The sequence below is a fragment of the Phaseolus vulgaris genome, chromosome 5 (assembly GCF_000499845.2).
Source record: "Phaseolus vulgaris cultivar G19833 chromosome 5, P. vulgaris v2.0, whole genome shotgun sequence".
NCBI classification, from domain to species: domain Eukaryota; kingdom Viridiplantae; phylum Streptophyta; class Magnoliopsida; order Fabales; family Fabaceae; genus Phaseolus; species Phaseolus vulgaris.
In genome coordinates, this window is record NC_023755.2 from 14,248,219 (window position 1) to 14,317,528 (window position 69,310).

The following is a 69,310-nucleotide window of genomic DNA, read 5'->3' on the forward strand; positions in this document are numbered from 1 at the left end:
GGTTAGACTTGCTTAGCTTGAACATTGTTCCGTCCGGTTGACCGGGACGTCTTCGTGCGCGACCTCAACCGTCAGCTAGGGACTCCTTCCCACTGATCGCCTGTGTATTCCTGCAAAAAAGAGGACAAAGAAGCCGAATCTGCCCCGCCTCCGCCGCCGACAGAAGCCATCGCTTCCCCTGCTTCCGTCGCTGCCGCCCCTGATTTCATCGCCATCCCTCCTCCGATTATGCATCTAATGAGGGGCTTCAGTGGCGGGACTCTGCCAGAGGGCACCGACAGGAAGGAAGGCATGCCCTTCTACTTGGGGGCCTTCTTGGCGGTGGCCCTTGAATGGCGCGCCCAGGCCAGAAACGCGGCCATGCAAGCTCAAACTCTCTAGGCCTTAGAAACAAAGGCTACTACTCTGGAGGAGGAAATGAGGACCCTGGGGCGCCAGAACGAAACCTACCAAACCTCTTTGAAGCAAGCGCAAGAGTCCAAAGCAGAAACTGAGCGGCGACTGGCAGAGGCATTGGAGCTCCAGGCTGGCTTTTACACTCGTGAAGTCGCCCTCCAAGTCCAGGTAACGGGCCTTCAGGAATTGCTCAAAGCTGATGCAGAAATTCAAAAGGACCTGAAGGACCGTTGCCGTGAGCAGGCTGACAAGACGGAGCGGATGGAGGGGGAAATGGCCACCCAGGCCAAAGCTATGGACCTTCTTCGGGCTGACTACGACAAACTACAGGTCGAGGTCAGTCGGCTTCGCGTGGAGAAAGAGGCTCTGGAGAAGCAGGTGACCTCTGGGGATGTCGTCGTTGAGGAGCTAGAGAAGGAGAAAAAGTCCCTTATCCAGGAGATGGCGGGTACTTTCGAGGAAGGGTTCCAGGAGGCTCTGACCCAGGCGTCCTGCGAGAACCCTGGCATCAATATTTCGAACTGCGACCCCATGCACCATGTCGTCGACGGGAAGGTCGTGCCCATGGACGTGGATGACTGAACCGCTGTCTCTCACCCGCCACCTTCACCTTCAGGCTTAATTCCTTTATTCTTTACGGCTTGCTTTTGACTTTCTCTGTTTAAACTTGTAATTCTTTGAACCATCCGTACTCTTGTTACCAGTTTGGGTGTTCGTATGATTGCTTTTGTGTCTTTGCCATATACGATTCTGCTTGTGCGATCTTATTCTCATCTTTTGCCTTCTTATGCTTCGGTTGTTTTGTTTGCATTATACTCGCTTCTTTCGCTTCGTTGGGCGGTTTTGTATGACCGGGAAAGGTCGCGTGCCAACCCTCACGCCCATGGAGAGGCTCACCTAGTGACGCCGTATCGTCCACGGGGTGTCTCTAACACCGAAACGGTTTTCTCCTTGATCCTTAGCCCCGGCGCCCACGCCTAGGGAGAGGCCTGCTACAGCAGCGCCGTATCGTCCCCGGGTGTCTAAAACGTCGAGTGCTTTGGGGGGGGGGGTCGTTCCCTCTATGGTCTTTCCTTCCCATAGGTATCGGGGAACACCCTGCCAGCAATTCGCTGGCGTTTGGCGATCTTATCTCCCTCCAAAGTCTTTCCTACCCGTGGGTATCGGGGAGATAACGCCGGCAACTAACTCCGCCCCCTTCAATCTCGTCTCCCTCCACAGTCTTTCCTACCTGTGGGTATCGGGGAGACGGTCCTCCTGATATTTGGGTTGGCGATGCCCGCGACGTCTCATGCTGGCGTCGTCCTTTATGTCATTCCAGGCGACGCCTCGGGCGTCTCATGCTAGTGTCGCCTTGGGCGTCGTCCCTAATCTTGACATTGACTTTGACCTTGGGCTTGGTCGATGCCTGGGGCAGCGAAAAGCGCAAGGCCCTTCTCGTATCTTCCACGAGGCGCTCCCTGTATAGCTGATGGGACATCCAGTCATTCAACCATCTATACGTGGCGCTTTCTGTATGGCTGATGGGACTCATTCGATTTGATCCTGACTCCTACTGTGCCCCTGATCCCTTTCGACGGCGCATCGTACCATCAGGTATTCTATTGACACGACGTGTTCTGAGCTTAACCAGGGGTGCCAGGGCAACCCTTCCATCTACTGCCACGTGGGTCGATCGTGCGGTGCATCCATTCGCGTCGTTTGGCGCTCTAACCGCTTTATTTAACTCTTCAAACTCTGAAACTATCCTCATCATTTTCCCACTTTTCATAACCTACTTACGTTCTCTCTTCTTGCACCCTTCCTTCTTGCACCCTTTCTTTCTCACGAAGGGTTGTTCCAGCATTCGCTCCCCTCGCTCGACTCTTGCAATTCCGGCAGTCCCTACACCCTTGACAATCCCTGATCTTGTTAAAGAATGTCTTCTCATGCTGCTTCGTCCAGGGTCAGTCCCAAGGACTTATACCCTTGGGCCTCGAGAGAACTTCTTGATGAGTGTTCATGCTTACTCGCTACCAGGGCCATAAGGGAGCACAAAGGGGATTCGTGTTCTTATGACCACCGGGCCTTCGCGAGGAGGCATGATGACGACATCGCTGTGCTCCCTTGCACTCTAGGGGAGCCAGTGTGTGGAGACGAACGGGCCAACGAAGGGGTCCCTTTCTTTTACTTTTAACAGGTGGTGTTCAAGACCATCGGAGTGCGCCTACCCTTTTCCCGGTTCGAGAAGGAACTGCTGTCGGAGATCAACGTTGCTCCGGCCCAGTTATACCCCAACAGCTGGGCCTTTGTCAAAGCCTTCGACATTCTCTTCGGGTTCCTGGGTTGTGCACCCTCGGTTGACCTATTTCTTCAATTCTTTGAGGTGAAGAGGCAGAGACACAACCTCTGGGTAACTCTCAGTAATGTACCCGGGAGAGTTCTCTTCACACCCTTCCAAAACGCGTTCTCCGGGTGGAAGGGTCGGTTCTTCAAGATCTGCCGTACTGATCTTGTTCCCGACGCTCTGGATGGGTTTCCGCTGTATTGGGTGAGAGAGACGAGGGCCCTCAAAACCACACCCTTCAAGAAGCTGGCTCCAAGTGATCAAATAGCTTGCCGGCTTCTTGCTGAGGCGGGAGGTTTTGACTCTGCCACTTTGATCAGCCTGGAGTTCAACGCTGGGACTCTCGAAAAGTACAGATGTAGGAGTCGCTGCCCTAGAAACTCCGGCCCTTGTTGTTCTCTGTACGTGCATGTCTTGCTTCATGGTATCTCTGACACATTTATCTCTCTTGGTGCAGGTTCGAAAATAAACCGAGAAAGGAGGACACGACTTACCCGAGCTCTGCGGGCTGGGAAAGGGACTTCGCCTTCCTCCAGTGCTGATTCTGATGACCACTGAAAAGTGGCTCTTTAGTAACTTGCACGAGTTGTAACATTCGCCCCAATTGGGCTACTTCAATTGTATTGATCATCGCTTGTAACACCAACTTTTTCTACATCAATTGATTTTTGCAACGTCACTTTACTCTGCATACATTTCGCATATTGCGCGCTTTCCTTCGCCCTGCTCATCAACGGCGCCCGCCTTCATCCAGGCGACGCCTTCTTTCTTGACGACGCCTTGATCTAGGCGACACCTTCTTTCTTGGCGACGCCTTCTTTCTTGCCGACGCCTTCTTTCTTGCCGACGCCTTCTCTCTTGGCGACGCCTTCTCTCTTGGCGACGCCTTCTCTTGGCGACGCCTTTCCTTACTTCAAACGGAGAAAGATACAGGCTAGAAACCAAGGCCCTTCTTTTTCTCAAATTGGTTTTACCTTTATTAGGGTGACCTCATTAAAAAACCCCCGAGAGGGAAAAAGAGCGTCCCCTTCAACTAAATTGTTACATAACTGGTTACATAAGTCAACTGAAATAAAATTTTAGGTTGGCTGCATTCCAACTGCGCGGGATAGGACCTCTATCTAAAGTCTCCAGGTTGTACGAACCGTTGCCCTTAGCCTCAGTAACTCTGAAAGGTCCGGTCCACTTGGGAGACAGCTTATTCTCCAACTCGTATGGGTGAGCTTTCCTCATCACTAGGTCGCCGACCTGAAACTGTCGCGGCTTCACCTTAGAGCTATATTGCCGCTCTACTCTTCTCTTCGTCGCTTCAGCTTTTATTCTAGCTTCTTCCCTGGCCTCGTCTAGCAGATCCAGGTTTACCCGCCTCTCTTCATTGGATTCTTCCGCCACAAAGTTTTGAAAACGTGGCGAGCTCTCATGTATTTCTACCGGGATCATCGGGTCCGACCCGTAAACCAAACTGAAAGGCGTCTCCATAGTAGAGGATTGGGGCGTGGTGTGATAGGCCCATACGAACCTTGGTACCTCTTCCGCCCACGCCCCTTTGGCTTTCTCTATCCTTCTTTTTAACCCTCTCAGCAGAACTCTGTTTGCCGATTCTACCTGCCCATTAGTCTGAGGGTGCTCAACTGATGCAAACACCTGTTTAATGCCTACCTCAGCACATAGGTTTCTCAACTGTTGACTGGCGAATTGGGTTCCGTTGTCGGATATCAGCCGCCTAGGTACGCCAAAACGGCACACAATGTTCTTCCACACAAAATGTTGTACTTTGTGCGCTGTGATTTGTGCCACGGGCTCTGCCTCTATCCATTTGGTGAAGTATTCGATGGCAACGATCAAATACTTCATCTGCCTGATTGCCAGCGGGAAGGGGCCCAGGATGTCGATTCCCCATGTATGGAAAGGCCACGGGCTGTATATGGACCGCAACTCTTCTGGCGGCGCCTTGTGCCAGTCGGCGTGCTTTTGGCATTGCCTACACCGCTGGGCGTGTCGTGCGCAGTCCTCTTTCACTGTTGGCCAAAAGAAACCTGCGCGTATTACCTTGGAGGCTAAGGATCTTCCCCCTACGTCGCTCCCGCAGATGCCTTCGTGTAGTTCCGCCATTATCCTGGTGCACTCATCGGCACTGACGCATGTTAGGATAGGGTGAGTGAAACCGTGTCTGAACAGCACCCTATCCACCAAAGTATATCTTGCGGCATTTCTTTTGACTTTATTACCTTCTTCAGGCTCCACTGGGAGAGCCCCATCCGCCAGGTATCGCTTGTAGGGCGTCATCCAGGTGTCTCCCCTGGCCAGAACGCATACCTGCATCTGCCCTTCTTCGGGCGCGTCCGCGTATGTGCTGATGCGGGGCGCCCTCTGCGTATCCTGGGTCAAAGAGCGATGACTCCTTGGCCTTCCCCTGGATGTATAAATCTGGAGGACGTCCACCCTGTTGTCTTCCACGAATCTACGCGGAGCTTTGAGAGTCTCCTGGATCACTGTCCTCTGTCTACCCCCCTTGCCTGAGCTGGCCAGCTTTGCAAGCAGGTCAGCTCTGGCATTCTGCTCCCTCGGGACATGTATCAACTCAAGAGCGTTGAATGCTCCTTTCAACAACTGGACGTACTTCAGGTACGCCGCCATCTGTGGGTCCTTCGCCTGGATCTCACCCGACACCTGCCCCGTAATCAGCTGGGAGTCGCTCTTCACCAGGAGGTTCTGTGCGCCCATCTCCTTGGCCATGAGCATTTCTGCTATCAGGGCTTCATATTCTGCCTGATTGTTACTTGCCTTGAAGGCGAAGCGCAGGGCCTGTTCGATCAGTATGCCGTCGGGTCCCTCCAAGACTATTCCCGCACCGCTCCCTTGTTGGTTGGAAGAGCCATCAACCGAGAGCAGCCACTGCGAACTTGCTTCCACCTCTTGCTCACCTGCGGGCGAAAGTTCCGCTACAAAATCTGCGTACACCTGCCCTTTAATGGATCCTCTAGGCTCGTACTGGATGTCGAATTCTGACAGTTCAACCGCCCAACGCACCATCCTTCCCGCCACATCCGGCTTCTGCAGCACTTTTTGTATAGGGAGGTTGGTCATCACCACCACCGTAAAGCTGTGGAAGTAATGACGGAGCCTCCTGGCAGAAAACACCAGTCCTCACCAGCTCATCTAGCTGGTAGCCGAACGACAGGCAATTATCAATGTGGTGCCCGAAGGCCTCGTGGAATTCGCACCAAGAGTCTTTACGGGGCCCTAACACCTTGTCGGTCTTCGCCGGTCGCCTCAGCCTCTCAGCTATGTTACACGGCGATTAAATCCTTCAACTCAACCACGAAGTTGTACCTCGCTGGTCTCGCTCTTTCTCTGGCGGGGCGATCGCCTCCTGCTGGACCCCGGGGCTGAGGCTTTCTGGCCTCGTAGGGGCGTCTCGCCTCGGGCTTCTTTCTTCCCGTCGTGGTCTCATTGACCCTGACAGGTTGAGCTCGCGCCGGTCCCCTCGGGCGTGAGGGGACGGCGCTGGTGCGCTTCACACACACCTCCCCTTCAGAAGCAATATGCTCTACCGCCCTACGCCGTAGTTCAGCGAAAGTCCTAGGGCGGTTGCGGATGATGGATTCTCCAAAGGGGCCGGGGCATACGCCTTTCACAAATGCGTACACGATCATAGGCTCCTCTGTCGTACCAACCTTCACGACCTGGGCCCCGAAGCGATTGATATACTCCTTCAGGGTCTCCCCCTGATACTGCTTCACATCAAACAGATCGTAGGAGACCGGCGGCGGGGCCTTGTTGGCTAAGTATTGCTCCCTGAACAATCGCGACAATTGGCGGAAAGATGTGATATGACCCTCTGGGAGGCTAATGAACCAGTCCATAGCCATCCCGGTCAGGGTGCTCATGAAGAGCTTGCACTTGGCAGCATCAGAACCGCCTATCAGGACCATCTGTGTGTGAAATGCAGCAAGGTGCGTCTCTGGGTCCTCCATCCCGGTGAAGATCACCTTGGGTCCCGCGAACGTGTTCGGGATCGCTGCGTCTAGGATCTCCTGCGAGAAAGGAGTGGAAAACTCCCTTGGTGGGGAATGGTTCTCCATCTCGTCATGTCCAGGCCGCCTCCGATCGTTTCTCAGGCCCTGGCGCAACTCCTCATTCACACGGTGGAGCTCTTCGTTCCGCTCATGCGAGGCGTCAAGGTCTGCCTGCATGCGTTCCTGCTCCATTTTCGAATCCGCCATGTCCTGCTGCAGCCCCCTCATTATCTCAAGGACCTGCTGCATGGATAGTTCTGCTGGGGCTGCGCGTGCTGTGCTTTGTCTGGTGGGGGCCATTGTCACTCCAACCTCCTTCAACGTTACTGTAACTTGGTAGATTTCCTCGAACTTGTGATGGGACTGATGTTTTATATCGGCCCCACGGTGGGCGCCAAATGTTCCGTCCAGTTGACCGGGACGTCTTCGTGCGCGACCTCAACCGTCAGCTAGGGACTCCTTCCCACTGATCGCCTGTGTATTCCTGCAAAAAAGAGGACAAGGAGGCGCCCTAGCGGCCGTTTGCACTCCGACGCTCAAGTCAGCCCGCAAGAAACACCAAAACTGTTCACCTCCGTCTCTGAGCATCGCGTATGGCACTCTGAAGGTGGTAAAGAATAACTGTGTATTGTGTGTCTGTGTTCTCTCTCTCAAGCAAAAATATTCCCCAGTCCCCTGTTCGTAACCTTGGAGCACGAGCAAGCAACTAGAGAGCTCTGGTAAATTTGCAGAAAGTTCTCACCCTGTTTCTAACATTCTCCGCGCTATTTAAACTTCCCAAGCATTAAAGCACCTTAAAGCGCCTTTAATTACAAATGTAACGCACTCAATCAGCGTATTTAATTTAGAAAACGTAGCGCATTTAAGACGTTGAAACGCTTGGAAGCCATTATAGCACCTGAATGCTCGAAAGGGAAATTGTATTGAAGGACTTTAATTACCTGGCACCTGACTAAAGAGTGTTTCTATTCTGGCATGGTTGTTGTACACGTGGAGGTCCTCACGACGCCATGACCCCATCTGGGGGCGTTTCTGCCCATCTGGGGACGTTTCTACGTGTGAGTCCTCCTGCTTGGGAGTGCTACTGCGCTAGGGGTGACTTTTTGGGTGCCAACTCATGCCTCCAATTATCTAGTCACTTACTTTGAGAGCGTATCTGCCTTCCTCTCGTAACCTGCACCCGGTTGCCCTGGGCGTGACCTTCCTCTTGAGTCGTATCTGTCCCACAGGTGTCTCTGGGGCGGCAGGAGCACTTCACGAGTCAGGCTGCCCTGCACTGGTACTATTACTATGGCCTTGAAGCCACCTTTTCCTTCTCTTTATCACTGCCCCGGGTTATCGGGACCTGAGGCCTTCCCACGGCGTCGCTCCCTCCATGGTCTTTCCTACCCATGGGTATCAGGGAACCACACCGTGATTGCCTTGCTTTAGCACTGTTCGATCTGGCGACGCCCTGGTTGGGCGATGCCTTTACCTAGGCGACGCCTTGCCTTGGCGACGCTTCCTCTTGGCGTCTCTCCACCTAGGCGACGCCTTGCGTTGACTTTGACTCTCCAGCCGTTGACTTTGACTTTGACTTAGTCAACGCCCCGGATACGGGACGGTACAAACCTCAGTCCCAGTTTAACTGCGTGTAACACGAGACCCCGATGACAATGCACCCGATGACTGATCAGTGCTCTATTGCTTCTCGCGTTCTTCCCCCAGGCGTTAGTCTGAGAACTGGTCTGTTGGTGGCCACTTGGCTACTGACCACCGATCACCGTTCTGGATGATCTGTCCCCTGACCTCTCTGCCGCCTGATCTGTCGGTGGTCACTTGGTTACTGACCCCCGATCACCGCTCTCGGCGATCGTCTCCTTGATCTCTCTGTCACTTGGTCCACGTGTCACCCTGCGAGTGGTCCACGTGGTCCTCTGCTGCTGACGTCATCGACTACCGATGACCGATCGGATCACAAGCCCCCGAGTCTCGATGTGAACTCGTTCTCGGCGAAGAGACTAAGTGGTCGTGCCCTCTGTCCACGTGGCAAGTGGGACCGCATCACGTGCCACCTCACGTGTTGCTTCTTTAACGTTTGGACTTCCTTCCTTAATCTCGCGACACGTGGCCCCATCGATGGCCAGCGTGGTGTGTCGCTAGCGCTTCTCTTATTCAAATTGGCGCGCGCCTTCACTGTTCCTTCATCTTCTTCAATCGACTCTCAGACTTCTTGCGAACTCTTTCTCTGCGCACCCATCTTTCTTCAAGTTTTCTGCTTCCAAACCTCTTGCGATCATCCAAAGGTATGGTTTTTCTTCTTCCTGGCCCCTTTTAGGTCATCTTTACCGATTGCATTTATCTTTCTCGTTATCATGCATTCATCTTCTCTATTTTCCCTCTCTCGACCCGCGCTATGGTTTTTTCACGTTCTCGCTCTGACTTCTGCTTCTTCTTCTTCCTCTTTTCACCTGGGCATCTCTTTCTCCTTCCCCCTCTCTGTTTTCACCGAAACATTCATCATTCCCTCTTCTTCCATTCATTCTGACTTTTCGTTTTTCCTCCATTTGCAGCTATCTCGCGATGGCTCGCTTGAAACAAACCGCGCGTATTATTGCCCCATCTTCTGGTGCACAACCTTCTGCGAGTGCGCCAGCTCCACCATCGCCTGTTGCTACCTCCTACCACGACAATGCCAGGGTCTACGACTGGGCCCCCTTGGCGTTGCTCGCTGAAACCTCCACCCTACTGCCCCAGGGCCACCTCACGTCCCTGCTGAGCCACAATCTCGATGAGCCTTCCTGCGCCATCGACAGGGAAAATGACTTTAACATCCAAATCCGCATTCCTCCTCGAGGGATGCCCATCTGCGCGGACGATAGGGCCACCAATGGGGTGCCCTTCGTCTTCATCTACTCCGCCATCTTCAAAAGGTTGAAGCTGCGCCTCCCCTTCACCTTTTTCGAAAAGGAGCTGATGATGGAGTTGAACGTCGCGCCCTGCCAACTCCATCCAAATGCCTGGGCCTTCATCCGGGCATTTCAGATCCTCTGCAATTATCTCGGGCACAACGCCTCCGTGGATGTGTTCCTCTACTTCTTCGAGGCGAAGAATCCTAGGGACAGGTCTTGGGTTAGCCTGAACGGGGTTGCTGGACGGGTGCTCCTGGGCCTATACCACCAATCCTTCAAAGACTGGAAGGGCAGGTTCTACATGATATCTGCCACCCCACAAAGTCCAAATCTGCTCGAGGGGTACCCCCTCTACTGGGTTCCTGGGGTTGAATTCAAGAAACCCAGGGACCTTGAAGTCATGGCCCCTACGAGCGCGAGCTATGTGGGCTGTTCCTGGGGGCCAAGTATAACTCTGCTCGCCTCATCAAAGAAGAGTTTGATGTGGTGGCTCTGAAAAAATACATAGGTAGCTCTTTTTCTTCCACCTCTTAGGATACTTGCACCTTCTCATGCATGCTTGTATATATTTTGACTTACTTGCGTAACTTGGCCATCTAACTTTTCCTTTTCTCATCTATGTAGATTCAATGTCAGGGAAAGACAGGAGGCTAGCCTTGCTGGAGCTTGCCAAACGTCGGGGAACCAAGGGAACTGGCTCCTCTTCTTCTACCACTGAGCCCATTGCAGCCCCTCCACTCTCGATCGCGCCAGCTGAAGGCCCCGAGCAAGGAAGGAAAAGAAAAAGACTGGTGAAGGCTTCTACTTCACTTGCTGCTGCTGCCTCAACCGAAGAGGAAAGCTCTGGCTCTCCTCTCATACACTGCCAGAGGAAGATACCAGCGGTCGAGGGGGCTTCGTCTCTCCAGCCTGGGGAGATCGAGGTGGTGGAGGTAGAGGAAGGTTCACCCCCTCCTCCCTCTACTCAACCTGCCACAGAGCCCACATGCTTCCCTTCTCCTTGCCAGCAGTTGCCTCCAACTTCTCAACTGCCATCTCCCCCCCCAGCAGGCCAATCACCTGGTCCATCTGCTCCTCCTGCTGGGGGTGCTTCTGCTCGACATGGGGTCCCCCACCACCACTGCCAATCTCCACTGCAACTGCTGAATGTGGTGGATCCAGCTCGCGCCCAAGCGCCTCTGGAGCCAGCCACGAGAACTTCAGCAGGGTCATCACCCTAGTTCGACAGCTCATTAGCAACCGGGAGCTCGTCGAATGGAACGGTGATGAGGTGGACATGCACCTGGCCAGGCAGATGGTGCTCTCTTTGGAGTTTTCCACCCAGCACCGCAAGCAACTAGCCCTGGAGAAGAGGGTGAAGGATCTTGAGCACGACAAGGAGTCACTGCGAAGTGACTTCGAAGCTGCCCAAGGGTCTATAGAGCTGATGCGGGGCATGGTGGAGAAAGCTAGGAGGGAGTACCTAGCGCAGGTCCAAGAGACCATCAAGACGGAGATCTTGATGGGGCAGACTGTTAGCTCTTTGGACTGCGCGGTGGTGGAGCTACGGGCCGAGACCTCCTCCCTACGCCAACTGAATTCTCAACTAGTGGGGGAGCTCGAGTCCACCAAAGAAGCAGCTGCTGCTGGAGAGAAGAGGCTTGAGGAGGTGGTGGGCAAGCTATCTGAAGCCAAGGGCCAACTGGAAGAAGCTGCCTCCTCCCTTGCTGCCCTTACCACTGAGAGAGATGCTGCGGAGGCCTCCAAGCTAAAACTAGAGGCGGAGAAGGCTGATTTGATGAACGTGGGTGCTGATGCCCTTACTGACGGATTCGAGCTAGCACTCGAGCAAATCCGATGCGTTCTCCCAGACCTGGACCCCTCGCAGTTCAGCATCTATCACGAAGTGGTAGATGGAAAGCTCATCCCTCCTGCCCCTTAATCTCTTCTCTTCCTTGTAAATTTTAACTTCTGCACAACTTTTCTTAGTACTCAAAATTTGTATAAGACTTGGTTGTGAATATAAACTCTCAATTTGTATGAGCTTCTTCTCTTGTATTTTTCTTGAGCTTCACTTTTCTTTATGCACACGACTAACTGTTAGCTAGCCTAGGTTCAGCGCGATCTTAAGCTTTGTCTTTCCCTTTGCACACGACTAAGTGTTAACCAGCTTAGGCCTAGTGTGATCTGCCTCCCTTGTTCTTGGCCTCTACCTGATCACGACTAGCTATTCCCTTAGCTTTGTGTTTAATAGTCCTTGTGCGCTGCTTTGCACCACTAACCAATCACTGACGACTCATCAGTGATCGTTCTTTGGTCTTCACTTAGCTTCTCTGTCGCTTTAGCGCTAAGTGCATAGAAGACTTTGACATCATTCACTCGAGGTGATGCCTCGTTTTGGGGAAAGAAAAGTGTTTCTCGCTAACCCCTCTTACTTTCCCCAAGGTCATCACCCTTCGGCGGGTTGAGTCGTTCATTCCCTGCCTCACTCCTGGGGTGAAGAGGGTTTCGGACTAAGAGCCTTACTGGGCCAATATTGGTGTATGCCAAGTGGGTAAGGACATTTGTCAAAATCTTTCCTTTCCCTCCCTTGGTCTTACTAGCACCCCTGGCTTTTCAAAACCTTAACTGCTTGCGCTCACACCTGGGGTGAGGAAGACTTAGATCGGTGCCAATACTTGCGCCTAGGGCAAGTAAGGCCTAACAAATCACCTGCACTTGCACCTGGGGCAAGGAGGATTTTAACTTTAATACTTGAGCACACTTGATACGCTGGAAATTTTTCTTTAATTGGGTGGCCTCGTTAAAAATCCTCCTTAGGGAAAAGAGTGCCCCCTTGTCTGTTCAACTGTTTCCACCACATACAAAGCATGTATCTTTTAGCGCGAGAACGCAATTACTGTACAACTTTAACTGAAATAAAATTTTAAATGGGTGGCGTTCCACGTTCTGGGGATTGCTCCTCCCTCCAAAGTCTCTAGGCGATAGGCTCCGTTCTCCAACGTCTCAACCACTCTGTACGGGCCTGTCCACTTTGGAGACAATTTGTTCTGCATGTCATTCTGATGCGCCTTTCTCATCACCAGATCACCTTCCTGGAAGCGCCTGGGCCTCACTTTAGAGTTGTGCCTCCGCTCTACTCTTCTTTTTACAGCTTCAGCACTGACTCTGGCTTCTTCTCGCACTTCGTCCAGCAGGTCTAGGTTCACCTTTCGTTCTTCATTGGACTCTTCAGCAATGAAGTTCAAGAATCTGGGGGAGCTCTCCTGTATCTCCACGAGAATCATGGCGTCTGTCCCATAGACAAGGCTGAAGGGTGTCTCATGGGTGCTGGACTGTGGGGTGGTATGGTAAGACCATACAATTCTGGGGACCTCCTCTGCCCAGCCTCCTTTGGCCTTGTCTAGTCTTCGCTTCAGCCCCCTGAGCAGTACTCGATTTGCCGACTCCACCTGCCCATTGGTTTGTGGATGTTCCACTGAAGCGAAAACCTGTTGTATCTTTAACTTTTCACACATCTTGCTCAGCTGATGACTCGTGAACTGGGTGCCATTGTCGGAGACCAACCTCTTGGGTATTCCGAAGCGGCAGACGATGTTCTTCCAGACGAAATGCTCGACTTTCTGTGCAGTGATGTGTGCGACTGGTTCTGCCTCCACCCACTTGGTGAAGTACTCAATGGCCACGATGAGAAACTTCATCTGCCTTATCGCCAGGGAAAAGGTCCTAGGATGTCGATCCCCCATGTGTGAAATGGCCACGGGCTATGGATGGACCTCAACTCCTCAGGAGGTGCCTTGTGCCAGTCTGCGTGCAGTTGACACTGTTTGCAGCGCTGAGCAAACCTTACGTGGCTACCGCACACCCCCTCGTGCAGCTCAGACATGAGTCTGGTGCATTGCTCGCCGTGCACACAGATCTGCACAGGGTGAGAAAATCCAAATCTAAAGAGGTTTCCATCTATTAGAGTAAACTTACTTGAACTCCTCTTTATCCTTTTTGCCTCTGCCACGTCGAGTGGGAGTACACCATCTTCTAAGTACAGCTGGTATGGCGTTATCCAGGTGTCGGGCTCCTTCTCCGCGCGGACCTCCATTGACTCATCGGTCTTCGACGGTCGCGATCTCACCCTCGGTGCTCTCAGCGTTTCTTGGGTCAACGACCGATGACCGATCGTCAGACACTCCAATGACTTGTATACATGAAGCACCTGGTTGTCTGACACGAACGCACGCGGTACCTTTAGGGTCTCCTGAATGACGGTCCTCTGCTTCCCCCCTTTGCCTGAGCTGGCCAGCTTGGCAAGCAGGTCTGCTCTGGCATTTTGCTCTCTTGGCACGTGTACCAATTCAAACTCGGTGAAGGACGTCTTCAGGAGCAGTACATACTCCAGGTAGGCTGCCATCTGGGGATCCTTTGCCTGGAACTCCCCTGTAACCTGCCCCGTGACCAGCAAAGAGTCACTTTTGGCCAGCAGGTTTCTTGCTCCCATTTCTCTTGCCAGCAACATTCCTGCGATCAGGGCTTCATACTCCGCCTGATTGTTGCTAGCTTTGAAGGCAAAGCGGAGGGACTGCTCGATCAGTACTCCGTTTGGGCCTTCCAGAATGACTCCAGCACCGCTCCCCTGCTGATTAGAGGACCCATCCACCGATAATACCCATCGGAAATCTAATCCTTCTGCAGGTGTCGCGATCGACGACAGCTCGACTACAAAGTCCGCGAACACCTGCCCCTTGATCGGTCCTCGGGGCTCGTACTGAATGTCAAACTCTGACAATTCCACCGCCCACTTGACCATCCTGCCTGCTACATCAGGTTTCTTCAGCACGTTTTGGATAGGCAGATCAGTCATCACCACCACTGTGAAGCTGTGGAAGTAATGCCTGAGTCTTCTGGCTGAAAACACCACCGCCAGGGCAGCCTTCTCGAGGGCCTGGTACCTTGTTTCAGGGCCTTGCAGCACCTTACTCACGAAGTAAACAGGCCTTTGGGTCTGGTCTTGCTCTTGCACCAGGACTGAGCTAACTGCTCTCTCCGTCACAGCGAAATATAGACGAAGAGGGATGCCTACCTGAGGTTTTCGCAAGACTGGTGGGCTCGCTAGATACTCCTTCAGTTTGATGAAGGCCTCCTCGCACTCCTGTGTCCAAAGGAATCTGCTGTTGCGTTTGAGACACTGGAAGTATGGATGACCTTTCTCCCCTCCAGCGGACATAAACCGGGACAAGGCTGCCAAGCGACCGGTGAGCTGCTGCACCTCCTTCACCGTCGTTGGGCTCCTCATTGCCACGATTGCTGCACACTTCTCTGGGTTAGCTTCGATTCCCCGCTCTGTTAAGAGGAAACCCAAGAACTTCCCAGCCTCCACACCAAAAATACACTTCTCTGGGTTGAGCTTCAGCCTGTACTTGGCAATGGTGGTGAATAGTTCCTCCAGATCAGCTGCATGATGCTTCTTCTCTCGGGACGTAACCACCATGTCATCTACATATGCATGTACGTTCCTTCCCAGCATGGGCGAGAGTACCCTATCCATGAGCCGCTGGTAGGTGGCCCCCGCGTTCTTTAACCCGAATGGCATGACCTTGTAGCAATAGCAAGACCGTTCCGTCATAAACGCGGTCTTGCACTCATCCATGAGGTGCATCCTGATTTGGTTATACCCCGAGAAAGCGTCCAAGAAGCTGAGCAACTTTCCCTCTGATGCGCTATCAACTAGGGCGTCTATACTGGGTAAGGGGTAAGAATCTTTGGGGCACGCCTTGTTGAGGTCAGTGAAATCCACGCACATTCTCCACTTGCCGCTCGCCTTCTGAACCAGCACCACATTTGCTAGCCACTCGGGGTACTGGATCTCTCTGATGTGCCCTGCAGCAAGGAGCTTTTGCGCTTCGTCATGGATCACCTTCCTTTTCTCCTCGTTGAATTTCCTTCGCCTTTGTCGCACGGGTCGAACATTGGGATCCATCGACAAACGATGGCAAAGGAAATCGGGGTCGATTCCTGGCATGTTGGATGCTGACCATGCAAAGGCACCCATGTGCTTTTCGATCACACCAACGATCAGCTTTCGCTCTTCTTCAACGAGGGATCCCCCTAACTTGAACTTTTTCACCTCGATGTCCACTTCGACCCTTCCTTCAGCTGGGTGGGGCCTTCTCTCGCTGGCGATGACCGCCCTCGCGATCCCTGACTCGCGAGGAGCATCGCGCCTTCCTCTTCTTCTTCAACTTGGGCTACCTGGAAGCCCCCCCACCGCAGCGTTCTCCATCCTCTGAGCGCCCTGTGTCTCCCTAACCACCGATCGTTCTTCGCGCGCACCTGGTGGTGGTTTCGTGGTGACGTGACATACACTTCTCTTCTGCTTCAGGCTGTTCTCATAACAGCGTCTTGCCTCAGCCTGATCCGACTTGATGGTTATCACGGTTCCCTCCATCGACGGCAGTTTCAACTTCATGTGCCTCGTTGATGGTATTGCGCCCAACCTATTGAGTGTTGGCCTCCCCAACAAAATGTTGTACGCAGAAGGGGCGTTCACCACCAGGTACTTTATCCTTTCAGTGCGGGCTGTCGTTCCGTCAGTGAACGTTGTCCTCAGCTCAATGTATCCCCGCACCTCTACCTGATCTCCTGCAAAACCGTAGAGACACTTGGTATACGGCCTCAGCTGATCAGGGGACAACTGTAACTTGTTGAATGTTGGCCAGAACATGACGTCTGCCGAGCTTCCTTGATCTACGAGTACTCTGTGCACTCGTCTTCCTGCTGTGATGAGGGAAATGACCACAGGGTTGTTGTCGTGCGGGACAACGTCCCGTAGATCAGCTTTTCTGAAGATAATATCTACTTCAGGGTAATGACTCTCATTTACCGCATCTACTGCCATCACCGACCGAGCGTATCTCCTTCTCTGTGACGCTGTGCATCCCCCACCAGAGAAGCCTCCCGCGATTGTTTGCACTTCCCCATGTACAGGGACTTCATGCTGCTGTTCTCCGGTCTGGGATCCCGACGCGCGATCACCCTGCGGCTCACGCAGGTAATCTGCTAGGAACCCAGACTTCACCAACTCTACCAGTTGATGACCCAACGCCAAACAGGAGTGAAGTGTGTGGCCAAAGGCCTGGTGAAACTCACACCACTCATTCTTCTTTCTACCAAGTACCTTGTCAGTTTTCTCCGGTACGCGTAGTCTTGCTGCTACAGCAGGAAGGGCGATGAGATCCGCCAATCCCACCATGAAATTGTATCTTGGGGGCGCATTGTTCTCCCTTGCACGCCCCCTGCTCTGATCTTTGCCTGGTGCATAGGGACGAGGTTTTTCCCGCACCTCTTTCCCCTCCTTGGCCTCATGCACCCTTGCTTGCTGCGGTTTCCCTTGCCCTCCACGCGGTCTTGGTGGTGCAGCACTTCGTCTCTTCTCAGAAACCTCTGTTTCTGCCACTATGTGCGCCACCGCGCGTCGTCGGATCTCTGCAAAGGTGCTGGGATGGCTTCTGATGAGAGACTCGCTGAAGGGGCCAGGCAGCACTCCCTTCTTAAACGCGTGCACCAGCATATCTTCATCCTTGCTGGGCAGTCTAACCACTTGTGCTCCAAAGCGGTTGAGGTAGTCTTTCAGTGACTCACCTTGGTATTTACGCACGTCGAACAAATCGTATGACACCACTGCAGGTGCTTTGTTGACGATGTATTGCTCAGTGAAGAGCTTTGAAAACTGAGAGAAAGACGTGATATGCCCTTCTGGTAAGCTCACGAACCACTCCATGGCGATTCCGCTTAGCGTGCTCATGAACATTTTGCAGTACACAGCGTCTGAGCCCCCAGACAGCATCATCTGGGTGTGGAACGTCGTCAGATGCGCCTCTGGGTCTTCTACCCCCTTGAACGACGCCTTCACCCCCACCAGGTTGGGAGGCACCATGGTTCCCATGATTTCAGGGGAGAATGGCATGGGGAACGCTCTTGGAGGTGACGGCTGCCTAGACATCCTTTCGTCAACCACGTGTTCCCTCTGCGCCTGCAACGTCCTCCTCAACTCTTCATTGACGCGATTCAGTTCGTCGTTCCTGCTTTGCGACGCGGCCAACTCCGTCTGCATCCTTTCTTGTTCAGCTTTGGACCCTGCGGCATTGCTGCATCCAGGGGGGGTGGAGATGTACACACTGGGCAAGTTGAGGCACCAGAAAAAGTCCTTCTCACCTTAGAGTGAGTTCAGGCAAGAAAAAGTCCTTCTCACCTCAGAGTGAGTTCAGGCAAGATGAAGTCCTTCTCACCGAGTGAGTTCAAGCAAGATGAGCTGAAAAGTCAGGGGTGTTTGTGACCTTGAGTGGTGGGAAGGGAAAGAAAATGCCTTTCCCCCTTTAAGTGAAACATCAATATTGACCCAGTAAGACCAGATCATTGGTCCGAAACTCAGGGAGGTAGAGGAGGATCCGAAAGGCGCCTCTACCCCCAGATGAGGGAACAATGATCAGGTCATGAAAAGAAGAAAGGTAACATCGCCAGAACCCTATGGCGTGAAAGTTGAGACAGTGAAGGGGTTGTGCGGCGAGTACCAGATCCGAAGAGTTCCGGGCGATGACAGAAGTAGGGGGAATCTCACTTGGCAGATCAGGTAAACTGTATTTTAATACTAGTTTGAGTCAGAACCTGCTGCCCAGTAAGTGATCTTTTGTTAAGATTTGTTGCCTTAAGTTCACAAGTTTTATTCAACGTCATCGCCGAAGAGTTGATAGTTGCTCAAGTTTACTTTGAGTTAACAGTTTGCCAAGTTTGTTATAAGGTTAAACAATTTGCTCGAGTTAAAAGCGGTACATGGAGGGTCAAGTTCCAGTATTGTTGAGTTCACGCAGTTGAGCAAATTTCGCCAAACAAGGTATCACCTCTGACGATCAATGTCCTCTATGCACTTTGCGCTAGAGCGACAAAGAAGCAAAGTGAAGTATGAAGAACGATGACTGATGAGTTGTCGGCGGGTACGCTGCCCGAAGAACGATGACTGATGAGTTGTTGGTGGGTACGCTGCTTGAAGAACGACGACTGATCAGTCTACGCCTAGTCAGTCGTTCAGTACAAAGCTATGCACAAGAGCCGTTAAATACAAAGCTAAGGGAGTAGCTAGTCGTGATCAAGTAGAGGCCAAGATCAAAGGGTACAAGATCGCGCTTGTACCGTCCTGGTAGTCGGAAGTAATGACGTGGCAGCGAGCTATTATGTAGGCGTGTTGAGCAGGGCCCATGGCTGGCAGAAGGGAAGGAAGTCGGGGGGCTCGTGTGGTCGCCAGTTATTAAGTTGGCGTGCCCCGGTCTCTAGCATACCTAAACCGACGGTCACCGGGTTTGAGATGAAGTCGCCAGATGCGAACCCTCGATGACCTAGTGGTTAGAGATCGCCGAAACAAGGACATCGCCGAAGATGAAGTCAGATAGTCATTTCCTAGCTAGCCAGAGGATGAGGTCGGGAGACAGCTTACCTGAACGTACACAGTGAAGCAAGTAAAGTAGATCATGAAGGCGGCCGGCGATACCACAGGGAAGGTGTGTACGAAGGCACCCGAACTCGCCACTCAGAAGAGATCACGCTCCAAGGCAGCTATGCACTGAGTTGTGTCATGCATAAGTAACTTAGCCAAAAGCCTGAAGAGTAAGAAGTGGCGCCCAAGTCAAGGATGCTCCAGATGGCGACACGTGTACAGCTGAATGCGAGCCACGTGTCCAGATGTGTAACTGTCTGGAGAGAGAAAGTGCGCAGGTATATAAGAGATTCTAACGAACTTCTGAGGTACGCACGTTTAGATTACTTCTTTACGCTTGCGAGTCTTGAGTACGCTGAGAGAGAATTTTGCACGGTTCCTTAGAGTTCTTGAGTTTTCTCTTAGTATTTGGTGGTTCAGTCGCTGACTTGGGCGTCGGAGCGTGATCGGCCGCAGCGACGCCGTTCTGTCTTTTGCAGGTTCTTGAGGTGAATCACGGTGAAGGACGGAGGTTAACACGACGCAGAAGTCGATCCAGGTTTGACGAGGCAAGGTTCTTGCGTCCCGGTCAACAGGCAGGATCATCAGGCGCCCACCGTGGGGCCGTGTAAAACCTGTTCCCATCCACAGCGTGAATTCTTGGAAGTTTCTGCAGTTTCTGTGTTGTTGTGTGCTGGTGCAACCATTTTTCGCCGTTCATCTAAGCTTTGTTCGGTAGTTTCGTGTTTTCCACCGTTCGTTTGAATTCTTGTTCGGTGAGGTGAGGTTTTTCACGGCTTACGCAAGTTTTAATCGCTGAGATCTAAGTTTCGCCGTTCGTTCGTGGTGGAGTAGTGAGTTTCTGTGAAGGTCTGCTGTTGAGGTTGTGTTCTTGAAGTTCTTTGGAGTTTTGCGAAGCTCTGACCGATTGATCGCTGAATCGATCGTCGCTGAAGAAGGTGTTGTTTGTCACTCTTTGTGATCTGTCAAGTTTTCATGAGAAAGATGAGAAGCAACCGTTCAAGTCCGGTTGCGCCAGTTGCTGCTGAAGGCACCATGACTATGGCGCAGATGGTGGAAATCATGCGTGCGTTGCAGGCGAATGTGGAAGCCTCGCGCATAGAGCAAGCAAAGATGCATGAGGACCTGGTCGCCTCTCAGGCCAGGAATGAAGAGCTTAGCAGAGTGACTGAGGAATTGCGCCAAGCTCTTCAGGAGCAGCGAGGGCGCCCAGTCGCTGAAGAGGTCGCGCCGTCAACGCCGCCTCGCGTTTTCCCCATGCCTTTCGCCCAGGCGATTACAGATACGCCTATCCCTGCGAGTGTGGTACCCGTGAAGGCTGTTTTTACCGACGTGGAGGATCCTGAGGCACATCTCACCACGTTCCACACGCAGATGATGCTGTCAGGAGGATCGGATGCTGTGTATTGCAAGATGTTTGTGAGCACACTCCAGGGGACGGCGCTGGAATGGTTTGTGAGCCTGCCTACAGGTCACATAACCAATTTCCAGCAGTTTTCGAAGATCTTCGTCGAGCAGTACATAGTGAACAAGGAGCCGCCTAGGGTGTCTTAAGATCTGTTCAACATAAGGCAGTACCAGGGAGAGTCCCTCAGGGACTACTTGAATCGTTTTGGGGCGCAGATGGTTCGCTCGCCGGCCAAGGACGAAGAGATGTTTGTCTACGCATTCAAGAAGGGCGTGCTGCCGGGACCTTTCTGCGAGGCGTTGATCAGGGCTCACCCCGCCACGTTTGCTGAGGTTAGGCGACTTGCGGTGGCCCACATCGCCGATGAAAGTGAGGTCGCCGAGAAGAGGGGAAGCGTGGCTCCCGCTAGGCCACGTGCCCAGACCAGGATTCAGCCACGGAGGGTGCTGGAGACGGCGACGGCCAAGAGGGATCAGAGGACTCGCCATCCTTATGATCCAAGGAAGAACAAGGGCAGGGGCCCAGGGCGCCCTCAACTGGCACGTCGGGAATACAATCGCCCGCCGAAGCATAAGTTTGTTATGGGGTTGGCGAACCTGATCGCCATTCCCAATATAGCAGCCAGGCTGAAGGCGCCCGAGAAGGTGGGCGACAAGGTGTTGGGACCAAAGCCAGACGCCTGGTGCGAATTCCACCAGGGCTTTGGCCACACCGTGGACTCATGTTTGGCTTTAGGATACCAGCTCGACGACCTGGTCAAGAGCGGGTTCCTAAATGATTACTTGTTGGATAAAAGGACGGGTGGCGCGTCGAGCTCCCAGCCAGCAGGTGGTGAGGCTCAGCAGCTTGAGATGCCTACCCACGGAGAGATCCACACCATTGCAGGAGGTTTCTCGGGTGGTGGATGCACCGCGTCACAGAGGAAGAAGTATGCGAGGTCTGTGATGACGGTGGACATGTTCGAGGACCACTCACCAGACGTGGACATCACGTTCACAAGGGAAGATCTCAGGGACGTTGTGCCTCATGACAACGATCCCATAGTCATCTCGCTTGTTACGGCGGGAAGGAAGGTCCACAGAGTTCTGGTGGACCAAGGAAGCTCGGCAGATGTGATGTTCTGGCCGACTTTCACACAGTTGCAGTTGCCCCTTGACCAGCTGAGGCCTTATGGAGGGTGTTTGTATGGTTTCGCTGGCGATCAGGTGGAGGTCAGGGGGTATGTAGAATTAAGAACTACCTTCACGGATGAGGCGGGCTCAAGAACGAAGAAAATCAAGTACCTCGTCGTGAACGCTCCCTCAGCATATAACATTCTGTTGGGAAGGCCAACACTCAACAGAATAGGAGCTGTGCCGTCGACCAGGCACATGAAGGTGAAGTTGCCATCGATGGAAGGGGTGGTGATCACCATCAAATCTGACCAGAAAGAAGCGAAGAAGTGCTATGAGAATAGCCTGAAAAACAAGAGGTCAGTGAGTTACATCACAACGATGCCGCCTCCCGGTGTGAAGCCCAAGCCAACAGAGTGGCGGGTTGTTGGTGCAGCGATGGAGGTGGCCGCCGGAGGAGACGTCGCCATGATGGATGCTGAGGCTGAGGGAGAGAACGCCGAGCGGGAATAAGAGGCGAGGAACCGCCCAGAGGAAGCGAGGGAGCTGGGAATCGCCAGGGCGGTGATCGCCAGGGCGGTGATCGCCAGGGAAGCTAGACCCAAACCCGTCGAGGAATGGCTCGAAAGGGAGATCGGGGGAAAGGTCTCCAAGTTGGGAAGATCCTTGGAGGCTGAGCTCCAAGACCAGATTGCCAAGGTGATAGAGCGGCATCTGGATGCTTTCGCATGGTCTGCTTCAGACATGCCGGGAATTGACCCCGACTTCTTGTGCCATCATCTAGCAATGGACAACCAGGTCAGACCAGTGCGACAGAGAAGAAGGAAATTCAACGAGGAGAGAAGGCAGGCGATCAGGGATGAAACCCAGAAGCTCCTCGCTGCAAGCCAGATCAGGGAAGTCCAGTACCCTGAGTGGCTAGCCAATGTCGTGCTGGTGAAGAAGAGCAATGGGAAATGGCGCATGTGCGTCGATTTCACTGATCTGAACAAGGCTTGCCCAAAGGATTTGTATCCTTTGCCAAGCATAGACGCCCTGGTTGACAGTGCTGCAGGGTGTAAGTTGCTGAGTTTCCTGGATGCCTTCTCGGGGTACAACCAGATAAAGATGCATCCTATGGATGAAGAGAAGACCGCCTTCATGACGGAGAGATCGTGCTACTGCTACAAGGTGATGCCCTTTGGGCTGAAGAACGCGGGGGCCACGTACCAGAGGTTGATGGATCGGGTGCTTGCACTAATGCTGGGTAGGAATGTGCAAGCGTACGTAGATGACATGGTCGTGACCTCGCCGGAGAAGAGCAAGCATGTTGCAGACTTGGAGGAGTTGTTCACCACGATTGCCAAGTTCAGGTTAAAGCTGAATCCCGAGAAGTGCATCTTTGGCGTGGAGGCGGGGAAGTTCTTGGGATTCCTCTTAACCAAAGAGGGATAGAGGCCAATCCTGATAAGTGTGCTGCCATCTTGGCAATGAGGAGCCCGACCACCGTGAAGGAAGTGCAGCAACTTACAGGTCGGATGGCCGCCCTGTCTCGTTTCGTATCAGCCAGCGGAGAGAAGGGCCATCCGTACTTTCAGTGTTTAAGGCGAAACAACAAGTTTTCCTGGACGAAGGAGTGTGAAGAGGCCTTCGTCAAGCTTAAAGAGTACCTGGCGAGCCCGCCGATTTTATGCAAACCGCTGGTGGGGACCCCTCTTGATGGAAGAGGCCCAAGCACAAGCCCACATGCAAGCCCACCAAATGGCATTTGAATCATGAAGGTCTTCTTGAATCATGTAAGAAAAAGTGGTGCGGAAGCTATGAAGGTGTGTGAGCAAGATCCTCCTAAGAGTGGTGTTGATCTCGAAGGTGCATGAAAGGTATGATTACAGGGAGGTTTGGCCAGCCCAAGGAGATGTGAAGGAAGTGAAGTTTAGAGCCTAGAATTCTAGGAGAAGCAAAGCTTGGCACAAAATGGCAGCATAACTTTACTCACAATAAACTTGAAAATACAAGGTGTAGGCTCCTCCTTTTATAGGCTAAGGAGGACCATAATGCAACCTTAATGCTAGCCAAATGAAATGTAAATGTGAAGCACATGGGTGCACATGGCACATGGGTGCACAAATGAGCACAAGGGGAGGGGTGTGTCTAGTTTTTATGCTCACCCCCTCCATGGGCTTTCTAGACCGGCCTTGGTAAATTTAGAGGTTTTTTTAGAAACTCTAAGTTTACCTAGGTTGGTGTTTTAGGTGCCAAAATTAATTCTAAGAAAATTACAAATAAAGTTCCTATGCTAATTTTGACAAGAAATTAAAGTCTACTCTACACTAGAGTTTATGGCATTTGAACATGTAAAAGAAGGTCTTCTTGGATCCTCTTGGCCATAACTTTATGGTTGGCCCAAATCTACCCTTTGGTGGGCTTGCATGTGGGCTTGTGCTTGGGTCTCTTCCATCATCCCCTCCCTCTTGAAAAGGATTTGTCCTCAAATCCATTGCTTCTTCTTCTTCATGGCTAGGGAATGGATGTGGCTGGATGGTGTCCATCATCTCCTTCTCCTTGAGAAGATCTATCCTCAGATCTAGAGATTTGATCTCGGATAGCAGCCTCTTGCTTCTTCAACTATGCTTGCCCTCCCGGATCAAACGTCCACCTAGGGGAATTATCAAATCAAGCAAATGAGTTAGTTGAAGCAGTTATATACAAATCAATTTTATGAAGTTGCCATTTTTGTTTTTCTTTTGTTTTTGGCAACTTTTTACAATATTTCTCTTTTGATGGTTGCATGTGTTCTCTAATCCTCTCATGCTTTGTAAAATTTTCAATAGTGGTTACTTGTTCCTTAGGCATAATTCCTTTAGGAAGTGGTAACAACGCAAAAAGAGAAAGAGGACTATGTTCAAATACAACTTCAAATGTAGAAATATTAGTATTCTTGTGCACTACTCTATTGTATGCATGCTCAATAGAAAAAGGATACTCATCCCAAGAATTGTGGTTGTCTTTCATGATTTCTCTAGGCATAGTAACAAGAGCTATGTTTTCAATTTTATTTTGACCATTCTTTTGAGGATGATAAGAATTTGAAAAGGACAACTTAGTTGCAAGTTTTTCCAAGAGAATCCTCAAATGATGGTTTTCAAATTTTGGAGCTCTATCCAACACTAAGTTTGAAGAGAAATCATGAAGACTTGTCACTTCTTTAAGGAAGAGTTTATCCATGTCCATGAAAATGGAATCAAAACCTTTTGTTGTCCTAGGAAGATCTAATATGAAATTTAGGCTTATGTCTTCCCAAGGATCATTTGCAAAAGGTGAAGGAGTATAGAGTTCATGAGACATCGCCTTAGATGTATTTTTAAAACACGGAATGTATCTAGGGTAATGTCTTTGAACATCTTTTCTCATGGGTGACAATAATTTTCCTTTTAAAAGCTCTAGAGTTTTATCAACTCTAATTTGACCCATGAGTTCTCCTTCATGAAGAATTTCTCTTTTATGTGTGAAGGTAGTCTCGTTGATACAACCTTTGTTCATGGAAATTTCAATTCGTTGCAAAGGTTGTCTCAATAAGACATGACAAGTTTCTTTAGGCACTACTTCACATAAAAAATTGTCTTTGTAGATGCCTATAGATGACTTGACCTTCACTTGGTGATATCTTGGCATGTATGTAAAATAATCTACTATATTTTTTTTATCTATGCAAGCCTTTTTTAAGGATTCTTCTTTTTTTTCTAGGCTTGCAAGTGTTCCTTTACAAAAGGTAAGGCTAGGTTGTTCAACAAGAGGTATATTTTCAAATGTATTTTTCAACTTTTCCTTCTTGTTGAATGACCTTGTGGGAAGGAACACTCTTCTCCCACGCCTTTTGTTTCCCAAGGGTTTTCTCTTGCTTTTCTATTTTTACATTTTCTTCACTCTCACTAGCTTCTTTTTCTTGGCTACTATTCTCATCTTTGTCCCTTAAGATCATAGATCTTTCATTGAAACATTGAGATGCTAATTGATCATTGCCAAGGTATTCTAAACATGGAATTTCTCTAGCTTGAGTGTGAGAGATATGCTTGGTTAGGTTTTCTTGTCTCTCTTTCCTAGCTCTCCTAGGGAATTGTTGATGATATTCATTTTTCCTAAGACTTTCTTCCCCAAGATAATCATGATGTTTAGAGCTAGATGCATGAGAATGTAATCTTTTTGAAAATTGAGACTTCTCATTCTTTGCTTTAGTCAATTCATTAGTTTTGATCTCATTCTCCAATTGTTTAGATGAAATTGATTGAATATCCTTAGTAAGTTGTTTCAAAAGGGATTTCAAGGATTTCACCTCACTTTTAAGAGATTTAGAGGAGTGAGAAGACATGACTAAAGCTTTGTGTGTAGAAGTATTTTACCTTGAGAAAAATTTAGGGAAGTCAAAGAAGGTAGTCTTCCAGGTAAGGGAGGTGAGTCACAGTGGACTACTTAAATACCAAGCCTTTGCCTTAGCCAAAAACTATCCCTCAATGTCTTCACACAAAGCTTTCTCTTAGTAAACCACTTGAAACACAATTAAGTTGAGAAATCAAAACTTTTTTTTTTCAATGCAAGAAAAACAATGTATGCTAACTAATTAACAAAGCTAGACGGTTTTAACAAAGCTTAAAAACAACCACACATACAAAGCGTTACTAATTAAGCAAAAGAAAAGGCAATTACAAACAATTAACAATTGCTAATTAAGAATTCTATACTAGTCAGCCCTAGGTGAGGCTTCTTGGACACTTTGAGCCCTTGAAGACACACTCACCTTCTAAATCGTAATTAAGAGGTAATTAACACAAATTAAGTTGCAAGGATATTAAGAAAACTCCCTTTGTTGATCCTTTTTTTTGCTAAATGCACTTCCTTGTTGTCTTTGCTTGTTGGCCCTCCAAGTGTTTGTAGTGTTTTCAAGAAAGCTTGTTTCGGCCTTGGCTTTGTTTCCCCTTAGAATGAAGGTTTTAATTCTCCAATTCCAACACCTATCAAAAGACTAGACCTTACCCAAGTCAAGTTTCCATTCAATTAAGCACCAAAGGAGAAATAAATTCCAGCACCAAATTAGAGGTCAAAGAACAAAAGCAAGAAACAATTTAATTGAATAAAACAGTACCACCAAAAGGATTTAGATTATGACAACTAGAAAGAGGTCCAAGAAATATTAAGCAAGCAAATAAAAGGTACCTGATCCTGCCTGTTGACCAGAACGCTGGAAACTGCCTCGTCAAAGGATCGACGTGTGCACCGCTTCGAATCTCCGTTCCTCTTCGAGATCCACCTCAAGAACCTGCAAAGAAACAGAGCGGCGCCGCTGCGGCCGATCGCACTCCAACGCTCAAGTCAGTGATGGTATCACCAAATACTAAGAGAACAAGAACCGTGCAACTCCTCTCTCACAGTCAGCTCTATCACTCGCAAGCGTAAAGAGTATGAACTGAACGTGCGTACCTCAGAAAGTTTGTTAAGAACTCTTATATACCTGGTTGCTTTCTCTCTCCTGGCAGTTACAGACCTGGACACGTGGCTCGCATCCAGTCGTACACGTGCCATCATCTGGAGCCTCCTTGACTTGGCGCTGCTTCTACTCTCATTTTGGCTAAGTTACTTATGCATGGTACTGCCCAATGCATAGCTAACTTGGGAGTGCGATCTCTGCTGGAACTGGCGAGTTAGGGGTCTTCATACACCTTCCCTGTGGTCTCGCCGGCCGCCTTCATAATCTGCTTCTCCTTCATCTTCGGCGATGTGCTTGCTCTGGCGATCTCCGATGTGCTTGCTCTGGCGATCTCCTTCATCTGGCGACTTCATCTTTAACCTGGTGATCGCCGATTCTGATATGCTGGAGATCGGAACACGCCAACTTAACAACTGGCGACTACACGAGCCCCCCGACTTCCTTCCCTCCTGCCAACCTGGCGCCTTGCCAACACGCCTATACTGTAGCAGGGTGCCACGTCATCACTCCCGACCACCAGGGCGGTACAGTACCAAAATAAAGGTAGGCACACAAAAGAATCCTAAGAATGGCACTAGAATTAGATGACCAAATAAAAAAACAGGACCACTGGAAAATGTTGTGGGCCAGAAACGTGTTTTTCCCCAATTTATGCTGAGCTGTGTTTTTAAGATATGATTCTGAAATTTGATATGCAAGATATTCAAGATCTTAGCTAAAATCTGGCTTTGGAATCACTCAAAACGCATGCACCGATTTATTTTAATAAATTTTTCAATTTTGGTGTTCAGTTACGCCAGCTGTAGCGCCTCAGATTTGCACACTGATTTTAAAAGATTTATCATTTTTTCTGTTGATTCTTTTGGACTAATTAATTTTTTTTCCTTTCTATAACACTTCAAACTTGCATATTCCAGAGAATCAAAATTTTCCTATGAGTGAAATTATTTTTCTGGAACAAAACAGCCAGCACAGAAAATCTGAAACAGGGGATTCTGAAAACTGGAAACAAAAACAGCAAGATACCAAAGTTTAGACACAATGGAAATTTGTGAAATAGAATTGTGTAGGATCTAAACACAATATGAACTCAAACTAAAAAATTAAAAAGGCACCAAAAGAGCAAAGAACAGCAGATTCAAGCAATTAAAGAGACCCAAAATCAAGAAACAATCAAGCCAAATAAAAGGACTACTATGAATTGTTGACAATAAGGATGAACATGACTTGACAAAACATGTATAGATTCAGAAAATTAAAGACTCAAAGCATAATATGAACCAAATAATGAAAGCAATAAAGACTCAAAAGCCTAAAAGAAAATAGCAACTCAAAGGTGTATGGAATCCTATCACAAATTGCACAAGAACTTGTTCAAGATCAATTGAACAAGAGTGCTTCGGTTGGATCTTCCACAAAGCACACCAAGAAAAAATTAAAATGTAAAAAACAGCAAGACAAGTATGGAAATTAAATGACAATATGAAATAAAGAAGAACTAAAATTGAAAAGACCAAGAGCTACTCATCTTGAAGAACCAAAGCTCTGATACCAAATGATGGTCTTCTTGAATCATGTAAGAAAAAGTGGTGCGGAAGCTATGAAGGTGTGTGAGCAAGATCCTCCTAAGAGTGGTGTTGATCTCGAAGGTGCATGAAAGGTATGATTATAGGGAGGTTCGGCCAGCCCAAGGAGATGTGAAGGAAGTGAAGTTTAGAGCCTAGAATTCTAGGAGAAGCAAAGCTTGGCACAAAATGGCAGCATAACTTTACTCACAATAAACTTGAAAATACAAGGTGTAGGCTCCTCCTTTTATAGGCTAAGGGGGACCATAATGCAACCCTAATGCTAGCCAAATGAAATGTAAATGTGATGCACATGGGTGCACATGGCACATGGGTGCACAAATGAGTACATGGGGAGGGGTGTGTCTAGTTTTTATGCTCACCCCCTCCATGGGCTTTCTAGACCGGCCTTGGTAAATTTAGAGGTTTTTTTAGAAACTCTAAGTTTACCTAGGTTGGTGTTTTAGGTGCCAAAATTAATTCTAAGAAAATTACAAATAAAGTTCCTATGCTAATTTTGACAAGAAATTAAAGTCTACTCTACACTAGAGTTTATGGCATTTGAACATGTAAAAGAACGTCTTCTTGGATCCTCTTGGCCATAACTTTATGGTTGGCCCAAATCTACCCTTTGGTGGGCTTGCATGTGGGCTTGTGCTTGGGCCTCTTCCATCACCTCTCAGGTTGTATTTTGCTGTGACTGAGAGGGCGGTGAGTGCGGTGCTCGCCCAAGATCAGGACCAGGCTCAAAAGCCTATTTATTTCGTCAGCAAGGTGCTGCAGGGCCCAGAGGTGAGATATCAAGCCTTGGAGAAAGCTGCACTGGCAGTGGTTTTTTCGGCGAGAAGGTTACGCCACTATTTCCACAGTTTCACAATACTGGTGATGACCGACTTGCCCATCCAGAAGGTTCTGAAGAAGCCCAATGTCGCTGGGAGGATGGTGAAGTGGGCGGTGGAGCTGTCGGAGTTTGATATCAAGTATGAGCCCCGAGGTCCGATCAAGGGGCAGATTTTCGCAGACTTCGTGGTCGAGCTCTCGTCAGAAGCAACACGAGTTGAGGGGGATGACTTTCGTTGGGTGCTTTCGGTGGACGGATCGTTAAACCAGCAGGGTAGCGGTGTTGGAGTCATCTTGGAAGGGCCCAACGGTGTGCTGATTGAGCAGTCCCTAAGGTTTGCATTCAAAGCCAGCAACAATCAAGCAGAGTATGAGGCGCTGATCACCGGAATCTTGCTTGCCAAAGAGATGGGAGCCAGGGTGCTAATGGCTAAGAGTGACTCGCTGTTAGTCACGGGACAAGTAACAGGCGAGTTCCAGGCCAAGGATCCACAAATGGCGGCTTACCTGGAGTATGTGCGGGAGTTGAAGAGTTCCTTCGTCTCTTTTGATGTGGTCCATGTGCCCAGAGAGCAGAATGCCCGAGCTGACTTGCTAGCTAAGCTCGCCAGTTCAGGCAAGGGGGGTAGGCAGAGGACGGTGATCCAAGAAACTCTGAAGACGCCTAGAGCATTTGTGGCGGATCACCTGGTTCTTCAGATAAGCAAGTCGACGGAGAAAGCGGCAAGGGGTCACAGGTCTTTAACTCAGGAGACCTTGAGATCGCCAAGAATAAGAATATGCCGGGAGGAGAAGGTGAGTGTGGCACAGGTCTGCGCTACCCATGAGCCAGACACCTGGGTAACACAGTACAAGCGATGCCTGGCGGATGGCCTTCTCCCACTGGATCCAACGGAGGCCAGGAAGATAAAGAAGAACTCCAACAAGTTCACGATGATTGATGGCGAGTTGTATAGGTTTGGGTTCACACACCCACTCCTAGAATGTGTGCACGGAGAGAAATGTACAAGAATCATGGCCGAGCTCCACGAAGGGATTTGCGGAAGTCACGTTGGGGGTCGAGCTCTGGCCGCAAGAACCCTCCGTGCAGGTTACTACTGGCCAACAATGAGGGAGGACTGCAAGAAGTACGCACAGTGTTGCAAGCAATGCCAGCAGCACGCCGATTCGCACAAAGCGCCTCCCGAGGAGTTGAAGTCGATTTACAGCCCTTGGCCGTTTCATACGTGGGGGATCGACATTCTGGGACCTTTCCCATTGGCGATCAGGCAGATGAAGTACTTGGTGGTGGCGATTGAATATTTCACCAAGTGGATTGAAGCAGAACCAGTGGCCTAGATCACCGCACACAAGATCGAGAGCTTTGTGTGGAAGAACATCGTGTGCCGGTTTGGTGTGCCCAAGCGTCTGGTGTCAAATTACGGGACTCAGTTTGCAAGTCACCTGTTGAAGAAGTTGTGCGAAGGGGTGGGAATTCAACAAGTATTTGCATCCGTCGAGCACCCTCAGACAAATGGCCAAGTAGAGTCAGCCAATCGGGTATTGCTGAGAGGTTTGAAGAGAAGGCTAGAGAAAGCTAAGGGATCGTGGGCTGAGGAGGTACCCCGTATAGTTTGGGCGTACCACACCACCGAGCAGTCAGGAACCCATGAGACCCCGTTTAGCCTGGTCTATGGATGCGACGCAATGATTCCAGTGGAAATCCAAGAGAGCTCGCCGAGATTCCAGAACTTTGTAGCGGAAGACTCGAATGAGGAAAGAAGGCTGAATCTGGATTTGCTGGATGAGGTCAGGGAGGAGGCGAGAGTAAAGGCTGAGGCAGTGAAAAGAAGGATTGAACGAAGGTATAACTCGAAGGTGATGCCAAGGCAGTTTAAAGAAGGCGACCTGGTGATGAGGAAGGCCCACTAGTACGAGATGGAGAATAAGTTGTCGCCTAAGTGGACGGGACCGTTCAGGATAACCGAGGCGCTCGGGAACGGCGCCTACCGCTTAGAAACGTTGGAAGGAGGGGCGATTCCTCGCACTTGGAACGCCACGCTCCTCAAGTTATATTACAGTTAAAAGCTTTGTAAGTAAAAACAAAGGCGAAGAGTTTGCAAGCTTTCTGTTAAAACAGTTTGAAGGGGGCACTCTTTTTCCCCTAAGGAGGGTTTTTAATGAGGCCACCCAATAAAGAAGAGTTTTCGAAGTTTAAAGTGTTTTAGATTGCATGCTTGTTGTTATTGCGAAAGTTTTGAAAAAAAAGGAACTTGTCACTCGAATGTGATTTAAGGCGAGTTTTGAAGTTATGTTGCATGCTTTCTAAAAAGTTTCTAAGTCCCCATCGTTTTTCGGCGATTGGCGGCATCAGTTAAAGTTAAAAGTCCTCATCGTCTTTCGGCGATCGAGGGCACCGACAATGTTTAAAAGACCTCAACGCCCTCGCGCGTCCTGAGGCGAGAAAGAGATAAAGACCTCCTCGCCGTCGAGCGAGTGCAGGCGAGAAAGAGTAAAAAGTCCTCAGTGCCTCCAGGGGAGAGAAGATGTAGCCTCTGGGGCAATGTAGAGGCACCAGTAAAAAGTCCTCAGTGCTTCCAGGGGAGAGAAGATGTAGCCTCTGGGGCAATGTAGAGGCACCAGTAAAAAGTCCTCAGTGTTTCCAGGGGAGAGAAGATGTAGCCCCTGGGGCAATGTAGAGGCACGAGTTAAAGACCTTCTCGCCGATGAGCGAGTTCAGGCGAGTTAAAGACCTTCTCGCCGATGAGCGAGTTCAGGCGAGTTAAAGACCTTCTCGTCGATGTGCGAGTTCAGGCGAGTTAAAGACCTTCTCGCCGTCGAGCGAGTTCAGGCAAGATAAAATCCTTCTCGTCTCGAACGAGTTCAGGTACGGTGTGGAGGGTGGAAGAAGTTTAAAGGATAGCTAAGGTAGGTTCGAAGAGAACACTTAGCTATCTGGCTTACTGTTCTAAAAGTCAGGGAAGGTAGAGAAGGATCCGAAAGGCGCCTCTACCCCCAGATGAGAGAACAATGGCCAAGTTATGAAGGCAAGAGGAAGCTGGAATCGCCAAGACTCTTTGGCGATCAGAAGAAATTCAAGCGATGGCAAGAGTTAAGGCCCGTTTCGATGGAGCAGATCAGGTGAACTATGCCTTAAACTATTAGTTGGATTGAAACTTGTTGTTTAGCAAATAGTTTTACGCTGAAGCTCGATTGCCTTAAGTTCACAAGTTATTAGAGTGCTATCGTTCGAAAGTTGATAGTTTGAGGCAGTTAGTGAACAGTTGCGCTCGCAGAGTTGCTAAGTCAATTTCGTTTAAGCGATTTGTGCAAGAAGAAATAAAGCCAACAGAGAGATTATATAAAGAAGCAGAAAACTTCATAGCAAGGCGGTATCAGTTCAAAATACATATACCAAAAAAGGAAAAGTTATTACAAGTAAGTGTGTGCAAGAGAAAAAACAGAGGAATAAGTGATGGAGGGAAGCAGCTAATCTTCAGAAGGAACGATCTTCCCATCCACCACTTCGTTGTTTAGTGACACCATGGAGAGGTCCAGATCAGGGTACTGGCAGGCAAATTGCTCCAGGGCGGCGCCAAACCCAGCAGCGAGGATTTGGGCGGAGCTCAGCTCGAGCTCTTCAGTTTGCTTTTTGAGCCCCTCGGTCTGCTGTTCTAACTCATCAGCTCGTTTCTTTAGTTCTTCAGTTGTCTCACGAGCTTGAATGAGGTCTTCAGCAACTTTCTTGTTTTCCTCCTGCGCCTGGGCCAGATCTGCAGCGATCTTTTCGTTCTCCTTTCTGGCTTCGGCGAGCTTAGCCACGGTGTCATCCCTCTCTTTCTCGACTTTTCCTAAGAGGACCTCCCGATCTACTGACCTCTTCTCAAGGCTCTCTACCTTGGCTGCATCTGCTTTGATCGATGCCTCCAGGTCAGCCACCTTGAGACGGTAGGGAACCAGTTTGCTCTCCAGCTCAATTTTCTCTTGAGCTAGGAGATGCACCTTCTGGCGTAGATTGGTGGCCTCCTTACGCGCCACCCTCAGCTCAGTGCTCATGGCGTCCTCCACCCGCGAGTGCTCGATTTTCGCCATCATAAGGTTGCAAGACAACTTCTCCGCCTCGATCCTTATTAGGTGATTCTCCTCCTGGAGCACGGAGATGTCGTCCTGAAGTTTTTTGCTGGAGCTCTCCACAGCTTTTGATATGATGGAGGGGAGGTCCTCTGCCATCATTCTGAGTTTGGCTGTGAAGGGTCCCCAGATCCCTTTAACCACGAGGGGAAGGCTTGCAATCGCTGTTGGTGGAGGCGCTGAAGGAGCCTGGTGCTGGTGATGTAGGGGATTCAGTGATGATAATCGGCGAGTTATGAGCGCCTTCATCCCCACCTGGCGCAGCTTCGGCGATTGAGGCTGTTGAAGAAGGACCCTCTCCAGCAGATATGAATGGCGTGGAGGCGCTCGGAGGGTTCTCCATGAAGTTGGGCTCAGTAGCCTCAACCGCAGGAAATGCAACCGCCAAAGGTACTGCTTGAACTGGCGGTGTTGGAGCTGGGGGAGAAGGCGGTGTTGGTGTTGGAACCGGGGGAGAAGGCGGTGTTGGTGTTGGAAGAGGAGGTGGAGCAGGTGGTGAAGAAGGTGCCGCCCTTCTCCTTTTGGTGATGAGGCCATCCTCAGTTGCCTCATCGTCCTCTTCTTCATCTTCTTGGACCACCTGAGGAGCTTTCCTCTTTGGCTTCCTCAAGATGAGTTTCTTGCGTTGTTGAACGGGCAGTGCTTCTGAAGGAGCTGGGCCTTGAGGGGGGGATCTGCCCTGAGCAGCGGCGATCTCCACTACTGAGTTGGGCACAGTTTGGGAGCCCGACGCCAACCCGTGGGCTCGGGCGAGCGCCCTCAATTCAGCTAGCTTGCCTTTACCCAGCATGAGATCTGCATAGTGCAAAAGTATACAAGTAAGCTCAAAGACAAAGGTAAAACATGTCAGTAAGTGTGCAAATGAGACAAACAAATGGTGCAGGAAATAAAGACCAAGTCTAGTGCGCAATAGACAGGACGCCCAGAAACAGATAAAACGAGATGCAGCACAGGGCAAAAACTTAAATGTTGAGGTAAGCACTAACCTATGTGAGCCTCGAGTTGGTCCTCGAAGAACTCGAAGGAGATGATCGAAGAGGTGATGTTAGCGGCTGCCACGCTCTTCCAGAAGAGGCATAGGCCCTTGTCCAACTCGCCCATGTTGTCGGGGCTTCTTGGCTTTCGAAAGCTTCCCTTGGAGTCCTTATTTCCCTTGTTAACCCAGTACAAGGGAAAGCCGTCGAGCAGCGAAGTGTCCCGGTCATTTTGGTGCACTTGGACGAATTTCCCTTTCCAATCCTTGTAAGATTGTTGGAAGATAGAAAGGATCGACCTCCCAGCAATTCCGTTCAGGCTCACCCAAAGGCGATCTCCAGGGTTCTTGGCCTCGAACAGGAAAAGGAACACATCTACCGAGGCCGGTAGTCCCAAATGCACACACAAAATTTGAAACGCCCGCACGAATGCCCAGCTGTTGGGATGGAGCTGGGCGGCGGCGATGTTGAGCTCGGTTAAGAGTTCCCGTTCGAAATGGGTAAAGGGAAACCTGAGTTTCACCTTCTTGAAGAGGGTGGTATACACAAAGCAGAACAACTCGCCGTTGTTCCCTTTGTCATCTGCGCAGACTGGCACGTCGGGGGGGCAAGGCAGCACCGTCAGTTTGTCATCGTGCTCCTTGTGGAACGAAAGGTTGGGCTCGTCCCCTTTCTTCAATCGAAGCACCGCCAGAGCAGAGTTTACTGAAGAGGTCTCCTTCAGCAAAGTTGAGGTGGCCCATGGGTATAGCTTCTTGTAGTCTGGAGAGGCGATGGAGGCACCTCCGGCCATGGGTGGAGTTGCCTGAGCAAGGTTGGGGTGAGAGGTTGCAGGCCTCTCAGCCTGGGAGGAGGGAGCACCAGGTGCTCGCGGTGGGTTATGAGCTTGAGATGGAGGGTTTCGCGACGAGGGAGGAGGATTCGCGGTGATCTTTGAACGAGCCATCGCAGAAACTGCAAAGGAAAAAGGAAGGGAAAGATGAGCGAAGGTTGCAGAGGCTGACTCGATTGTGAAAGAAGGATGAAAAACGAACGAACGAAAGTTCGTTATGATGGAAGACGAAGCCCTAAATTACGAGAAGAGAGAAGCAGAAGAAACAGCCCACAGCGTATGCACCAGACAGTTAATGGATGATGCGAATCGGTTAAAATGCAGCAAATATCAACAGACAAACGCTGAAGGGAGTTGGGGATTGAGAGAGTTGAAGAGCGTCGTGGGTTTGCAGAGGAAACTCAGAGCGTTTGAGAAGGCAAAGAGATGATGGAACAGTAGAAATGAAATGGGTTTAAGGGTCTTTCAAACGATTTTTGGAAGCGTAAACGACAGCTAAAGATGACCGTTGATGAAGCCACGTGTCGAGCGATTGGAAAAGTGTTTGGTGGAGCGTCAGGAAAGCAGAAAGTACGAACGTTTGGAATTCTGCGCCAGCGCCACGTAGATCGGTATTGACGTGACTCCTTTAGTCTTTTCGCTGGGACAAGTCTTCGCTTAAGACTGGGGGGCTTGTGTACCGTCCTGGTAGTCGGAAGTAATGACGTGGCAGCGAGCTATTATGTAGGCGTGTTGAGCAGGGCCCATGGCTGGCAGAAGGGAAGGAAGTCGGGGGGCTCGTGTGGTCGCCAGTTATTAAGTTGGCGTGCCCCGGTCTCTAGCATACCTAAACCGGCGGTCACCGGGTTTGAGATGAAGTCGCCAGATGCGAACCCTCGACGACCTAGTGGTTAGAGATCGCCGAAACAAGGACATCGCCGAAGATGAAGTCAGATAGTCATTTCCTAGCTAGCCAGAGGATGAGGTCGGGAGACAGCTTACCTGAACGTACACGGTGAAGCAAGTAAAGTAGATCATGAAGGCGGCCGGCGAGACCACAGGGAAGGTGTGTACGAAGGCACCCGAACTCGCTACTCAGAAGAGATCACGCTCCAAGGCAGCTATGCACTGAGTTGTGTCATGCATAAGTAACTTAGCCAAAAGCCTGAAGAGTAAGAAGTGGCGCCCAAGTCAAGGATGCTCCAGATGGCGACACGTGTACAGCTGGATGCGAGCCACGTGTCCAGATGTGTAACTGTCTGGAGAGAGAAAGTGCGCAGGTATATAAGAGATTCTAACGAACTTCTGAGGTACGCACGTTTAGATTACTTCTTTACGCTTGCGAGTCTTGAGTACGCTGAGAGAGAATTTTGCACGGTTCCTTAGAGTTCTTGAGTTTTCTCTTAGTATTTGGTGGTTCAGTCGCTGACTTGGGCGTCGGAGCGTGATCGGCCGCAGCGGCGCCGTTCTGTCTTTTGCAGGTTCTTGAGGTGAATCACGGTGAAGGACGGAGGCTAACACGGCGCAGAAGTCGATCCAGGTTTGACGAGGCAAGGTTCTTGCGTCCCGGTCAACAGGCAGGATCAGCGCTAAACCTAAGTTAGCTAACAGTTAGTCGTGTGCAAAGAGAAAGACAAAGCTTAAGGAAATGCGAAAAGAAAGATATGCGGCTGAAACTAGTATATATTACGCAACAAAGTTTATACAAGTTCCAAGTGCAACAAATTGTGCATAAGTGTAAAATTACAAAAAAAGAGAAAGAGCTCAAGGAGGAGGGATGAGTTTTCCATCTATCACTTCGTGATAGATGCTGAACTGGGAGAGGTCCAGATCCGGAAGAACGCATTTGATCTGCTCGAGTGCCAGCTCGAACCCATCAGCAAGGGCTTCAGCGCCCACGCCCATAAGGTCAGCGTTCTCCACTTCGAGCTTTTACTTGGAGGCCTCTGCAGCATTCTTCTCGGTGGTAAGGGAAGCAATGGAAGAAGCAGCTTCTTCCAATTGGCCCTTTTCCTCAGACAGCTTGCTCACCACCTCCTCAAGTTTCTTCTCCCCCATTAGTGGCCGTTTCCCTGGCAGACTCGAGATCCCCCGCCAGTTGTGAGTTTTGTTTGCGCAGGGAGGAAGTCTCGGCCTCCAGGTGGGTCACCTTGCCCCGCAACTCCACCACCTCACAGTCCAAGACATTGATGGCTTGCCCCATCAAGATCTCAGTATTGATGGTCTCTTGGACCTGCGCTAGGTAATCTCCCATGGCTTTCTCCACCATGCCCCTCATCAGCTCTATGGATCCTTGGGCAGCCTCAAAGTCACTTTGCAGTGACTCCTTGTCATGCTCAAGCTCCTTGATCCTTTTCTCCATGACTAGCTTCTTGCGGTGCTGGGTGGAAAACTCCAGGGAAAGCACTATCTGCTTCGCCAGGTGCATGTCCACCTCCTCCCCGTTCCACTCGATGAGCTCCCGGCTGCGAATGAGCTGTCGAACCAGAGCAATGACTCGGCTGAAGTTGTCATTGGTTGCTCCAGAGCCGCTTGGTCGAGAGCTGGCCCCCCCACCTTCAGCGGTAGTGGCGGAGGTTGGCAGTGGTGGTGGCGACACGAGAGGTCCCGGGAGATCCCCTGAGCGAGCAGAATCTCCCCAAGCAGGTGGAGCGGATTGACCAAGTGGTTGGCCTGCTGGGGAAGGAGATGGTGATCGAGGGTTTGGGGATGGCAGTTGTTGATGAGAGGGAAAGCATGTTGGCACTGGGGCAGGCTGAATAGGAGGAGGCGAGGGCGAGCCTTCCTCTATCTCCACTACCTCAATCCCCTCAGGCTGAAGAGATGAGGCCCCCCCAACCGCTGGAGGTTTCCTCTTGCGGTGAACGAGAGGAGAGCCAGAGCTCTCCTCTTCGGTTGAGGGAGCAGGAGCAGCAGCAGCAGCAGATGAGGGAAGGGCCTTCACCAGCTTTCTTCTTTTCCTTCCAGGCTCGGGGCCTTCAGCTGGCGCGACCGAGAGAGGAGGAGCGGCGATAGGTTCGGTAGTGGAAGAAGAGGAGCCAGTCCCTTTCCCCCCTTTAAGTCTAGCAAGCTCCAGCAAAGCTTTCTTCCTTTCCTTTCCTGACATCGTATCTACATCGAAGGGAAAAAGAAGAGTTAGATGGCATAGTTATGCAAGTGAATGAAAATGTGAGCAAGCATGCATGAGAATGTGCAGGTATCCTAAGAGGTGAAAGAAGAAGAGCCTACCTATGTATTTTTTCAAAGCCAACACATCAAACTCATGTTTGATGAGAAGAGCAGAGTTGTACTTGGCCCCCAGGAACAGCCCACATAGCTCGCGCTCGTGGGGGCCATGGCTTCGAGATCCCGGGGTTTCTTGAACTCGACCCTAGGAACCCAGTAGAGGGGGTACCCCTCGAGCAATGTTGGACTTTGTGGGGTGGCAGATATCATGTAGCACCTGCCTTTCCAATCTTTGAAGGATTGCTGATACAGGCCCAAGAGCACCCGTCCAGCAACCCCATTCAGACTAACCCAGGACCTGTCCCCAGGGTTCTTCGCCTCGAAGAAGTAGAGAAACACATCCACGGAGGCGTTAAGCCCGAAATAATTGCAAAGAATCTCAAATGCCCAGATGAAGGCCCAGGCATTTGGATGGAGTTGGCAGGGTGCGACGTTCAGCTCCATCATCAGCTCCTTCTCGAAAAAGGTGAAGGGCAGACGCAACTTCAACCTCTTGAAGATGGCGGAGTAGATGAAGGTGAAGGGCACCCTATTGGTGGCCCTGTCATCCGCACAGATGGGCATCCCTCGAGGAGGAATGCAGACGCGGATGTTAAAGTCATTTTCCCGATCGATGGCGCAAGAGGGCTCATCCGGGTCGCTGCTCAGGAGGGATTTTAGGTGCCCCTGCGGCAATAAGGTAGAGGTTTCGGCGAGCAACGCCAGGGGAGCCCAGTCATAGACCCTGGCGTTGTCGTGGTAGGAGGTTGCAACAGGTGGTGGTGGAGCTGGAGCACTTGCAGAAGGCTGTGCACCAGAAGATGAGGCGATGATTCGAGCGGTTTGTTTCAAGCGAGCCATTGACAGATAGCTGCAGTGGAGGAAAAGTGAAAAGTCAGGATGAATGGAAGGTGAGGGAATGATGAATAGTTCGGTGAAAAACAGAGGAGGGGAAGGAGAAAGAAAGGTCCAGGTGGGAAGAGGAAGAGGGAGAAGCAGAGAGCGGAGTGAAGAATGCGAAAACCCTAGCGTGGGTCGAGAAGAGGAAAAACGGAGAAGATGGATGCATGATGATGAAAGGGACGAATGCAATCGATGAAAAGAACCTGAATGGACCAAGAAAGAAGAAAAACCATACCTTTGAATGATCGCGAAAGTTCTGAAGGAAGAAACAGTAAAGGCGCGCGCCTATTTGAAAAGAAGGGAAGCGCTAGCGACACTCCACGCTGGCCGTTGATGCGCCCATGTGTCGCGAGATTAAGGGAGGTAGTCGTAACGTTAAAGGGCAGCACGTGAGGTAGCATGTGATGTGGCCCCACTTGCCACGTGGACCGAGGGCGCGACCACTTAGTCTCTTCGCTGAGAACGAGTTCACAGCTCGAGACTGAGGGGCTTGTGATCCGGTCGGTCATCGGTAGTTGATGACGTCAGCAGAGGATAATCACGTGGGCCACTCGTAGGGTGACACGTGGACCGAGTGACGGAGAGATCAGGGAGCAGATCGGAGGTCATCCAAAGAGGTGATCGGTGATCAGTAGCCAAGTGGCCACCGACAGATCAGTCGGCAGGGAAATCAGGGGTCAGATCACCCAGAACGGTGATCGGTGGCCAGTAACCAAGCGGTCACTGACAGAACAGTTCCCAGATGAGCACCTGGGAGCAGAACGCGAGAAGCAATAGAGCACCGATCAGTCATCGAGTGCATGGTCATCAATGGATCAGTGTTACACGCAGTTAAACTGGGACTGAGATTCCCAGCGAAAGCGTTACGCATGGACCTCGCATGATCATACCTCAGAGAAAGAAGAGCCCCTCGTCGGTATAGTTGTGCATGAGAGTGGCCTGAGGGAGCTAGTAAACCGGTCAGTGATTGGCGACTCCCTCAACCCATTACGTGCATGGCATCGTGAAGGGGAAATCATCAACGCCAGAGAGCAATGCTTGGTGAGTGTGCCTAGACCAGCCACACCTGGCGTTCTCCTGAGAGTATGCGATTTACCCAGATAAAAGGAATGCGCTAAGTTACTCCGCAAGGGAATAACTTAGGCACACAGAGAGAAGTGCTAGAGCCCCTCAAGTAGTGACACGTGTGTGATTAGTTGCATCCCTCCACGTGTCATCATCTGAGAAGGGCGCGGTCCATTCAAAGCTGCACTCCGTACTGTTAAAGGTACAGACAAGCGCAGACACGCGCAGACACTCACGTTTTACTGATTTTGGAGATACGTTGCCACAGAAAAGCGTAACAGGATTCTGACACATGCCAGAGAGGCATAACAGAATTCTGTTAGGCGCAGATACAGGAGGAGGGATAAAAGGAGAATCAGAGAGAAATACAGATACACTGTTTTTTACACACATTACTACACAGTTTTGCTTATTGGTGGTTCTGCGATCTAACTTGATCGTCGGAGTGCAAACGGCCGCTAGAGGCGCCGTCTGTGTGTTTTACAGGTCGCGTTTGGAGATCCTAGAGAAGGTTCTAAGGGTGATTTTGCAGATAACACAGTCGCGTAAGCGATTCCTCCACGCTCGAGTTGTCGGCAGGATCACTTTCTTTTGCAGTTCCTGCGATGGCTCACACGAACTCCACCGCGAACCCTCCTCCTTCATCGCGAAACCCTCCACCCCAAGCGCGTAGGGTTGCCCCTGGGGCCAATCCTCCACCAGCACGCAACCCACCACGAGCCTCTGGTGCTCCTTCTAATCAGGCTGAGAGGCCTACTTCTTCTCACGCCAATCCTACTCAGGCAACTCCACCAGTCGCCGGAGGAGCCTCCCTTCCTCCACGAGACTATAAAGAACTCTACCCTTGGGCCACCCCAACTCTGCTGAAGGAGACATCCTCAATAAACACCGAGTTGGGCGTGCACCGACTGCGGAAAGGAGACCAATCCGACCTCTCCTTCCACAAAGAGCACGATAGCAAAATGACCGTGCTGCCCTGCCTCCCGGGGGAACCGATTTGCGCGGATAATAAGGGGAACAACGGCGAGTTGTTCTGCTTTATCTACACGACATTCTTCAAGAAATTGAAGCTTAGGCTTCCTTTTACCCGCTTCGAGAGAGATCTACTGACCGAGCTCAACGTCGCCCCTGCCCAGCTTCATCCCAACAGCTGGGCGTTCGTGAGGGCGTTCCAAATCATCTGCGCACACTTGGGGCTGCCGGCTTCAGTGGATGTCTTTCTTTTCCTGTTCGAGGCCAAGAATCCCGGAGATCGCCTCTGGATTAGCTTGAACGGGATTGCTGGGAGGTCAATCCTCTCGATCTTCCAGCAATCTTACAAAGACTGGAAGGGGAAGTTCGTCAAGGTGTGCCAAAACGACCAAGACCCTTCCCTGCTCGACGGCTTCCCCTTGTACTGGGTACACAAGGGGAACAAAGACTCTAAAGAAAGCTTCAGGAGGCCAAGGAGTCCTGACAATATGGGGGAGTTAGACAAAGATCTCTGCCTCTTCTGGAAGAGTGTGACTGCTGCCAACATCACCCTCCCCACCGCCTCAATAATCACCTTCGAGTTCCTTGAGGACCAACTCGAAGCTCACATAGGTTAGCTCCTGCCCCAGCACCAAGTCTTTCACTTCGAGTTAACATTAACTTAGCGTCCTCACCACTATATTTTGGCATTTCATTATTTTGTGTTGACTCCGATCTTTCATCCATGTACTGCTTGTGTTATCTTTATATGAATGTGCTTGCATGTTTGGCTTCTGCCTTGGTTGCTCATCTGTTTTTTATCTTACGTAGATAATATGTTGGGCAAAGGGAAGCTGGCAGAACTGAGGGCGATCGCCCGGTCTCATAAGCTCGCGACGGGCTCCCAAACCGTGCCCAACTCGGTGGTGGAGATCACCGCTGCTCAAGGCAAGACTCCTCCCCGAGGTGCAACCTCTTCCGGGGTACTACCCGCCCCTCAAAGGAAAAAGCTGATCTTGAGGAAACCAAAAAGGAAAGCTCCTCAAGTGGTGCAAGAAGAAGAAGAGGATGAAGAAACCACCGAGGATGGCCTCGTTACCAAGAGGACAAGGGTGGCCCCCTCTTCACCACCTGCAATCCAAACACCAACACCGCCCTCACCTCCAGCTCTACTACCACCAGTCCAAGCGACGCCCTTAGCCGCCGCGCCCCCTAGTGGTCGAGAGCAGCGACCCAAACTTCATAGAGAACCCTCCAAGCGCCTCCACGCCATTCATATCAGCCGGAAAGGGTCCTCTTTCAACCACTTCTATTGTTGGGGCCGCACCAGGAGGAGATGAAGGCGCTCATAACTCGCCGATACTCATAACAGAATCTCCGACCTCACCACCACGCCAAGAAGCCCCCCTTGCCCTTCAAACTCAAGAGGGTGGTGGTGAAAGTCAGCACCAAACTTCTCCAGCAACAACCTCAAGCCTTCCAACCTCCCTCGAAGAGATCTTGGGGCCCTTCACAGCTAAACTGAAGATGATGGCGGAGGATCTCCCCTTGATTGTATCGAAAGCCGTGAAGGACTCCCTCGAGAAGCTCTAAGAGGAGAACTCAATGCTCAAGGAGTCAAATCTGATTACAAGGGCTGAGGCTGAAAAGCTCTCGTGCAACCTGCTGATGACTGAGCTCGAGCACTAAAGGCTGGAGGATGCCATGGACGCGGAGCTAAGAAGCACGTGCAAGGAGGCCTCCGACCTGCGCCAGAAACTGCACCTCCAAGTCCAAGAGAAGATCGACTTGGAAAGCAAACTTGTCCCTTACAGGCTCAAGGTGGCGGACTAAGATGGAAAACCTTGAGAAAAGGTCAGCAGATCGGGAGGTGCTCCTTGGGAAGGTTGAAAAGGAGAGGGACGATGCCATTGCTGAGCTCGCCAAAGCTCGAGAGGAGGCCACAAAGATTGCTGCAGAGTTGGCCTAGGCTCGGGACGAAGGCAAAAAGGCTGTTGAAGAACTTGCTCGAGCTCGCGAGGAAACCGAAGAGCTGAAGAAGCAAGCACAAGAGCTCGAGCAAAGCACCGCCCAAGTCCTCACCGCTTTGACGCCGCTCTGGAGCAAGTTGCATGTCAATACCCCGAGCTCGACCTCTCCATGGTGTCGATCTGCAACGAGGTGGTGGATGGGAAGATCGTACCCTTTGAAGACTAGTTGCCTCCCTCCATCACCTTGTTTTTGAAACTTGGCGCTCATCTTTTGTTTGTAATTTCCGTTTGTGTAACTGTTTATGTATGTATGTAAACTCGAACAACCACTTCTTGTACAACTTTCAATGCTGAAAAGTTGTTTTCTAATACTTCTCTTTAAATGCTTCTTACTTTTACTTGCTTTCACACACTGCTTCAAACTTGAATAAACTGTTAACTTCATAACAATTTATCAAACGGTTAACTCAAAGTAGAACTTGAGCAACTATTAACTTTCAAGCGATGACATTTAATATAACTTGTTAACTTAAGGCAACAAACTTTAACATAGGTTACTTACTAGGCAGCAGGTTTTAACTTAAATTAGTATCACAATACAGTTTACCTGATCTGCCCAGCAAAGTGAGCCCTTATTCCTGTCATCACCTGGAATTCTTCTGATCGCCGTAGGGTTTTGGCGATGTGAACTCTCTTGCCTTCATAACTTGACCATTGTTCCCTCATCTGGGGGGTAGAGGCGCCTCTCGGATCCTTCTCTACCTCCCTGAGTTTCAGAGCAATGAGCTGGATAGTGAGGTGTTCTCTTTGAACCTACCTTAGCTATCTTTTTAACTTCTTTCACCCTTCACGCCGTACCTGAACTTGTTCAAGACGAGAAGGATTTTATCTGTCTTCGCACCGCCTACAAGCGTGGAAGCTTTCTCTGGTCTTACTAGGTCAATATTGATGTTTCACTTAAAGGGAGAAAGGCGTTTTCCTTCCTTCCCCACCGTTTAAGGTCACGAACACCCCTGACTTTTCAGTTCATGTCGCCTGAACTCACTTTGAGGTGAGAAGGACTTTTTCTGGTGCCTCAACTTGCCCAGGGTGTACATCTCCTCTCCCCTGGATGCACTGGGGACTTTTAATCTTGCCTCTATCTGCTGGTGCAGAGAGGTCTTTCAATCTGTTCTTGCCTGCACTCACTCAAAGGCGAGGAGGACTTCTTCTATTCTCGCCTGCTCTCGCTCAACGGCGAGGAGGTCTTCTTCTGTTCTCGCCTGCACTCGCTCAAAGGCGAGGAGGTCTTCTTCTGTTCTCGCCTGCACTCGCTCAAAGGCGAGGACGACTTCTTCTGTTCTCGCCTGCACTCGCTCAAAGGCGAGGAGGACTTTTTCTTGCCTACACTCGCTCAAAGTCAAGGAGGACTTTTTCTTGCCTGCACTCGCTCAAAGTCAAGGAGGACTTTTTCTTGCCTGCACTCGCTCAAGGTCGAGGAGGACTTTCTCTTGCCTACACTCGCTCAAAGTCGAGGAGGACTTTCTCTTGCCTGTACTCGCTCAAAGTCGAGGAGGACTTTCTCTTGCCTGCACTCGCTCAAAGTCGAGGAGGACTTTCTCTTGCCTTTACTCGATCAAAGTCGAGGAGGACTTTTTCTCTTTCTCGCCTGCACTCGCTCGAGGGCGAGGAGGTCTTTTTCTCTTCTTGCCTCAGGACGCACGAGAGCGTTGAGGTCTTTAGTCATCACTGGTGCCTCCGATCGCCGAAAGACGATGAGGACTTTAAAACTTTAACTACTGCCGCCGATCGCCGAAAAACGATGGGGACTTTAAACTTTTAACTGATGCCGCCAATCGCCGAAAAGCGATGGGGACTTTAAAACTTTTAACTGATGCCGCCAATCGCCGAAAAACGATGGGGACTTTAAAACTTTTAACTGATGCCGCCAATCGCCGAAAAACAATGGGGACTTTAAAAATTTTAACTGAAAGCATGCAGTATAACTTTGCCTTAGATCACATACGAGTGATAAGGTCTTTTTTCTAAAACTTTCGAAACAACAAGCATGCAATCTCAGAAACTTTAAACTTTGAAAACTCTTCTTTATTGGGTGGCCTCATTAAAAACCCTCCTTAGGGAAAAAAGAGTGCCCCCTTGAAACTGTTTTAACAGAAAGCATGTAAATCTCTTCATGTTCGTCTTTACTTACAAAGCTTTAACTGTAATATAATTTGAGGTGTGTGGTGTTCCAGGTGCGAGGAATCGCCCCTCCTTCTAACGTCTCTAAGCGGTAGGCGCCGTTCCCGAGCACCTCGGTTATTCTGAACGGTCCCGTCCACTTAGGCGATAACTTGTTCTCCATCTCGTACTGATGGGCCTTCCTCATCACCAGGTCGCCCTCTCTAAACTGCCTTGGCATTACCCTGGAGTTGTATCTTCGCTCAATCCTCCTTTTTACTGCCTCGGCTTTTACTCTTGGCTCCTCCCTGACCTCATCCAGTAAATCCAGATTCAACCTTCTTTCTTCATTTGAGTCTTCCGCCACAAAGTTCTGGAATCTCGGCGAGCATTCCTGGATTTCAATTGGAATCATTGCATCACATCCATAAACCAAGCTAAACGGGGTCTCGTGAGTTCCTGACTGTTCAGTGGTATGGTACGCCCAAACTATGCGGGGTACCTCTTCACCCCACGATCCCTTAGCTTTCTCCAGTCTCCTCTTTAAACCTCTCAGCAACACCCGATTGGCAGACTCTACTTGGCCATTTGTCTGTGGGTGCTCGACGGATGCAAACACCTGCTGTATTCCCACCTCTTCGCATAGCTTCTTCAACAGGTGACTTGCAAACTGAGTTCCATTGTCTGACACCAGGCGCTTAGGCACACCAAACCGGCACACGAGATTCTTCCACACAAAATCTTCGATCCACTTGGTGAAGTATTCAATCGCCACCACCAAGTACTTCATCTGCCTGACCACCAATGGGAAAGGTCCCAGAATGTCAATTCCCCACGTATGAAACGGCCAAGGGCTGTAAATTGACTTCAGCTCTTCTGGAGGCGCCTTGTGCCAATCGGCGTGCTACTGACATTGTTTGCAGCAGTGTGCATACCTCTTGCAGTCCTCCCTCATCGTTGGCCAGTAATAACATGCACGGAGAGTTCTTGCAGCCAGAGCTCGTCCCCCGACGTGACTCCCACATATACCTTCATGGAGCTCGGCCATAATTCTAGTGCATTTTTCTCCGTGCACACATTCTAGGAGTGGGTGTGTAAACCCAAACCTGTACAGCTCGCCATCGATCATGGTGAACTTGCTGGAGTTCTTCTTTATCTTCCTAGCCTCCGTCGGATCCAGGAGGAGAAGGCCATCTGCCAGGCAGCGCTGGTATTGCGTTATCCATGTGTCTGGCTTATGCGTAGCGCAGACCTGCGTCATGTTCACCCTCTCCCCCCGACATGCTCTTATTCTCGGCGATCTCAAGGTCTCCTGGGTCAAGGACTTGTGACTCCTCGCCGCTTTCTCCGTCGACTTGCTTATCTGAAGAACCTGGTGGTCTGCCACAAATGCTCTAGGCGTCTTCAGAGTTTCTTTGATAACTGTCCTCTGCCTACCCCCCTTGCCCGAACTGGCGAGCTTGGCTAGTAAGTCAGCTCGGGCATTTTGCTCTCTGGGTACATGCACCACTTCAAACGAGACAAAGGAACTCTTCATCTCCTGCACATACTCCAAGTAAGCCGCCATTTGTGGATCCTTGGCCTGGAACTCGCCTGTTACTTGTCCCGTGACTAATAATGAGTCACTCTTGGCCATCAACACCCTAGCCCCCATCTCCTTAGCCAACAAGATTCTGGCGATCAACGCCTCATATTCTGCTTGATTGTTGCTAGCTTTAAAGGCAAACCTCAGGGACTGTTCTATCAGCACTCCGTTGGGCCCTTCTAGAATGACTCCAGCACCGCTACCCTGCTGGTTAGACGATCCGTCCACCGAAAGTACCCAACAAAAATCATCCCCCTCAACTCGTGCTACTTCCGACGAGAGCTCGACCACGAAATCAGCGAAAATCTGCCCCTTGATCGGTCCTCGGGGCTTGTACTTTATGTCGAACTCCGACAGCTCCACCACCCACTTCACCATTCTCCCAGCTACATTGGGCTTCTTCAAGACTTTCTGGATGGGCAGGTCGGTCATCACCAGCACTGTAAAGCTGTGAAAATAGTGGCGCAACCTCCTCACCGAAAATACTACAGCCAGTGCAGCTTTCTCCAAGGCCTGATACCTTACCTTCGGGCCTTGTAACACCTTGTTGAGGAAATAAATAGGTTTCTGAGCCTGGTCTTGATCTTGGGCGAGCACCGCACTCACCGCCCTCTCAGTTACAGCAAAATACAACCCGAGAGGGGTTCCCACCAAAGGTTTGCACAAAACCGGCGGGCTCGCCAGGTACTCTTTAAGCTTTACGAAAGCTTCTTCGCATTCCTTCGATCAGACAAACTTGTTTTTTCGCCTCAGGCATTGGAAATACGGATGGCCTTTCTCTCCACTAGCTGACACGAAACGAGACAGGGCGGCCATCCGACCTGTAAGCTGCTGCACCTCCTTCATGGTAGCCGGGCTCCTCATCGCCAAGATGTCAGCACACTTATCAGGATTTGCCTCTATTCCTCTTTCAGTTAAAAGGAAACCCAAGAACTTCCCCGCCTCCACGCCAAAAATGCACTTCTCGGGGTTTAGCTTTAATATGAACTTGGCAATCGTGGTAAACAGCTCCTCCAGATCTGAGACGTGCTTGCTTTTCTCTAACGAGGTCACGACCATATCATCCACGTACGCTTGCACATTCCTTCCCAGCATCGGTGCAAGTACCTTATCCATCAACCTTTGGTACGTGGCCCCCGCGTTCTTCAGCCCGAAGGGCATCACCTTGTAGCAGTAGCACGATCTCTCAGTCATGAAGGCGGTCTTCTCTTCATCCATGGGATGCATCTTTATCTGGTTGTACCCTGAGAAGGCGTCCAGAAAACTCAGCAGCTTGCACCCTGCTGCACTGTCGACCAGGGCATCTATACTCGGCAAAGGGTATGAATCCTTTGGACAAGCCTTGTTCAGGTCTGTGAAGTCGACGCACATGCGCCACTTCCCGTTGCTCTTCTTTACCAGCACGACATTAGCTAACCATTCAGGGTACTGGACCTCCCTGATATGGCCTGCGGCGAGGAGCTTCTACGTTTCATCCCTAATGGCCTGCGTCTCTGTCACTCTGGTCTGACCCGTGTGTCCATTGCCAAATGGTGACAGAAGAAGTCGGGGTCAATTCCCGGCATGTCTGAAGCAGACCATGCAAAAGCATCCAGATGCCGTTCTATCACCTTGGCGATCTGGTCTTGGAGCTCACCCTCCAAAGATCTTCCCAACTTGAAGACCTTGCCCCGGATCTCCCTCTCAAGCCACTTCTCGACGGGTTTGGGTCAGGTTTCCCTGGCGATCACCGCCCTGGCGATTCCCGACTCCCTCGCTTCCTCTGGGCGGTTTCTCGCTTCTTCTTCCCGTTCGGCGCTCCTTCCCTCAGCTTCAGCGTCTACCATGCTGACATCGCTTCTGGCAGTCACCTCCATCGCCGCATCAACAACTCGCCATTCTGTTGGCCTGGGCTTCACACCGGGAGGCGGCATTGTGGTGATGTAGCTCACCGATCTCTTATTCTTGAGGCTGTTTTCGTAGCACTTCTTTGCCTCCTTTTGGTCGGATCTTATGGTGATCACCACCCCCTCCATCGATGGCAACTTGACCTTCATGTGCCTGGTTGAGGGCACAGCTCCTATTCTGTTGAGGGTCGGCCTTCCCAACAGAATGTTATACGCCGAGGGGGCATTCACGACGAGGTACTTGATCTTCTCCGTCCTCGAGGCCACCTCATCCGTGAACGTTGTTCTCAGCTCAATGTACCCCCTGACCTCCACCTGATCGCCAGCAAACCCATATAAGCATCCTCCATGGGGTCTTAGCTGGTCAAGGGGTAGTTGCAACTTGGTGAAAGTCGGCTAGAACATTACATCTGCCGAGCTTCCTTGGTCCACGAGTACCCGGTGGACCTTCCTTCCCGCCGTGACTAGCGAGACAACTATGGGATCGTTGTCATGAGGTACAACGTCCCTGAGATCCTCCTTTGTGAACGTAATGTCCACGTCTGGCGAGTGATCTTCAAACACATCAACTGCCATCACAGACCTAGCATATTTCTTCCGCTGTGATGCAGTGCACCCACCACCTGAGAAACCTCCGGCGATGGTGTGGATCTCGCCATGAGTGGGCATCTCATGCTGCTGACCCTCACTACTCGCCGGCTGAGAGCTCGACGCACCCCCCGTCCTCTTGTCCAGCAGGTAATCATTCAAGAACCCGCTCTTGACCAGATCGTCGAGCTGGTAACCCAGGGCCAAACACGAGTCAAGGGTGTGACCAAAACTCTGGTGGAACTCGCACCATGCGTTTGGTTTTGGCCCTAACACCTTGTCGCCAACTTTCTCAAGCGCCTTAAGCCTGGCTGCTATGTTGGGAATGGCGATCAGATCCGCCAACCCCATGACAAACTTGTACTTTGGTGGGCGATTGAACTCCCTGGGGCGCCCTGGGCCCCTTCCCTTATTTTTCTTTGGATCATAAGGATGGCGAGTCCTCTGATCCTTCTTAGCCGCCGTCGTCTCCAGCACCCTCTGCGGCTGGATTCTAGTCTGGGCCCGTGGCCTAGCAAGAGCCACGCTCCCTCTTTTCTCGGCGACTTCACTTTCGTCAGTGATGTGGGCCACCGCAAGTCGCCTAACTTCAGCAAACGTGGCGGGGTGGGCCCTAATCAGCGCCTCACAGAAAGGTCCAGGCAGTACACCCTTCTTGAAGGCGTACACCAACATCTCCTCGTCTTTGGCAAGCGAGCGGACCATCTGTGCTCCAAAACGATTCAGATAGTCCCTCAGGGACTCTCCCTGATACTGCCTTACGTCGAACAAGTCGTAAGACACCCTCGGTGGCGCCTTGTTCACAATGTACTGATCGACGAAAAGCTTCGAAAACTGCTGGAAATTGGTTATGTGACCTGTAGGCAGGCTAACAAACCATTCCAGCGCTGTTCCCTTGAGCGTGTTCACAAACATCTTGCAATAGACAGCATCTGAGCCTCCTGATAGCATCATCTGCGTGTGAAACATGGTGAGATGTGCTTCAGGATCCTCCACGCCGGTGAAAGAAGCTTTCACAGGTACTACGCTCGTAGGGATCGGCGTGTCCGTGATCGCCTGAGCGAATGGCATTGGAAAAACGCGCGGTGGCGATGACGGCGCAACTTCTTCAACACTTGTGCGTCCTCTCTGCTCCTGAAGAGCTTGACGCAATTCCTCCGTGACCTTGCTGAGCTCCTCATTCCTGGCCTGAGAGGCGACCAGGTCTTCATGCATCTTCGCTTGCTCTATGCGCGATGCCTCCACATTTTCTTGCAACGCGCGCATGATCTCCATCATTTGCGCCATGGTCATGGCGCCTTCTGCAGCAGCTGGCACAACGTGACTTGAACGTGTGCTTCTCATCTTTCTCATGAAAAATCAACAAACCAAACCTCAGCGAACAAAACCTTCACCAGCGAAACGATCGATCCAACAATCAATCGGTCGAAACCTCTTAAACTCCAAAGAACTTCCAAGAACGCAATCACAACAGCAAAAAACCTCCACAGAAACTTGCAACCTTGACACGAACCTACCGCTTCTCCTCCTGAACTCCCGATTCACCGGTCAAAAACACGAACAAACGGTAAAAACCTCAATTCACCGATTGAAACTCACACAAACGGTAAGAAACCTCAATACACCGATCGAAAGCTCAAACAAGCGGTGGAAAACTTCAAACTACCGATGAAAACTTCGAACGAATGGTGAAAAACGCCGATACACCGAATGAAAACTCAAACGAACGGTGGAAAACGCCGATACACCGAATGAAAACTCAAACGAACGGTGGAAAACGCCGAAAATGGTTGCACCAGCACACAACCACACAAAAACCGCAGAAACTTCAAGAACTCACGTTGTGGATGGGAAACACGTTTTACACGGCCCCACGGTGGGCGCCTGATGATCCTTCCGGTTGACCCGAGTGCAAGAGTCTTGCCACGTCAAAGGTATCTTCCCTCGATCAGCTTCGCACCATGCTAGCCTTCGATCTCCACGTCTCAAATCCTCTCGAGAACCTGAAGAAAACAAAGACACAGAATGGCGTCGCTGCGGCCGATCGCACTCCGACGCTCAAGTCAGTGACGGAATCACCAAATACTAAGAGAGAAAAGCTAAACTCAAGGAACCGTGCAAGTATTCTCTCAGCGTACTCAAGTGTTCTCAAAAGCGTAAAGAAGTGTTCTAAACGCACGTACCTCAAAAGTTCGTTAGAGTTCCTTATATACCTGAGCACTTTCTCTCTCCTGACGGTTACACCTCTGGACACGTGGCTCGCATCCAGCTGTACACGTGTCACCATCTGGAGCCCCCTCCTACTTGAGTGTCACCTCTACTCTTCAAGCTATTCCACTAAGTTACCCATGCAAGGAGTAACTCGGTGCGTAGCTTCCATGGAGCGCGATCTCTTCTAAGTGGCGAGTATGGGGTGTCACCATGCACACCTTCTCTGTGGTCTCGCCTGCCGCTATCACGATCTGCTTCACTTGCACATCATGCATGTTCTGGGAAACTGTTCCCTTTCCTCGACCTCTGGCTAGGGAATGATCATCTGATAACCTCATCCTTCGTGCCTGTACTTCATGAAAGCTTTAAGCAAGCCTTCTTGATCTTTCGGCGATGTGCCCCTTTCGGCGGTCTCTAACCACTTGGTCGCCTAAAACTCGTATACGGCGACTATGACGCGAGCCTGGTGACCGTCGGTTATACATACTAGAGATCGGAGAACGCCAAGTTAACAATTGGCGACTACATAGACTTCCCGATGTGCTTCCCTTCTGTCAGCCAGGTGTTCTGCTCAACACGCCTATGTTATCGCTTGCTGCCACGTCATCACTTCCGACTACCCGATCGGTACAATCTACATAATTTTTTTAATTTTATTTTCCTATTTTATTTTTTGAATATTCAACCTGTGTTCTCTTCCTATTAGTTTTTATTTATTTAGTATAGCAATATGATCCTGCCTGTTGACCGGGACGCAAGAACTTTGCCTCGTCAAATCTGGATCGACTCTGCGCCGTGTTAGCTTCGGTCCTTCGCCTTGATTCGCCTCAAGAACCTACAAAAAGACAGAACGGCGCCGCTGCGGCCGATCACGCTCCGACGCCCAAGTCAGCGACTGAACCACCAAATACTAAGAGAAAAACTCAAGAACTCTCTGGAACCGTGCAAGATTCTCTCTCAGCGTACTCTAGTTCTCGCAAGCGTAAAAGAAGTAATCTAAAACGCGCGCGTACCTCAGAAGTTCGTTAGAATCTCTTATATACCTGTGCACTTTCTCTCTCTTGACAGTTACACATCTGGATACGTGGCTCGTATCCAGCCGTACATGTGTCACCATCTGGAGCATCCTTGACTTGGGCGCCACTTCTTACTCTTCGGGCTTTTTGGCTAAGTTACTTATGCAAGGAACAACTCAGCGCATAACTGCCTTGGAGCGTGATCTCTTCTGCGTGGCGAGTACGGGTGCCTTCATACACACCTTCCCTGTGGTCTCGCCGGCCGCCTTCATGATCTACTTCACTTGATAAGCCGTTCCCCGATCTCAACCTCTGGCTAGCTAGGAAATGACTATCTGATGGCTTCATCCTCTGCCTCAAAAGCCTGGAACAAGCTTCGCTGATCTTTCGGCGATGTCCTCCTTTCGGCGATCTCTGATCATTTGGTCGCCTGGGTTTGCATCCGGCGACTTCATCATAAACCTAGTGACCGCCGGTTTAGGTATGCTAGAGATCGGAGCACGCCAACTTAAAGACTGGCGACTACACGAGCCCCCCGATCTCCTTCCCTTTTGCCAGCCATGAGCCCCGCTCAACACGCCTACATAATAACTCACTGCCACGTCATCACCTCCGACTACCTGGGCGGTACACAATAAAAAAATGAAAAAATAAATAGAAAATTAAAAATACTAATATTTATGATATCTATTATCTTTATTTTATTTTGATTTGTTTTTATTTTCTTTCTTTATATTTTTTTATCTTTATTTTGTTTTGTTTTGTTTTATTTTCTTTCTTTATATCTTTTATCTTTATTTTGTTTTGATTTTTTTATTCCTTTATATATTTTATCTTTGTTTTATTTTGTTTTGCCTTTATTTTATATCTTTTTTGTTTTTAGTTATTTTTTTAAATATTTTTTTGCCATTCTTTATTTATTTTTGTTTTTGTTTTATTTTGATTATTGATGTTTGTTCTCGCCGTTGACTCAGCCGTCGTTGACTTCAAAGGCAGATGGTGACTCCTCCTATCTCCTAGTGGTTTTCGCTCTTTCTTTGGGTAGTTAAGAGTGGCTCCGTTGAAATAGAGGCCCTACTTGTTGATTGCACTCCGACGATCAAGTCAATACTGGGCTAAGAAACAGTGAGTATGTAAAGCAGTTTCAGTCTTAGAAACAATGTACCTTTTCTAAGCTTCTTACAACCCTTTATATAGGTTGTATTAGGTCAACCTCCCTATCTCTCAAGGATCTTTCCTTAGCGAATGCTAAGACACACCTACAGTAAGCCTAAGTCACAGTTAGCGAAGGGAGCATAAGCACTAAGGAATATATAAAGGGTAACAACCAACAGGAGAAGGTACACATTTCTAATGCAAGTAACACACAGAGAGGATACACACACAGAGCTCTCAGAGTTAAGAGTTTTAGTGTTTCTGTGCCCGGTGTTTGACTTGAGCGACAGAGTGCAAACGGCCACGAGGGCGCCCATTGTCTCTTTGTTTCAAGTGATTCCATCAGGGAAAAGGCACGTAGAGACAAAGGGATTCTTGGACGCGAGGTTATCAGAAGTGCACGAAGACGTTTAGGTCACCAGCGGGAACATTTGGCGCCCACCGTGGGGCACGATCTAAAACGATTGTCCCAACCGCAAGAACTGAGAAAGATTCATCAACAATCGATCAAGAATGAGGAATACAAGGCAAGGATTTGCTGCGCCAATCGGGGGCGAAGGTCTTCCCCTGCAACAAGTCATGGAGATGATGCAGGGCCTTCAAGAAGCGATGGCAGCGTCAAAGGCTGATCAAGAACGCATTCAGATTGATCTGGCTGCGTCGCAAGCAAGAAACGAAGAACTACACAAAACCAATGAAGAGTTGCGACGTGATTTGTGAAACCAGGCAGGGGATCGTGAAACAGAGGAACGAGAATGTGTTACTCCTCCCAGGGAGTTTCCCATGCCTTTCTCGCAAGTGATTATGGATGTTGTGATACCAGCTACGTACGTTTGTGGGCCCATCTTACAGCTTTCCACACGTAGAAGATGCTGGTTGGTGGTTTTGATGCTGTAAGGTGTAAGTTGTTCATGAGCACGTTGGTAGGGACGAAGATGGATTGGTTCATCAGCGTCCCTGATGGCCACGTGACGTCGTTCACACAGTTGTCGAAATTGTTAAGGGAGCAGTACATCGCGAATCGCGCTCCCCCACCCAAATCTTACGATCTCTTCGATGTAAGACATTACCAGGGTGAGTCGTTGAAGGAGTTTGTTAACCGTTTTGGGGCGCAGGTGGTGAGGCTTAACACTAAGGATGAAACGATGATGGTTCACACGTTCAGAAAGGGGATTTGTCTGGGGCTTTTCAGTGAATCACTCATCAGGAGTCGCCCTAGAACCTTCGTCGAGATAAGGCGTCAAGCGGTGGCTTACATCGCAGCAGAAGGGGAGATGAATGAGAAGCGCGCATGTGTTTTTCCCACGTGCCCACGAGCACCGGCGCGTGCGCAACCTGTGAGAGTGCATGAGGTTGCAACAGAGAAGAGAGCCCCCGCTAGGAAGCAGCCCTACGAGCCTAGGAAGCCTCAGACTAGGGGGCGCGCGAGAGAGAATAAGCCTGTAAGGCATAATTTCGTGGTAGAGCTGAAGGATTTCATAGTTGTGCCCAACACAGTAGAGAGGTTGAAGATGCCACCCAAGACTGACAAGAAGTTGGGACCCCACAAGGAAGCTTGGTGTGAGTTTCACTGGGCGTTTGGTCATTCCATACGCAACTGCTTGGCGTTGGGACACCAGTTGGATGAGCTGGTGAAGAGTGGGTTCCTAAACGACTACCTGGCGGAGACACATAGGGCTGACACCTCAGCAACGTCAGGTGAGGACCAAGGGCACGAAATGCCCGTACATGGAGAGATCCACACCATCTCGGGGGGTTTCTCAGGTGGAGGGTGCACTGCTTCTCAGCGCAAGAGGTATGCACGGTCGGTGATGTTAGTAGAGGCGCAAGTGGTGGATGACGTGCTCGAGGTCGACCTTAAGTCTGGGTAGGGAAGTCTTACGCATTGCACGACCCTAAGTCTAGGCGTCAGTGTCGCTAAGACGCACCCACAGAACACTTAAGTCACAGATAAACAGGAAGGCAAGGACACCAAAGGTATATAAGGTTAACAACAAACATAGCTAAGGTACGTTTTTTACACAAGTTAACACATTTTACTAGAGACTAGGATTTTCAGTTACAATTCAGTTACGCATTTCTCTAAACATTGAGCTTACGGTGTTCTGCGACGGGAAGTGTTTCGGTGTTTCTTGCCCAATAGCTAACTTGACCGTCGGAGTGCAAATGGCCGCGAAGGTGGCATTTGTCTCTTTGTTTCAGGTGTTCACGACGGAGGAAGGAGAACATTGGAACAGGAGCAAAGGGGTTCTTAAAGCACAGTTCGTAGAGACGCACGAAGGTGTTCGAGTCAATCGGCAGAAACATTTGGCGCCCACCGTGGGGCTTGATCTAAAACATCTGTCCCACCACAAGAAGTTCAAGACCCAGTGACAATTGTGAAGGTTCGTCAAGGTTTGTCAAGAATCCTCAAGATTCACTGAAGAAAGTTCAAGATTCGTCAAGAAAGTTTAAAGTTCACCGAAGAAAGTTCCAAGATTTGATAAAACAGTTCAAGATTCGCCAAGAAACGTCCAAGAATGAGGAATACTAGGCAGAGTTCTACGGCGCATGTGGGAGGTGAGAGCTTGACCTTGCACCAGGTCATGGAGATGATGCAGGGCCTCCAGGAGGCAATGGCAGTGTCGAAGGCGAAGCAGGAGCGTATCCAGCTAGACCTTGCGGCGTCGCAAGCGAGAAATGAGGAGTTGCACCGCACCAACGAAAAGTTGTGTCGCGGGTTACACAACCAGGCTGGGAGTCGCGAAACAGAGGAGCAAGAGTGCGCAACGCCTCCCAGGGAGTTTCCTATGCCTTTCTCACATGCAATTATGGATGCTGCGATCCATGCTACGTTCGTGGGGCCGAAAGCCACGTTCACCGGGATGAAGGATCCAGAGGTGCACCTCACAGCATTCCATACTCAGATGATGCTAATTGGCGGTTCTAATGCCGTCAGATGTAAGCTGTTCATGAGCACGTTTGTGGGAACAACGATGGAGTGGTTCATCAGCCTTCCAAATGGCCATGTGACTTCGTTCGCGCAGCTGTCGACGCTATTCAGATAGCAGTACATAGCGAATCATGCTCCCCCGCCCAATTCCTACGATCTCTTCGACGTAAGGCAGTATCAGGGGGAAATGTTGAAAGAGTTTGTTAATCTTTTTGGGGCACAGATGGTGAGGGTCAACACCACGGATGATTCGATGATAGTCCATGCGTTCAGGAAGGGAATCTGCCCTGGACCTTTCAGTGAGTTGCTCATCAGATGTCGCCCCAAAACTTTCGCTGAGATAAATGAGGAGCACGCGAGCGTCATTCCCGCGTGTCCACGAGCACCGTCGTGCGCACAACCCATGAGGGTGAACAAGGTCGCGACGGGGAAGAGGGGTCAAGGAGGAAAGTGGCCCTTCGAGCCAAGGAAGCCCCAGGCTAAGGGGCGCTCAGGGGAGAATAAGCCGGTGAAGCACAACTTCGTGGTGGAGTTGAAAGACCTGATCTTTGTGCCCAACATAGCTGACAGGTTGAAGATGCCGGTGAAGACTGATAAGGTGTTGGGACCGCACAAGGATGCATGGTGCGAGTTCCACCAAGCGTTTCCGATAAACAGCTGCTTGGCGCTGGGGCATCAGCTGGATGAGCTTGTGAAGAGCGGTTTCCTGAATGATTACCTAGCGAGGCCATCAGGGACTGAGGCTTTGACAGCGTCAGCAGAGGGCCAAGCTCACGAGATGCCCATCCATGGAGAGATATCCACACCTTCTCAAGTGGATTCTCGGGTGGAAGCTGCACTGTCTCTCAGTGCAAGAGGTATGTGTGTTCGGTAATGTTCGTAGCGGAGCAGGTGGTGGACGACTCACTCGACATCGACCTCACGTTCACGAAGGCTGATCTTTGTGACGTCGTTCCCCATGATAACGACCCGGTGGTGATTTGGTTGTAACAACGGGGAGGAAAGTACACTGAGTGCTTGTAGACCAGGGTAGCTTGGCGGATGTGATGTTCTGGTCTACGTTTAATAAGTTGCAGCTGTCTGCTGACCAGCTTAGGCCATACACGGGGTGTTTGTATGGTTTTACGGGAGATCAAGTGGAGGTGCGTGGTTATTTGGAGCTGAGGACGACCTTCACAGATGGCTCCGCCTCCCGCACAGAGAACATAAGATACCTAGTGGTAAACGCCCAATCAGCATACAACATCTTGTTGGGAAGGTCGGCTCTGAATCGGTTTAGGGGGTGTCGTTTACACGCCATATTAAGATGAAGCTGACCGATCTGAGTTGGAAGGTGATCGTGATCAAGTTCGATCAGCAAGAGGCCAAGAGGTGCTATCAGAATAGCCTCAAAACGCAGAGGGGTGTGTTCATGGTAGTGGAGCGCCCACCCATGGAGGAGGCACCCATGGAGGAGGACCGTGTAGGCGTAGCCCGCGCAGAGAACGCTCGGGAGAGGCGACCCGAGCCAGCTGAGAACGTTGTGGAAAGGCAGATTGGCGGTAAGACGTTCAAGCTTGGAAAGTCGTTGGACCAAGCAGAGCAAGATCTGGTAGCTGGAGTGATAGCGCAACACTTAGATGCCTTCGCATGGTCTTCCTCGGACATGCCAGGTATTGACCCCGATTTTCTATGCCTCCGCCTCACCATGGACCCCAAAGTCTGACTTGTGCACCAGAGAAGAAGAAAGTTTAACGAAGAGAGGCGGTTGGTCATACAGGAAGAGACGAGGAAGTTGTTGAACGTCGGCCACATCAGGGAGATTCAATATCCTGAGTGGTTGGCCAATGTGGCCTTGGTGAAGAAGGGCAATAGGAAGTGGAGGATGTGTGTAGACTTCACTGACCTCAACAAGGCGTGCCCAAAGGATTCGTACCCTTTGTCGAGCATCGACGCGTTGGTGGACAGCGCCTCGGGCTGCAAGATGCTCAGCTTTTTGGATACGTTTTTACAACCAGATCAAGATGCAACCCCGTGACGAGTGCAAAACGGCGTTCATGACCGAGACATCCTACTACTGTTACACAGTGATGTCGTTCGGCCTGAAGAACACAGGCGCCACCTATCAGAGGTTGATGGACAAGGTCCTTGCACCCATGTTGGGAAGAAATGTGCAGGCCTAGGTGGATGACATGGTGGTGACCTTGCAAGAGAAGGTTCAACATGTGTCCGACCTGGAAGAGCTATTTGCTACAATAGCTAAGTATCGTTTGAAGCTGAACCTCGAAAAGTGCGTATTCGAGGTCGAGGCGGGCAAATTCTTGGGGTTCCTACTCACCGAGCGTGGGATAGAGGCGAATCCATACAAGTGTGCGGTTATCCTCGCCATGAGGAGCCCCGCCTCGGTGAAAGAAGTACAACAGTTGACAGGGCGGATGGCGGCCTTGTCCAAGTTCGTATCCGCTGGAGGGGACAAGGGTCACCCCTACTTCCAGTGTTTAAGAAGAAACAGTCGGTTTGTGTGGATCGAGGAGTGTGAGGCGGCGTTCCTCAAGCTAAAAGAGTACCTGGCCGCTCCCCCCGTGCTGTGCAAGCCATAGATGGGCGTGCCCCACCGGTTGTATTTTGCTGTGACTGAGCGGGCGATCAACTCAGTCCACGTCCAGGAGCAGGACAAGAGCAAGGTGTTACAAGGGCCAGAGGTGAGGTATCAGGTCTTAGAGAAGGCAGCACTGGCCGTGGTGTTCTCGGCCAGCAGGCTTCGTCATTACTTCTAGAGCTTCACAGTGGTAGTGATGACGGACCTCCCTATCCGGAAAGTGCTGCAGAAGCTAGACGTGGCAAGGAGGATGGTACGCTGGGCGGTGGAGCTATTGGAGTTCGATGTCCAGTATGAGCCCTGAGGCCCCATAAAAGGCCAAGTCTATGCGGATTTCGTGGCGGAGCTCTCCCTAGGGAGTGCGCAGCAAGAAGAGGAGGTTAGTTTCAAGTGGGTACTCTCCGTTGATGGGTCCTGCAATTAGCAGGGAAGCGGAGCCGGTGTGATCTTGGAGGGGCCAAATGGGTTGTTGATAGAGCAGGCCCTGAGGTTCGCCTTCAAAGCCAGTAACAACGAGGCGGAGTATGAGGCCTTAATAGCTAGAATGCTCTTGGCCAAGGAGATGGACGCACGGAGCTTGCTGGCAAAGAGCGATTCCCAGTTGGTTACAGGTCAAGTAACCGGGGAGTACCAAGCCAAAGATCCACAGATGGCTGCGTACTTGGGCTATGTTCAAGTCTTGAAGGGGGCGTTCGCGGTGTTTGAGTTGGTACACGTCCCAAGGGAGCAGAATGCTCGTGCTGACCTACTCGCCAAGCTGGCCAGCTCGAGCAAGGGGAGAAGGCAGAGGAGGGTAATACATGAAACCCTCAAAACACCACAAATGTTTGTTGCAAATAACATGGTAAGCGTCCTTCAGATCAGTGCGTTCAAGGGAAGGGCGAGGAGTCATCGATTGTTGACTCAGGACACGCTGAGGATGCCCAGCGTAAGTGTTTATCTGGTCTCACTAGGAGGGGAGGATCCTATGCGTTGGAGGAGGGGGACACGTGGATGACACCCTATAGGCGCTACCTCGTCAACAGGATACTCCAATAGAGCCCGAGGAGGGCAAGAAGATAAAGAGAAACTCCACAAGGTACACCCTTGTTGACGGAGCACTGTTCAGGCATGGGTTCACTCACCCGATCTTGACTTGTGTGAGCAGAGATCAGAGTACAAGGATAATGACTGAGCTCCACGAGGGGATTTGTGGGAGCCATGTTGGTGGTAGGTCCTTAGCGTTGAAGGTTGTACGTGCAGGGTATTACTGACCAACAATAAGAGAAGATTATGTGAGGTACGCCCAGCGGTGCAAGCAGTGTCAACAGCACGCCGATTGGCACAAGGCACCACCAGAAGAGCTGAGGTCCATTTATAGCCCGTGGCCCTTCCATACATGGGGAATCGACATTCTGGGGCCCTTTCCGTTAGCAATAAGGAAGATGAAGTATTTGATAGTGGCCATTGAATACTTCACGAAGTGGATTGAAGCCGAGCCGGTAGCACAGATCACGGCCCACAAGGTACAACATTTTGTGTGGAGAAATATTGTGTGTCGCTTTGGCGTACCAAGGCGTCTTGTCTCCGACAACGGTACACAGTTCGCAAGCCAACAATTGGGCAAGCTGTGTACAGAGGTCGGCATAAAGCAGGTGTTCGCGTCCGTCGAGCACCCCCATACGAACGGGCAGGTGGAGTTTGCTAACAGAGTCTTGCTTAGAGGATTGAAGAGAAGGCTTGAGAAAGCTAAGGAGACATGGGCGGAAGAGGTTCCCAGGATAGTGTGGGCTTACCACACCACGCCTCAATCCTCCACTAAGGAGACGCCCTTTAGCCTGGTGTATGGATCAGATGCGATGATCCCGTTAGAGATCCACGAGAGCTCGCCGCGTTTTCAAAGTTTCGTGGCCGAGGAGTCTAACGAAGAGAGAAAGGTGAATCTGGATCTGTTGGACGAGGTCAGAGAGGAGGCGAGGATCAAAGATGAAGCGGTGAAGAGAAAGGTGGAGCACCAATACAGTTCCAAGATAAAGCCTCGGCAGTTCCAAGTTGCTGACTTGATAATGCGGAAGGCTCATCCGTACGAACTAGAGAACAAGTTGTCCCCCAAGTGGACTGGTCCCTTTAGGGTAACCGAGGTCCTGGGAAACGGGGCGTACAGGCTTGAGACCCTGTAGGGAGGCGCCATCCCTCGCACTTGGAACACAGCAAATCTCAAGTTTTATTTTAGTTAAAAACTCTGCATTGTATACAGTTTAAGGGGACACTCTTTTTCCCTTTTGGGTGTTTTTTAATGAGGTCACCCAATAAAGTTGCATTTCGAGCATATGAACCCTCAAGTTTTCTTTACAATGCAGGGATGAGCACTCTCACTTTGGTGTTTAGACACCTCGGGCGGGGGTGGTAGCTTCCTTTAAGACGCCTCCCCGGGCGTGGGCACCAAGCGAGGATAGCACGGTTCAATGAGAGACAAACCCGTGGCCTTGATGTTTAGACACCTCGAAAGGAAGTGGCGGGGGGCGCCTCCTTCGAGCGTGGGCATCAAGCATGAACAGTAGGCTTCAACCAAATAAGTCCTCCTTCGCCTTTGAGTGATGATGAGGCCAGTAACGCTCTTTGAGACTGGACGCCTTGAGACCACGAAGTACGAGTAATTGCCAAGTGAAGGAGCCCCCAGGCCCGAGTTAGAGAGAAAGATAAGGACAATCGAAGGTCCGCGCACGCTTGTCTCATTACAAATTGTTTTGACAACAAAGTTTAAAGATGAAAAGGCGTGCTACCTATAGTTCGAGAAAACAAAGTTACCCAGAATAACGAATGAAGTTAGTATCAGAAGCGTTGTTAGTAAAGGAGGCAAGTAAAAACGCAAGCAGAAGTGAGCAAAGTAGTTAAGTTAAAAGTGCAAGATACATTCACAGTACGAAAGGCTCTTAAGAATATAACTTTCAAGTATAGAGGCTAAGTAGCATTATGTGGAAAGCTCCTTGGCACAACTTGTCCTTTGACGACGTGGTTCAAACCCGGCGGCATAGGCATCCGCAACATCGTTGACGAGTTCTGTCTCGACCTTCTTGAAGCCCTCAGCTTGGGCAACCATCTCCTTCTCAGTTTTTGCAAGGGCTTCAGTTTTCTCTGCAAGCTCCCCTTTGCTCTTCTCAAGGATTTTGGCCTGCTCAGCAAGTTCCAACTTGATCTTCTCAAGGGCTTCGGTCTTTTCAGCAAGTTCAGCTTCAACCTTACCCAGTTGTACCTTCCGGGTAACAGAGCGCTCTTCGAGGCTGGCCATTTTGGTTTTGGTGGCCTCAGCAGCTTCTTTGAGTTCCTCCACCTCAACGCGTAGTGGCACCACCTTGGTTAGAAGGGTGCTATACTTCTGGCCTTCGTCGTGGAGCTTCTTGTTCGCCTCCAACTCAGTCTTTCGTAGAACACCCAGTTCCTAGGTCAGTGCGGTTTCCTGGATAAAGAAGCGCCGAGCCTGGTTGGCCATTTTCTCTTTCACTTGAGCCAGCTCATGAGCCAAAGCTTGTTGCTCCTTGCCTTTCGCCTCAGCTTGGTGGGCAGCGCGGGCCAAGAACCCCCCAAAGCCGAGGGCCATGCTCTCTTGCACCGCTTCATCAGCAGAAACCCCCATGGCCTCTTGTTGATAGTATCTCAGTATCTGCTGAAGGACCTTGGGAAGCTCTAGGGAAGGTGCAGGAGCAGGCTCAGGAACAGTTTCGGCTCCCTCTTCAAGAGCAAAAAAGTTTGAAGGAGAGGAGGCGCTTAGAGGGTCGTCCCTGAAAGAGGCAGGACGTTTGGCAGAGGATGAGTGGGAGGTTGCTACCATGGTAGTTTTCCTCCTCTTGAAAGCAGGACCCTCCACAGAGTCCTCATCATCATCAGAGTTGATGAGCACCACCCCCTTGTTTTTCTCTAGGGGGCTGGAGGAGGAGAAGCCCTTATTGTGAACAAAGGAACAACCACAATTGGAGCTGGAGAAGTGGGGTCAGGTACAGTATGTGGAGAAGCGAGAGCAGGTGTGGCATGTAGAGAAGCAGGGTTTGGAGTTGCTTGTGGCGAAACAGATGTTGGAGTGGCCTGAGCAGAGGGTGCAAGAGGAGCAGTAGGAGAGGCAGGCGAGGCAGGGTGTGCAGAGGTACCCGCCTTGCCAGTTGTGGCATTGTCGCGAACAGATAAGACTTCAACTAGTCTTGCCTGTTTCTCAGCGTTCAGCACCATGCCTACACCAAAGACGAATAGTTTAGAATGAAGTAAACATGAGAAATCAGAGAATTAGTACAAGTGTGAGTTAGCAGATAAAAGCATGACGATGTACGAAAGAGATTGAGAGCAGGTTCTTGTACCAATATAACCATCTAGCTCATCTGGGTTATATTCCTTTTTTATGAGCTCTACGGTGTCAAAGACGACTCCCAAGCTGGCCAGCAGCTGGCATACGTTCCGATCGGCAGAGGAGAGCTCATCCAAGCTCTTAACTTTTTTTGACTTCACTTCGCTCACCAATAGAGGGGAAAGCCATCTACGGTTGTGCGATCATGGTCAGAGCAGCACACCTTGAAGAATTTGCCCTTGAATCCTTTGTAGGATTATTGGAACAAGGTGAAGATGACCCTCCCCTTCACCCCGCTTCCCAGGGCTCTTGGCCTCGAAGAAGTGCAAAAAGATGTCTACAGAGGGGGGGTGGCCAAAGTAGCCGCAAAGGACGGAGAAGGCCCAGCTATTGGGATGCAGCTGGGCAGGGGCAACGTTGAGTTCAGTAAGTAACTCCCTATCGAAGCGAGTGAAAGGGAGGCGCTGCCTAATGCGCTTGAAGACCGTTTAATAAAAGAAGAAAAAGGGTTCGCCGTTGTTGGCCCGGTTGTCTACGCACACGGGTTTGCCAGCAACGCAGGGGCGAACTGATATGTACGCGTCGTGGACCCTACCAAACGCCCTACCCACAAAGTTGGGCTCATTGTCCAAATGAGCCCTCCAATCGGCGATGGCTGTAATAGAAGAGGTCTTTGCGAGAAGCCTATCGGAGGCCCAAGGGTACGAAGTTTTGTAATTGACGCTAGGAGGAGGAGGGTTGGCTGTGATTTTCGATCTCGCCATGGTCAAAGAAGTTGGGAAAGAAAAGCAAAGGTTCAACAAATGGAGGCTATGGCGCGAAGCTAAGGAAAACCCAAAAAACCCTACCCACGCGGAAAAACTCAAAAAACAAGGGAACGAGGAAAATGCTGAGAAAAACGTAAATGCGAGAATCTAAACAGTCCCAGGAAGTCTATCAGTACATAAGATCAAGAGTAAAGATCAATCAATGCGTAAAAATCATACCTTTGATGGTTGATGAGCGAAAGTTTCGGTCTTTGTAAGAAGGAATCAAAGAAAGCTCGAGGAAGAAGATGAAGAGTGTAAGAACAAATGCAAGTGATGGAACAGTGCATGGAGCGCGAGTTTTGAAAGACTTAACGTAAACTTGAGAAGCGTAAGCGCCGTTAAGTCCCAACCGCACGATTAAGCCACATGTGCGTTGATCACAACATGAACAGGAAGGCGTCACTTCAGTGCACTATGTCTGTCCTATCACCGGAGGCCACGTAGGACGGTAGGGCGAGGCCATAGTCTCTTTGCTGAACAAGTTAACAGCTTGAGACTGGGGGGCTTGTGTACCGTACGGTCCTCGGGTGTTGACCAGCCTCTGGCGTTGACCGGGTTCGGGCGTTGACCAAAGTCAACATAATGGGACCCCTGGAAAGCATAGCAGGTCAAAGAAGTGTCTCCTTATGCCACGGGTAGGGGTGACCGTGGAGGAGGCGGCATAGGAGCAGGGCGTGGAGGCCTCGGCACCTCAAACAATAATGATAGATAAAGAAAGGTGGTTTTCAAGCCACACCCCCAGTTACCAGTAGGGAGAGACCCAACTCACGAGGGACCCGTGCATGAGGTGTGGGGACGCGGCAGTACGCACCACCGTTGGAAAGCCACTGGGACAGACACGACCCATGGGAGGGTCACGTCCCAGAGGGTGATCCACATGCATGGCACATGAGGAAGGCAAGGAACTCCCAAGGCGGATAACTCAGAGAATGGGCGCATGAGTTGACACCCATGCAGTCACCCCCGCGCCAGTCGCACTACGGCAGGGAAGTCTTACACACTGCACGACCCTAAGTCTAGGCGTCAGTGTCGCTAAGACGCCCCCACAGAACGCTTAAGTCACAAATACACAGGAAGGCAAGGACACCAAAGGTATATAAGGTTAACAACAAACATAGCTAAGGTACGTTTTTTACACAAGTTAACACATTTTACCAGAGGCTAGGATTTTCAGTTACAATTTTCAGTTATGCATTTCTCTGAACATTCAGCTTACGGTGTTCTGCGACGGGAAGTGTTTTGTTGTTTCTTGCCCAATAGCTGACTTGACCATCGGAGTGCAAACGGCCGCGAGGGCGCCATTTGTCTATCTGTTTCAGGTGTTCACGGCGGAGGAAGGAGAACATTGGAACAGGAGCAAAGGGGTTCTTGAAGCACAGTTCGTAGAGACGCACGAAGGTGTTCGAGTCAACCGGCGGAAACAGGAACAGGAAAGCATCACTTCGGTGCACTGTACACGTCCCGTCACGCGAAGCCACGTAGGTCAACAGGGCGAGGCCATAATCTCTTTGCTGAACAAGTTAACAACTCGAGACTGGGGAGCTTGTGTACCGACCAGTCCTCGGACTCGGGCGTTGACCAAAGTCATGGTGGGGCCCCGAAGGCTGGGTCCATTGGAAGGTTGGCAGGACGGGCCAGAGTCTCGGTAGGCTCATGGATAAGGGGAGCCGAGGAGGGGCTGACATCAAGGCAGGGCGTGGAGGACGCGGGCCTCAGTAATCCAACAATAAAGATGGACCGAAAAAGGTGGTTTCCAAGCCACACTCCAGCAATCAGTAAGGGAGAGGCCTAGATCACTGTTCTGTCCGGTTGACTCGCCTCGCCGGATAACTCCAATGGCTACTCTGGCCCTTTTATCCTTACTTGAGAAACGTGCATTCTCCGCCAAGAAACTTCTCACCTACAAAGACAAAGGGGCGCCCTAGCGGCCATTTGCACTCCGACGCTCAAGTCAGTATTAGGGCAAAGAACACCAAATGTATAGAATAGTTTTAGTCTTAAAAACTGTGTACCTTACTAGGGTTCTTAGCGCCCCTTATATAGGTTGAAACTAGGGTTTACCTCTATTCTGTTACCAATGTCTAGGGTTCCTTGGAGAATGTCTTTGTGCCGCTATTGCGTAATCTTAGTGTATCTGGAACATGAACTTCCCATAGCTGGAGTGCAACGGATAAGAGAGTGGTCGCCTAGGTACCAATTTGTGCACCCAATATCCGGCGTCGTCTGTTTCGTGGGTGCCCTAAGTGTCCATGTGCCATGCATGCAACCTTCCTGGAAACCCTAATACTAATGGGCCCTTACGCCTCCTAGGATTATCAATGGTGATGCACCTTCATGTGTCATACACACCACGTGCATGGATCCCTCGTCCCTTAGACTTCCCACATATCTCTTGTCTTTAATTTTCATCTTTAACCAAATTATAGGGCCCACCTTACGGGGCTTTCCATTGCATCCCAGCGGCCGATGTTCGATCTTTTTCCTCTGCTGACGAGGTCCGAGATTGATCTCCAACATCGGGCTTAGGGTAGCAACCTCAAAGACTGGCTGACTCCCGGGTATGTGTCTGGGGCCCACTTCACGTGGCTCCCTTCCATTACCAAGTAACAGAGCGCGATGTCTGATGCCAGCCTCTGAGTCGATGACCGAGGACTGGTCAGGACACAAGTCCCCCAGTCTCGAACTGTAACTTGCTTAAGTGAAGAGACTAAGTGATCGTACTGCGCGACCTTTCGTGGCACTGGGTAACGGGTGTGAACGGTACACCAAAGTGACATCCCATCGATTTCCGTGTAATCGTTGCAAACGTGTCGAGATCGATGGCTGGGACTTGTTGGCGCTTGAACTTCTTCGAGCACTGTTCAAAACATTTCAACCCTTACGCTCCCACCACCGTTTCATCACTTTCGCTTGCACAAGTTCCCACTTAGCTTTCTGCGCAGGAAAACGCTATATTCTCCTTCCTCCGAAGTTTGAGTTTTCAAACATCAATACCCGAAAGGTATGATTTTTATTCTTGTCGGTTGACGAGATTGCCTTCGTGCGTAGCTACGAGCTGCGTATCAAGGACTCCTTTGTCTTCGTTCCAATCTTCACCCTTCGCCGCCATGAATACCTGAAACAGAGAGACAAATGGGCGCCCTCGTGGCCATTTGCACTCCGACACTCAAGTCAGTAAGGGCAAAAAACACCATTGCACCTCCGTAACAGAACACCGTGTTCAGGAAGCGTGTAACTGAATCGTAACTAAATTTTCTCTCGTTCTCCGATTATTTGTGTGTAAAGTGTCAAAACGTACCTTAGTCTGCTAGCAACGAGAGCTTATATACCTTTCTGGTGCTTCTGCCACGTGTCTTCCTCTAACTTAAGCGTAACTTTGCGTGGGTGGCCTTACGACACTGTAACCCAACTTAGGGAAATCCCAGTGTGTAAGACTCCCTTCTCGAAGTGCAACTGATGCGGGATGATCACTTAGGTGTCAACTCATACGCCCAATATTAGAGGGATCATCCATACTGAGCGTACACTGCCTTCTCACGGCCCATGCATGTTGATCGCCCCTGGAACGAGACTCTAGCGAGTCGTATCGGTTCCAGGACAAGGCGTCGCCTAGGTGATGGCGTCGCCCAACCAGGGCGTCGCCAGATCAAACAGTGCTAAAGCAAGGCAATCACGGTGTGGTTCCCCGATACCCATGGGTAGGAAAGACCATGGAGGGAGCAACGCCGTGGGGAGGCCTCAGGTCCCGATAACCCGGGGCAGTGATAAAGAGAAGGAAAAGGTGGCTTCAAGGCCATAGTAATAGTACCAGAGTAGGGCAGCCTGACTCGTGAAGTACTCCTGCCGCCCCAGAGACGCCTGTGGGACAGATACGACTCAAGAGGAAGGTCACGCCCAGGGTAGCCGGGTGCAGGGTACAAGAGGAAGGCAGATACGCTCTCAAAGTAAGTGACTAGATAATTGGGGGCATGAGTTGGCACCCAAAAAGTCACCCCTAGCGTAGTAGCACTCACAAGCAGGAGGACTCACGTAGAAACGTCCCCAGATGGGCAGAAACGCCCCAGATGGGGTCACGGCGTCGTGAGGACCTCCACGTGTACGACAGCCAGGCCAGAATAGAAACACCCTTTAGTCAGGTGCTAGGTAATTAAAGTCATTCAATACAGTTTCCCTTTCGAGCATTTAGGTGTTATAATGGCTCCCAAGCGTTTCAACGTCTTAAATGCGCTACGTTTTCTAATTAAATACGCTGATTGAGTGCGTTACATTTGTAATTAAAGGCGCTTTAAGGCGCTTTAAATGCTTGGGTAGTTTAAATAGCGCAGGGAATGTTGGAAAGAGGGTTGGAACTTTTGGCAAATTTACCATAACTCTCTAAGTTGCTTGCTCGTGCGTCAAGGTTACGAACAAGGGACTGGGGAATATTTTTGCCTGAGAGAGAGAACACAGACACTAGACACAGTTATTTTTACCACCTTCAGAGTGCCATACGCGGTGCTCAGAGATGGAGGTGAACAGTTTTGGTGTTTCTTGCTGGCTGACTTGAGCGTCGGAGTGCAAACGGCCGCTAGGGCGCCTCTTTGTCCCCTTTTTTGCAGGAACCCACAGGTAATCAGTG

At 50.5% G+C, this 69,310-nt stretch overlaps 6 protein-coding genes across 6 annotated transcripts; 3 read left to right on the forward strand and 3 right to left on the reverse strand.

Annotated features, from left to right (window-relative positions):
• Positions 1 to 10,592: 10,592 nt before the first annotated feature.
• Positions 10,593 to 33,681, reverse strand: LOC137833998 (filament-like plant protein 1). Its single transcript, XM_068642065.1, has 2 exons — positions 33,020 to 33,681; positions 10,593 to 10,848 (listed from the first exon to the last, which is right to left on the reverse strand). Exons 1-2 carry the CDS (start codon positions 33,679 to 33,681, stop codon positions 10,593 to 10,595), a joined length of 918 nt encoding a protein of 305 aa, XP_068498166.1.
• A 15,806-nt stretch (positions 33,682 to 49,487) lies between these two features.
• Positions 49,488 to 50,030, reverse strand: LOC137833999 (uncharacterized). Its single transcript, XM_068642066.1, has one exon. The coding sequence runs from the start codon at positions 50,028 to 50,030 to the stop codon at positions 49,488 to 49,490; it is 543 nt and encodes a 180-aa protein (XP_068498167.1).
• A 4,900-nt stretch (positions 50,031 to 54,930) lies between these two features.
• LOC137834000 (uncharacterized) lies at positions 54,931 to 55,932 on the forward strand. Its single transcript, XM_068642067.1, has one exon. The coding sequence runs from the start codon at positions 54,931 to 54,933 to the stop codon at positions 55,930 to 55,932; it is 1,002 nt and encodes a 333-aa protein (XP_068498168.1).
• A 1,248-nt stretch (positions 55,933 to 57,180) lies between these two features.
• Positions 57,181 to 57,867, forward strand: LOC137834001 (uncharacterized). The gene has a single exon (XM_068642068.1). It carries the CDS (start codon positions 57,181 to 57,183, stop codon positions 57,865 to 57,867), a length of 687 nt encoding a protein of 228 aa, XP_068498169.1.
• Positions 57,868 to 59,164: 1,297 nt separating this feature from the next.
• LOC137834002 (uncharacterized) lies at positions 59,165 to 60,824 on the forward strand. The gene is made up of 4 exons (XM_068642069.1): positions 59,165 to 59,535; positions 59,628 to 59,862; positions 59,999 to 60,415; positions 60,597 to 60,824. The coding sequence occupies exons 1-4, from the start codon at positions 59,165 to 59,167 to the stop codon at positions 60,822 to 60,824; spliced, it is 1,251 nt and encodes a 416-aa protein (XP_068498170.1).
• A 1,697-nt stretch (positions 60,825 to 62,521) lies between these two features.
• Positions 62,522 to 63,379, reverse strand: LOC137834003 (uncharacterized). The gene is made up of 2 exons (XM_068642070.1): positions 63,053 to 63,379; positions 62,522 to 62,968 (listed from the first exon to the last, which is right to left on the reverse strand). The coding sequence occupies exons 1-2, from the start codon at positions 63,377 to 63,379 to the stop codon at positions 62,522 to 62,524; spliced, it is 774 nt and encodes a 257-aa protein (XP_068498171.1).
• Positions 63,380 to 69,310: the final 5,931 nt, after the last annotated feature.

Bases quoted from the DNA above. Each gene is read 5' to 3' on its own strand.
- LOC137833998 (XM_068642065.1), bottom strand. From the start codon at position 33,681: ATGGCAGAGGACCTCCCCTCCATCATATCAAAAGCTGTGGAGAGCTCC. The intron at 10,849-33,019 runs GTACCCTGATCT...CTGTCGAACTAG, and splicing joins CTGGAGCAATTTGCCTGCCA to GGTGATGACCCTGCTGAAGT.
- LOC137833999 (XM_068642066.1), bottom strand. From the start codon at position 50,030: ATGGGGTTGGCGGATCTGATCGCCATTCCCAACATAGCAGCCAGGCTT.
- LOC137834000 (XM_068642067.1), top strand. From the start codon at position 54,931: ATGCTGGTTGGTGGTTTTGATGCTGTAAGGTGTAAGTTGTTCATGAGC.
- LOC137834001 (XM_068642068.1), top strand. From the start codon at position 57,181: ATGTTGAAAGAGTTTGTTAATCTTTTTGGGGCACAGATGGTGAGGGTC.
- LOC137834002 (XM_068642069.1), top strand. From the start codon at position 59,165: ATGGTGGTGACCTTGCAAGAGAAGGTTCAACATGTGTCCGACCTGGAA. The intron at 59,863-59,998 runs GTATGAGCCCTG...TGCAATTAGCAG, and splicing joins CTATTGGAGTTCGATGTCCA to GGAAGCGGAGCCGGTGTGAT. The intron at 60,416-60,596 runs GTAAGCGTCCTT...CCTCGTCAACAG, and splicing joins TGTTTGTTGCAAATAACATG to GATACTCCAATAGAGCCCGA.
- LOC137834003 (XM_068642070.1), bottom strand. From the start codon at position 63,379: ATGGTAGCAACCTCCCACTCATCCTCTGCCAAACGTCCTGCCTCTTTC. The intron at 62,969-63,052 runs GTGAAAGAGAAA...GTTCTACGAAAG, and splicing joins TGGCTCATGAGCTGGCTCAA to ACTGAGTTGGAGGCGAACAA.